Source organism: Lepidothrix coronata, unplaced genomic scaffold (genome assembly GCF_001604755.1).
Source record: "Lepidothrix coronata isolate B3197 unplaced genomic scaffold, Lepidothrix_coronata-1.0 Scaffold73, whole genome shotgun sequence".
NCBI classification, from domain to species: domain Eukaryota; kingdom Metazoa; phylum Chordata; class Aves; order Passeriformes; family Pipridae; genus Lepidothrix; species Lepidothrix coronata.
The window spans coordinates 2,996,852-3,058,434 of NW_016690253.1; the positions used below are offsets into that span (position 1 = coordinate 2,996,852).

General features: G+C 49.6%; 1 protein-coding gene across 1 annotated transcript; it reads right to left on the minus strand.

The window, feature by feature from the left end:
* Nucleotides 1-24,695: 24,695 nt before the first annotated feature.
* Nucleotides 24,696-60,698, minus strand: GABRE (gamma-aminobutyric acid type A receptor epsilon subunit). Its single transcript, XM_017819333.1, has 9 exons — nt 60,629-60,698; nt 55,153-55,301; nt 54,882-54,949; nt 36,461-36,681; nt 35,785-35,867; nt 34,033-34,170; nt 32,411-32,563; nt 29,132-29,334; nt 24,696-27,999 (listed from the first exon to the last, which is right to left on the minus strand). The coding sequence occupies exons 1-9, from the start codon at nt 60,682-60,684 to the stop codon at nt 27,706-27,708; spliced, it is 1,365 nt and encodes a 454-aa protein (XP_017674822.1). The 5' UTR covers nt 60,685-60,698; the 3' UTR covers nt 24,696-27,705.
* Between the last annotated feature and the right edge of the window lie 885 nt (nt 60,699-61,583).

Here is a 61,583-nt window from a genome sequence, read left to right on the forward strand (position 1 = left end):
GGCCTTACTGGCAGAGGTGTTTCCTCCCTCGCAGGACCAGATGTGTCCGTTGGAACTCTGTAAACCTCCCGCATCACGGGGAAGTTATTTCTCCCTTCATTAGGGTTTATCTGCTGTGAAAACCTGCTCCCCCTCCCGGACTCCCCCAGAGTCCTGATGCCATCAGTCATGACAATGGCTCATCCCAGCCGTGCTCATCGCAGCGAGAGGCTCATTGTCCCCGTGCTGGGCCATATGGCCTCCTGCCTTAACGCTGCCCCACACACAGGCTTCTGCTCGAGGAGCAGCTGTGGAAAGGCTTAGTGGATCTCCCCAGGGTCAGCCAAGTGTAACATCCATAAGGAAAAGCACTAGACCACTGTGTGGCAAGAGGAGGTAGCAGGAGTGCGGGACTGGCTCTCTGGAGCATCCTCCGGCGCTGTCACCGTCCTCCTCCTCACCCAGGAGCAACAGTGCAGAAATGCAGCTGCCCCCGGGGTGGAGGGCAGCAGCAGGACAGCATCACAGGGCTCAGGGAGAGCTTAGGGAGGTCTTGGCTCCTGCTGGGCTCAGCTGTGTGTTTGGGACAAAATGAACGTGCTGTGATCTTTTCATCCTCGGCAGAACTCTGCTCCTGCATCCACCCGAGCGACCTCGGGCTGTGGGGATTGGCTCCCTGGGAGCTGGAGGCAGCTGTCAGGTGGAAGATTTCTTGGGCTTGTTGCACTGACCACAGGGCTGTAACCTTCACCTGTGAGGGTTCTTAGCTCCTGTATCGGCATGAGGATGAGTGTGAGAGCTGTGGATGGAGGAAGGAGCAGACTCTGCTCCCCAGGGTGTGTGACTTTGGAGAGGAAGGAAGGCAAGGTGTGCCCCTGGTTGGTTTATTCCAACTTCCTCAGCTGGGAATTGGGCTGCTGGTGCAATGTGCACACTGATGTTTCCCCAGGCACCCCCTTGGCATGCTGCTGGGCCCCCCTTGGCTTGGTGGTGCTGCAGGAGGCTGCCTGAGGCTGCCCTGGTCTCTCTGAGAGTCATCCTGCCACCTCCCTGGGAAAGAGGTAGGAAAATAGGGTGAGGTTAACCTTTATTACAAGGCAGAGCTCAGCAGGAACAAACAGCGCAGCTTTTGGGCAAATAGGTTGCACAGGACTGTCTGTCATCACTTTCTTGTTCTGCTCTCTCCCTCCTCAATTAAACTTTGTCTTCTTGTAGCAAGGAGCTTGTCTCTGGGGCTTTTCAGGTGGTGAAGTTGCTGGGTCAGGGGTGGTTGTAGCTCTTGCATCAGCCTGTGTTGTGGAAGTGAGCAGCCCCTGAGTGCTGTGGGTGCTGGGGGGCATGTGGGAGGAGGAAAGGGCTGCCAGAGGGTGCAGAGACTAAAGATTAGAGGTGTGCTGTGGGTAAAGACAGCTCTTTACTTGGGATGGGTGCCCTCCATACCTTTGCACTCCTCTTCCCCTGGTATCTGTTTTCTCCTCAGAGACCTTATGGGGAGACCCAAGATTGTTGCTTTCCCGTTGCAAACAGAGGCCTGGCTGGGTAAGTACAAAATCCTCCTGTAGGAAGGAGGACGGTGTGCTCATGGTCCATCAGTTGATGCTGTCTCTGTCACAGATGGAAGGCAGGATGGAGATGTGCTTGTGGCTGCCCATGAGCCCTGGACACTCCCAGCTCCATCCCCAGAGCCCCTCCTGGGGGGAATGTCTGACAGGTAAGAGCAGAGCCCAGCCCTGGCAGGATGGACCTGCCCAAATCACTGCCTGGAAGGTTTGGCAGTGTCCATAGGGTGTGTCTGGATGCTGCTGGAGATCGGGAATGCTGTAGAATGAGCTGTCCTCACTTTGCTGTGATGATGGTTGCAGGACTGTGGTATGATGGATGCACTCCTTGAGTTAACTGAACTTTGGGCCAGGCAGGTGCTCAGCAACTCACCCTGATCAACATTAATCCTGCTGTGCGTGGCTACCAGTGAGAAGTGAGCACCAACCCCCAGAAAAGCGCAGTTTGGCTGGAGTCTGGGCTGATAAGAGGCTGAGAGATCCCTTACCTGACACCAGACATCCATGGGTTGGTAGCTGACATTTTTTGCATGCATGTAACATTTAAAATATATCTAATAACCTTAGCAGTAGTCTTTGCATCCCCTACTAACTTTAAGTGAGTAAATAGTAGGGTACTGACAGCCAATTCATCTGTACTTATTAAATATTAAATATTTTACATACCTAAATCTGCTGACTAGAACTCAGTAAACTAAATACCAACTGAGATCCACCTGAGTGATCTTTCTGACTTTTCTCCTGTGACAAAATAGGCACAGTCAGTAGGATGGCAGATTCAATTACTTACTAGTTATGGAGGCATGGAATTAGACCTTCTCCAAGACTTCCTGAGGATTGAGTGTTCAAAAATTTGTGTAATCGGAGTAAGATAGAGGAACACTTAAGCTTTGAGAGAGGGAAACTGAAATATGGCAAAGAAAAGGGAATAATATGCAAGATGTTGTAAATGTGTTTGGAAGCAGCGTGTCATTGTAAGGAATACAAAGAAAAGGAAATGAGAATGTTACAAGATGAGGTTGAACAAAGAAAGCAACAAGAAATGCTGTTATTTCTGTGAACAGATCAATTGCAGAAACAACTGTTGGGGGGGTGGAAGGAAAAGTGAAAAAGAGTAGAGAACAAACTAGAACTTATGATAACTTGGGTCCCCAATCCCCCCCACTCCACAAAGATCCATTAACTGCATCCCCAGAAGATTGGGATGGAGATATATGGGGGGACCCTGACCAAGAATTTAGGGATGAGAGCAGTGAAGAGGGTGAGTTAGATAAACTGTAGTTTAAGGTGGCCCTTACTTCTAAAACTGAAGTGTCCATTGGGCCCCAAGGGGGTAACCAAAGAAAGCTAAACTTTGTGTTAATGTTGTTTTAATGCTCTAGTCACTCACTAGAAGGGGTAACCAGTTTGGAGTCTCCCTGCTAAGACTTATTTCACTTTCCAGGAACCAAACTGGGGATACCAAAACACAAAAAACAAACAGCATCAAAACACCTCCCCTGGAGACGAGGTCAAAAAACCTCTGGATGAATACTTATTTTTCTTGCAGAAATATTCATCTCCAACATGAACCAGATCTAGTTTATACATCAACAAGCCTGATGCATGGGGTGGAGACCTGCAGGTCTTTTATTTGTACAAATCAATATGGTAATGATTGTAATCACATTTAAGCCTGAGTGCATTACAATCACTAACAAAGCAAGCTATAATAGTACAAATTTGGGAATCCACCCATTAACACGAATTTGGCAGAGGGAAATGCAATCATAATATGTGAAAGACAATCCCCAAACAATACAGGGGAAATTTACTTACTTAGTTTTCAATATAGTTCCTTTGAAAAGGGGTCTAGATCTAACTGGGCTGATAGCTGTTCAATGAGCGTTACATTAGAAGAACATATGGATAGAGAAATAGGATGCACTTGGAGATGTAATTTATCTATTTATCCTGGAGATAAATAATTGAATTGAAACTAGGATTGTTTATATTTTACAGCAAAAACTACCATAACCTCCACAATGCATCTCAGACCCCCAGTAAGGCTGTTGAAACGTTATCCCCCCCAGACTACTGAAGTTGGGCCCTATGCTATTAAATATACAGGCCAACAACAAACACTACTTAATCCATCACTGCAGGTTAATATCCCTGCATTCAAACCTACCTGCTTACCCTTCCCAAACACAGGGCTGTTCACAAGGTTGCCTGGGTGAACCCTCACATCCCCGAAACGAGCGAGGAGAGATGTGACTGGCATCCTGGGAACAGGATTAGGAGTATTAAACAGCATGGATGCTGAAGTTTTGGCAAATAAATTCTGCTTGGCAACAAGGGATTTGTATAAACAAGAACACCCGTTAACAGTCTTCTTTGTTGGCATTAGGAACCAGTTAGTGGCTCTTAGATGATATATTATCTAAATGGCAAAGAATCAGTGAAAAGAGCCCCCACCTAATTGCAGACGCACTTGGCATCGCCCAGAATAATGTTTCCATAGCTTTTAGCTGTATCCAACCAAGCTCAGTTATGGGTGCAACCCACTACAGTAATAGTTACAAGGGAAGGTGGTGAGGGCACCTTACCCGCTGAGATTCAAAAGGGAATTTGGGAAACTGTGACTTAATTCAAAAAATATTTCCGATCTTGGTGGTATCCAGTAAACCTCACTTATGACCCCACTGGCAGCAAAGCCACAGGTTTTGTTTTAGCCATATGCAATGCTTAACAGCTGGACTTGATGATCTCAGAGATCTTTCCCAACCTAAATGATTCTGTTTACCCAGGCACTGAGCTGGGATCGAATCACCGTGGAACTGTACTCCATCCTTTAGAACACGGAGTATGGGCCCAGCAAAATGGGAACAAATGGCAAACTGTCACTGCTGACACATGTGCTGCGTGGAAACAACAAGGATTTATTTGTGAATGTAATACTGTTGAGACCCAAGACATTTGTCTTGACACCGAACAAAATGTTTGTCATTTTGAAATACATCCCAGTGAGACCTCTGAGACTGTACTTGTGTGTGTTGGGACTGGATGTGTTTGCATGAGAGTCCTTTGTGATTCTCTGTTTATAGACATCACCACTGTATATATACACAACCCCTCAAACATAAGTATTTGTTATTTCACTAAAATTATGAGATGCAACTTTAACTACTGAGCTCCTTTCATAACCCACTGTGTCCCAGACAGAGTGAAGGAAGATGAAAAATATCACTGGTGAGAAAATCTGCTTGGATAGTCACCAACAGCATCTGGAGCTTTGAATTTGATGTTACACCTAATTGTAGCCTTGTTAATCATTGTAGGTTTGTGTTCATTGTTCTACCTTTGTTTATATGTCACATTACAGTGCTTATATCAATGTATAATAGCTATGAGTGAACATGTGGGTATTAAAGGATCAGCAGATCTGACATTATCTTATTTACCAGCCTATTACCTACTCAATAAATTAACTTCTAGCTCAGATCTGCCTGAGTGATCTCTGACTCTTTTCCAGCAACACTGTGGTTGACAAGCAACGAGTTGAAGGTGCACTGTGAGATTTTAAATCATCTTTTCTCCTGTTCTGCTCCATTTTTTTTCCTTGCTGAGATCCTGCACCCTCTGTTGGTTCATCTCACATTCCAGCTTGCCCATGAGTGGGATGGGGTGGATTTGTATTCCGGGTCAGTGTTAGTTCCCCAGCCCCATCCATCTGAGAGGGGACACTAAGAGGTTTCCAGCACTAAACCAGTGCAGGATCTGGCATTACACTCATTCTACCTGGTGTCTTCAAGGGCTGGAATGGGTGGAATAGGACAAATGGGCTGTGAGAGGGAAAGATACTTCCAGATGTGATGGAGGTGGTTGCTGTGGTTACTCTGGCTTGCAGCTGGGTTAGGATTTTGTGCTGGTGATGCAGAGAACAAAAAACAGCCCAAATCCACCTGGGTGTCCCATCCCTACCTGGAGGTGGCCCAGGCAGACTGGGCATGCTGCAGGAGGTGCTGCATCTATGTGTCTATATCCGAACTTCCAGGAACTCTTTACAGAAGAACAAACCTGATCCCAGTAAAATTAACAGATTTTGAGTCCCCCAGTCCTTCTGGTGTCTTTGCAGACTTCTGCCTGTATGGTCAGTTCAAAGAAGAGCTGCTATACTGGGGCTTAAAGGTGGCATCTAAGAGATGGTCATGAAGTGCCTGGGGAGGAAACCAGGCTTTAAACAGCTGCAAAGATGAGCAAGGGCTGGGAGCTGAGCCCTGCTCCCTGTGTGTGTAGATCAGCATTGAATTAGACAGGGCACTGGCTTGTTTGCCTCTCTGAGCTGACGATACCAGATGACTCCTTGGCCCATTGCATCATCTGGAGGAAAACAGCTGAACAAATGGAGATGTGCAGGTGATCGGCAGTTCAGGGACTTGTTTTCTGTCTTGTGGTTTTGGGCAGGTTTTTTTATTTTGTTTTTTCGCGGCTGAGCTCTGAGGAGATTTGGATGTTTGACTCTCCCCAGCCTGCTGGCCTTGGCAAGGAGGCTTTAGCTTCTCAGCACTCAATAAGGGAACTGTGAGAGTGCGAGTGTTTCAGGCTGCCTGGATGCAGAGCTGATTTATTACTCAATAGAGGCCATTGAGGAGCTGGAAATTGGATGTGATTTGTACTCAGGGCCAGTGCTGGCTTGCTGGGATGGATTCTGTTCAAGGCATCACCAGTGAGTGCAGCCTTCTCCCCCCTTCCCTTCCAGAGTGACGGGTTTTACACAGTGATCTCCTCCTCCCCTCTCCTCCCCCTCCCCACGCCCGTCCAACAGTGGGATCCCCACTGCAGATCCCCACATTTTCTCCCCCCTGCCCACACAGGATTAGCCAGCCCAGATATAATCTCTTCATCCCTTCTGAACTGCTGAGAAATCCTGTGCCAGCTGTTTTTCAGAAAAAAAAAAAAAAAAAAAAAAAGGCAGCTCTTTGCTAATTCACAAAACTTGGAGGGGGGTGAGGGGAATGTGGGGTGTAGAGAAACTAGGGAGAATAATTGGGCAATTCCCGACATCCTCGATGGCAGCTCTTAAGCAATTACGGGGACTCAGCAACACCCTTATCACAGCACGTTCTGGGAGATTAACCGGCTGCTCAACTGGCAATTAGAGCCGGGTAAATGAGAAGCTGCCACTTAGCTCTGACTTTGTAGCGGCTGTTTTCCCTTCTCCAAGTCAGGCTCCAGGCACTGAAGGGAGGGGTGCGAGTATCTGTGGGGAGGATTAACCGTGAGCTGCCTTTCCCGTGCTGGGAGAGAGGCTCGTGGACAGGGTGGCTGGAAGGGGATAAAAGTTGTGCTCTGTGTTCTTTTTCAGTGCCTCCCTGCTTTTTCTGTCACCCTGGAAAGCAAGGGCTGCTCCTGGTCCCGTGTTTCGTTCTGCTCTAACTTTCCCTCCATCTTTGGAAAACTTTGCTTGCTGATGGCATCTGTGACAGCACCAGTGCTGTGTGTTTGTGTGCTGCCTTCATTTGCACAGAAAACACGCTCAGCTGAGACACAGGTTTGACTTTCTGTCTGGGCCACGGACCTCCTGTGAGATTCTGCTCAGGTCAGTAGGGTGCACTTTGTGGTTTCTTTGCTACTGAGGAGGCTTATAATATTCCTGCATCTTGTGCTGTGGTGCATCAGGGGACCTGAATGATGAAAAAATGATAAAAAGTCCTTTAGCCTCAGTTGCTTTGGTGACTGCTGGTGTATTGCTTTCAGTGTAGACATGCTGGCCCAACTGAGAGGGTGGCAAGCCCTCATCTCTGGCCTCCACAGAGCTCTGTGGGGTTTAGCACTGCACTAAAGCAGTACAGAGACTCTCGCCCTGCTCCTTTGGTGGGGTTGAGAGTCTCAAATAATGTCCATGTAGGGAAAATGCTAGAGTAAAGAGGCAAAGACAAGTTCCTGCTGGTCTGCTTCAGCCCTGGTTGCATCCCACAAGGATGCAGAGGCGTGGCACGGCCCGGGTTGATGAGCCTGTGCTGCCAGCACAGTGCCTTGCAGATGGAACAGCTGCCCTGGACCCACGAAACGGGTCCCCTGCTCACGGAGAAAACAACGTGTCCAGCTGCTTTTCCTTGGCTCCAAACCACCCCATGTAAAGGGCTCTGGCAGTTGCCAGCCATGGCTGGGTGCTGGCCCCCTGAACGCCCAGGACTCACAGTGGGTGCTACGAGTTGCCTCTGTCCCGTGGGCTCAGCAGGAACCGCACACTTGGGAATTAGTTTTGGGTTTTTTTTTCCTTGCTGATTTATCTTTTGAGTTTTCTAGGCCAGCTGTCCTCCTTTATTATCCTCACACTACCTATTTATCTCATCTGCCCCCTCTTCCTCCCGCTCCCCTCCCCCTGGTTGCCTGTCCATTGCTGAGCTCTTGCCCGCCAGCAAAAACAATCCACAGTGGTGGAGCGTGACAGATCCTGCTGGAGACACATCAGGCCCGACAGCCGGGGCCGAGTCAGCAAAGCTGGTCCCTCTTGCTGTCCCCCAGCATCCATCCCACGTGTGGGAGGGAGCGTCCAAGGTGCCCCGTGACCGTGAGCACCTCGATCCCTTCTGCCCGAGCTGCTCCTGCTCTGCCAGGACAAACCCTGCCTGGGAGCTGCAGGGAGGAGGGCAGCTGCCATCTCCTCTACCTGTGTGGTGGGCTCAGCCCAGCTCCTTCCCTACTCCTCCTCTCACCCACACTCCCCCTGACAGCCCCAGGGTGACAGATTGAGGGGCAGATGCAGGGTGGTGCTGGCCAAAGAGACACTCACAGGCTGCAGATCATCCTCCCTGGAAGTCCTTGATTATGGTCTCTGGGCCTCCAGACATGGCCTTGGTGGTGACAGTACAACCTGTTTGCACAAAACTTTAATAATATTAATAATAAACCTAGCAATAGTAATATTCTGCAGTTTTATCTTCTGTTCTGGGCATCATGTTTTCAGAGAGACCAGCTGGAGGGGTGAGATTGAGGAGATGAAATTGTTTGTCTGACCCAGAGCGGCTGTGGATCCAAGGCAGAGTCCAGGAGCTGATCATCTGGCCAACCAACCAACCAACCAACCAAAAAAAGGAAAAAAAAATCAATCCCCTGTAGCTGCAGATGCTATAAACACAGCCTTTGCAGCACTCTGCTGTAACTTACCCCTTGCTTCTACTTTTGCTGACCTCCAGCCACCATGCCCAGCCATGAACTGAACAGCAGGGACCCCTGAGTCAGAGAAGGACAGTGGAAGTGTGTGTAGGGAACCCTGCACCAAAATATCCTGTGTTTAGTTCTGCTCTTATCCCACACACCAGCTCTATCCCACAGCAGAGCTCTCATCTGAAGTCAGAGATGCTGAACAGAAATAATCTGGTGCTTCAGAGATGTGCTTTCAGAGCCTGGAGAGGAGACTAACCCTTCGTTGCCCACAGCTGTAGGACACAGATGTGGCTCAGCCTGGCCCTTCCCAGACACATGTTGTGCCTGTGTTAGAGCTTTTGGGAAGCTTCAGGCTGGCACGTGTATTGTCTACCAAGAGAAAACTCAGCACATGGATCTGATCCCAGGGAAGGGCCAGAGGGCTGACTCAGGTAAACCTTGTGCTTTACCAGCTGATTTACAAGCTCCAGCCCTCTGGGGCGAACCTCCAGATGTTCAGAACATCATCAACCCCTCTGGCAAGAGCAGCAGGAACGACATTGAGACTGTACTGAACTTTCCCAGTCACACTGACTCCTTCTTCGTTTTTCTGGCGCTGTCAAACTTTGTCAGGAACCTCCTGACAAGCTTTTGGGGGTAAAAGCAAGAAAAAGCAAGTAGTTAAATTTCTTTTAACTTCTGGAAGCAACAGGAAGGTGGCACAGCCCTTGATGTCTTGTTCAGCTCAGCAGACAGAGCTGTTCCAAATGGCTCTGACTCAGCACAGCTGGAGCTCTGTATGAGCCACATCTGTGGTATTCAGTGGCCCCTCGATGGAGAGCATAAAGGGCTGTGTGCAGTGTCCCACCTGCCTGGAGTCTTAGAGGAGTAGACGAGGCTTAATCAGCATGAATCCCATTGGAAAAAAAAATAATCAACAAAGCTGTTTGGCAAAGACCTTGCCTGGTGGTGTGAAAATGCAGGTGCCTGCCTTGGATGGGCAGGGAGGGTGGGGGAACTCTTGAAGCATTTGGAGATATGAATTGTCCATCAGTAAAAGGACAGACAAAGCCAAAAAGATCTGAAGGGGAAGTCGACCTCATTCTGCTGTACTTAAATTTGCAGGGCTGCTGGAATTAGAGATGTGCTAACTGTGCTCCTGCCTCCCAAACTAGAATTGAATTTGGGGTCTGGAAGTTCCCCTGGGAAAGAGAGCTGGAGAGGGATTTTTGACAAAGAATGACCTTGAGGTGGATTATAGATGTAGATTAGATATTAGGAAGGAATTCTTTACTGTCAGGGTGGGGAGGTCCTGGCACAGGTTGCCCAGAAAAGCTGTGGCTGCTCCATCCCTGGAAGTGTTCAAGGCCAGGCTGGATGGGCCTTGGAGCAACCTGGATTAATGAAAGGTGTCCCTGCCCATGGCAGGGGGGTTGGAGGTAGAGGAGCTTTATGGTCCCTTCCAACCCAAACCATTCAGTGGTTCTGTAAATCCTTAAGTTAAATGGTTCACTGTAACTGCAGTGAACCATTCCACTGGGCAAACTATCCAGTGCTCCTGTGGGATCTGCTTTTGTCTGGGATGCTACACAGGAAAGGCAAAGGCTCAGGGGTAAAAAAGCCAATGAAAAGTGTCTCATGCAATACAGAAGGCAGGAGCTGGATCTTTGTGTTGATGGAGGAAGGTGCCTCCATCTGTGTTCTCAGGGCCTAGTTCCATCTCCAGAAAGGCTGAGTGCACCAAGGCAGACATCATTTTGCAGGCCCCTTGCACCTGATGGGCTGGGACAACTATTGTTTTTAGGACAGCCAAACTTTTGCAGAGAGAGATGGCAGATTTTATTTTAGCAAGGCACTGCAGAGGCTGTGGGTGACTGCACTGCTTGATGCTATTGTGCTGGGCTCAGGGTTGGAAGGGGCTGGTAACCTTTTAGAAGGATTAGAGAGAACATGGAAAGGAAAACCCTGAGTTTGGATTAAAGATGTTTTAAAGTCTCTTGTATCAGCAAGCTCTTTTCTCTGGGAGAGATTAGAAGTGCAGTTCCTCTGACTGTTCTGTTAATCTGGTCTCCATGGAAACAGGATGATGTTAGTGGTGACACACTCCCCTAAATGGCTTCTCAGCAGCCGTGTTAAGGGGAGAGACTGGCTTTAGTTTGTCACCCAAATGTGGTTAGCTCGTCCCCAGTCAGTCCCTGACAGCTGCTGCCGGGGGATTTTTGGCTGCTCGTTCCGTGCTGGTGGAACCTGCACCAGTGCCCCTGTGCTGCAGGAGTTTTTGCTGAAGAGTTCACAGACTCCAGCCCTCACACCTCTCTCGACCAGCCCAGAAAAAGCCCCGTACTTTCACACAATCCTGGTTTTAACTGGTGCTCCCAAACAGGACAGGCTATGGCTCTTCTGCAAACACCTCCCACCCTTCTGCACCCCCCAGGGTGACCAAGGTACCTCCTGACCGTGAGACCAATATTCAGGAGGTCTCTGGGGTCTGCTGCAGTGACCACTCTTTGACTGAGAGTGCCTGTGGGCAAGGCATTGAACAAGGGAAACTTGCCTTGTCTTAAAGCAAATCCAGCCTTGCAATACCCAGCCAACAGTAAACACCGGGGCAGACCCCACACAGCTTTGCTCTGTGCCTGTCTGTACTGGGGACAGAAGAAATGCCTCTCCCAGGGATTTGCCTTGAAATGTCAACTGGAGGTGCTAATGTGGCCATCCAGGCTGAGGGTGAAGCGGTGGGTGGCTTGTAAACGTTCCCTGCATCTTTCTAAATCCCTTTTCATCCTGAGTCACACGCAGAAGAGCGTGGGTGAGCGCGAGTAGGCAGAGGGAGAGGGGTGGTAGGGCTGCATGAATTTGGATATGCACATCAGCTATCAAACACAGTGCAAAATTGCTGTGAAAGCAATGAAAAAAAGATAAATTTCATGTCACAGTCTTCAGATGATGAGCTACTGCTGTTACTGCTTTCTGTGTTAGCAGAGTTAAAGTGGGACTTGGTTGTTGAGATTAGCAAGGAGTCTTCTGCACCTCTTATCTCCTCTTCCTAACTCTTCTCTCTTTTTCTCCCCACTGCTCCACAGTTGCATTTCCCAGTGGATCTCAGCCAGTTGTGTGGGACTGCTGCTGCCTCTAGTCCTTTCAGATTAGTCATAGGTTGGCTAAAAAAAGTTGAGCTCAACCCCAAGTCAGACCTCAGAGATTTTCATCCCAGAAGCTCCAAAGAGATCCAAGCTTCCCTTGCAGAGCAGCTCACTGACTTCCTGGGTCCATCTGGAATTGCACTGGAACAAGTGCTGGAGTGTTCCCGGTACATCCCACTGCTTTTTCAGCCCCTGTGAAAGTTTTCACAGAAAGCATGTCTAGTCCAAACAGCCACTTCAGATTTAATGTGTGAGCAAAGACTTCAATAAATAACCAGCCACAGCAGCACAGTGTCACTGACACCAAGTAGCCTGTGAAAGAGGGGCCCAGCCCTGGTCTGGCTGTGAGTGAGAGACAGGGCTCTGCACACCTCCCCAGGTGGACCTTTCCCAACTAGAGAGAGCCCCGTGAAAGGGTCCTGCAGCCTTGTGTATCATTTAAAGAGTCATTCTGTTCTGGAAAGCAGGCAGCAGCTCCCGTGTGGACTCTACCAGTGGTTGTAAATTGTGCCAGTTTATAAATGAGATGCTTTGCCTTGCCCGCCAGGTCCCAGTGACATCTACAAGGCAAGCTGTGATCTCCTTGGCCTGTGAATCATCGCTGATAATGGAGATCCTGCAGGCTGACCCCTGCTTTTGTCAGCTGTACAGCACCAGTTTGTGGATGCACCCAGAGAGAGCTCGCTGGCACTGTGGCAAGAGAAATGATCTCTTCCTTCTGCAGCACAGCCCGGGTGGAATCACCTGGGAGGGATGCTCTTATGGACAGAACAAGGCGGTACAGTTCACCTTTGCTGTCCCTGAAAGGTATTCCTACCTTTTCCAGCCTTTTCCTTCCTCTTCCTTCAGGTTCATGCCTTCTCCTAGCACAACAGCCAGGTGAAGTCTGAGCTTCCTCCCTCGGAACTGGTCACTGTCTGACCCCTGTGCGATAGTCTTGACCAATAAGGGGAAAATTTTGGCTGATTTTTCGGTCTCAACATCTATTTCTGCTTCTCCCTCTGGAGTATCAGCATTGTGGCCTCCATCTCCTGCTCGATTCAGAACCCAGGTGAGCCTTGGCTTAATCTGAGCATCAGTGTCCTCTCTACTGTGGTAATAAGAGCATCGCCCTTTGTCAAAGAGAAGATGGTATCAAAAACTGTGGGATTTAGTAGTGGACATGGGTAATGAACATTGGAGGGTGAGAGCATTTGTTGGGAAGAGCACTCAGGTGATCCTGGAGCCGGTGAGGTGTCTTGGGTCCTCTGCCTGCCTCAGTTACATCCGTCTGGAGCAGCTGAGGGTGTGTTATTTCCTCGCTCTGCATCTCCCTTCCAGCCAGGATAACAACACCTTGTGGGGGTGAGAGTGGATGTTCATTGGCATTTGTCATCAACTCAACTGCAAGCACCCTGGGGAGCCCTATAAATAAGTGAGGGGATGTGATTCAGCAGCCACTGGAGGAGAAGCAGCTGCCACTATGTCCATTTCATGATCACTTCAAAAGCCTGAACTCTTTACTTGGTTTGTGTTCTTGCATTAAATTTGCAAGAGGCCCCTCCACAAGTGGAGCAGGGGAAGGCAGCCTGCTGTGCCTCCAGGAAGGATGGTGTGGAAGGAACCACTGTGGAAATGATGCAGCCCCTGAGACTGATTGCAGGATCCACCACTGCACCCTCGTTCCTTATTGATGTGCACCTGCAACACCTTGTGTTTCTTTCTTCTGTTTGCTGTGGTGGGTTTTCCTGATGTCTGTTATTGCTGGGCAGAGAGAGGCAGTAAAAGAAAATGTTTAGGTCAGGCTTGTGGAGAAGCAGCCAGGTGTCTGGATGTGTTATCAAGGTAGCAGATGCTTTTGCATCCACAAACTTGGTGATGAGACTAATGCGAGACTGAGTGATCCGAGCAAAAAGCACAACTGTGTACACCTCGAGGCTCTGAGCAGCAAAACTGCAGCTTGGATTTAGGTTTAGATTGCCAAGTTCAGCTTTGCTCATTTAATTCACCCGGTGCTTTGGGACATTATTGGCAGTCGTGCTTTTGTAAGGCTGTGTGGGCTTGCATCTGCTGAGACCTGCTGAAGTGAAGGTCCTTTTCTGTGTGCACATTGGGGGAAAAAGTGTCTGTGTGTGTAGGAACTTCTGTCTGTTCTCTGTAACATTTGTGTGGTCTGTCCTCTGCTAAAATAACCTTAGTGAAGGCCTTGGCTTTGTCTCTGTTTGGGAGGAGGGACGTCTGTCTGTCCCTTGTGAAGGGTGTAAATGCCCCCACAGTTGGATGGGGTAAAGGGTGCTGAGCAGTTCACCATTTCCCCATTGATGAAAGTGGGAAGATGTTTTGTGGGAAGGGGAATCAGCCCTTCTGCTTTCGAGTCAACAAATCACAAAAAAAACCAGGTAAAAAGAGGAGGAGAAAAAGACAGAATGATGTATTTTTGTGCACTCTCCCTTTCCTTCTTCATTCCTTTGAGCCATTTTTAACCCAAGCTAATTCAGCTGGAAATATTAATAACCCTATAAGGACGCCACCTCCTTGTAATGAAGTGTAAAGGTCACTTCTGCTCAAATCACACAACTCTTTCATTTTGTTCTCTGCTAGGAACAGCTCCTCTCTTTAATTATTCACTTTGCTTTTATATTGCAGTTGCTGGTCTCTTGTCTCTAATCTCTGACACTTCCCCCATTACACAAGACCCCAGGAGGCTGGGCAGTGTGGCCTGATGGGTCACTGAGGGGACCTGGATGTTGTGAGCAGCAGTCAGGATTTGCCTAGGGGATGAAGGAGAGGCTGGATGTGGAGAAGAAGAGTTGATTCTTGGGTTTCAGAGTTATTTCTTTGATGGTGTGAGTCTGCTGGTGTTTCTGCAGGGTGTGGGCATTGGAAAATATGTTAATTTTTTTGTTAAATCCCTATGCATGAGGTGCCACTTGATGTGATGGAAAGAAGTGGGGCTGGAGGGGACCTTTCCTCTGGGATCAGCTGATGGGTGGATGGAGGTGGGAGGCTGTGGCATGGGAAGTGAACTCTGTCGAGAGACCCTCAGATGAAGCAAAACCTCACATCAGATTAAGGTCCTCAGTCCTCAGGTGTCTCTTGGCCCATGGTGTCCACAGCCAGGGAGAACAGAGGGAGAAATCCCAGCTGCATGCTGTGAATGTGAGCACTCCTGGGACAGGCTGTGGGACTCACCAGCACAAAAAAGGGGGATGAATTTAGGGAAAGCCATTCTCTAGGGATCAGTCTGGAGTCACATGCAAGTTCTTCCTGGAGAGATGCCCAAGAGAGGGCTGGGGAACAGGGCTAGCAGGAGCACCCATAGATCCCCATTGCCCCCAGAGAGGCTTTGGTTTAGCAGGTCCCTTCCCACTCCATGCTGGCACCCAGAGTGTCTTCCTGGGAAAACTGCAGCATCCAAACTACCTGCTCCCTGCCACTGTCCCATGTGAGAGCAGCCCCCATTGCCCTCCACCCCGGGCCCTTGTTCATGTGTCTGGAGGGTGGGGGGCCCTGGCTGGGGTGGTCATTTCTCCCTGCTGGGACCACCAGCCTTCACTTTCCCAAGGGTGCAGTGGGGACTCCCAGAGCACGGGCAGGGAGTCAAGGGACTGCACAGGAGTCTGTGAGGTCCTGTCGGATCGCCAGGGGAGGGAAGGGGCTATTTTCTGTTGGAGCAAACACAGAGAAGACTGTGAAGATGATGAGAGGGCTGGAGCACCTATCCTGAGGCTGAGAGAGTTGGGATTGTTCAGCCTGGAGAAGAAAATGCTGCAGGGAGATCTTAGAGCCCCTTCCAGTGCCTAAAGAGCTGAAGAGGGACTTTGGACAAGGACATTTACAAATGGGACAAGGGGTAATGGCTTTGAACTGACAGAAAGCAGGTTTAGATCAGACCTTAGGAAGAAATTCTCCCCTGGAATGGGGGAGGCCCTGGCACAGGTTGCCCAGAGAAGCTGTGGCTGCTCCATCCCTGGAAGTGTCCAAGGCCAGGCTGGACGGGACTTGGAGCAACCTGGGATAGTGGAAGGTGTTCCTGCCCATGGCAGTGGGGTTAGACTAGATGATCTTTAAGGTCCCTTCCAACCCAAATAATTCTGTGATTCTATGATTTCAGTGGCTGAGATGATTATAGCACTAATTATTACTGTAGCATCCTAAATAATTAATAACCATAATTAATTGTATGGACCCAAGAGAGCAGAAACAACTTTTGTGGTGGCCGTAACCCCTCCCTCCCTCGAGCACTGCTCACTCCAGAACCTCTCTGCAGTGTTTTATCTCCCTGAATGTTTAAATGACTTGAGCAATTTGGGGTTTCCTCTGTTTCCCCATGGGACTCCTCATTCTCTGTTCTAATTATAACACCACAGCAGCTGTTAATGCCCACAAACAAACACGGGTCCTCTGTAGCTGGAATGAGTTAAGGTTTATATAATCATGTGAAGATTTGAGAGCTGGAAAGCCTTTCACTGTGCACTGCATTAATCATTTAAAAGGAGCCTGACTGATGATTTTTGCATGTGTGTGTGGTTGTTTTCTTTTCCCCCACTCCCTGTGGAGTCCAGCTGTTGCTGGCTATACTTGGTGCACTCAGCACCAGCCAAGCCATTGCCAAAGCCAAAATGATTTCCCAAAAGTCATGTTCATATTCATCTGGTGGTGCACTCAGGCACGTCATGGGCTGTGCTGGTGGTAAAGAAACATAACCAGGACCTCTGATGAGGATGTGTGGAAGTTTCACTTGTTAAAGGTAAGACATTTTTTGTGGCAAACCCAGGTTGCTCTGGAGTGTCTCCTGCAGCTCCTGGGAGGTGTTGTTGGGGTATAAGAAGTCTTACACTGAAAGGACAGAACTGATAGGGTAATTTCCAAATTATAGGTGGCAGCTGGGGCACAGGGACACAAAGCAACGCTGGCACAGACATGGGGAAGTCTAATCACAAGCATAGCACTGACCAGCTCTTTGGCCAAGAATGGAGATGTCCTCTTCTAAGCTATGCTAGTGCCAGAGGTTTGCCCTCTCATTGCCCCTTTTGGGTGTGCTGTGGGAGCAGTGGCATCATGGTTAAGTCAAACTCCTAACTTGAATTTTGAATCTATTTTTTCTGGGCTTCAACAGCAGCCATCCTTCTTCATACAACCAGCAGCAGAAGAAAGCTGTTGTCCATAGCATGAGTTGTGTACCAGCATCATCCCTCAGTCCTTTCCCTTCTCTGGCTGCTCCAGCAGACCATTAACAGCACTGCAATATGCAGGAGCACAGACCAGACTGGGGCACAGTTTGCTCTGTGTGCAGCTACAAATGTAGCTCTGTTCCAGCTGACAGGCTTATACGACCTCATATCTATAAAACCTGATCTTAAACATGCACCAGTCATTCGTTTTAAAACCCCACATGGACATAAAACCCGGAGTTCAAAAGCTGCAACTTTTCAGAGACAGGGGAGGGGAAAAAATAGCTGTGAGTTTTTAGGTTAAAATCCAGAAATGCTGGACTGTGGTTTTGCAGATGCGATTTCCATGCTGTCACCATCAGTGGCAGGTGGAGTTCGACACCTCTGCTGCCACCATCCTCCTTCCAAGCCTCTAAGCATGGCTCAGGGTAATGAGATTTAAGGATATGAAACGTCCTGGAAGAGCTAAGGAAAGATAATCAGGGCTAGCCTGCTGACAAGGGGGGAAGAGGGTGAAAGGGGGAAGGCTGTGGACTGGGTGGCTGCAATTCCACTTCCCTGAGCCAACATTAAGGCAAATCCGGTCTTCTGGCTGCAAATGTGGACTGTTTCAATAATGAAAGCATTTGAATTAGAAAGAGAAGCTGAGAAGACAAGGGGACTTGCTCAGGCCTATAGATAGCAATGCTCTGGGTAATTCATGTCCTAGACCTGTTTGTTTGAAAGCATCTCTGAAAGATATTGGCAGGTATTCCAAAGGTAGCTGCGTGTGCAGGTGCCTTCTGTCCCCAGCCAAAGGCATTGCAATTAAGGAAACAAATGTCAGCTTTTCTCCTGGCCTTTCTTAATCCCCCAGCTGTCTGGTGCAGTGCTGTCCTGCTCTTTGGTGGATGTCTGTGCTGCAGGGGGACAGCCCTCACCTGGGGGGAAGCTCTAAGCTCTGGCATGCAGGGGCTGGCTTAGCTGTCTGTAACCCGGGGGAACAGATGGCACTGCCTGACAAACGCAGACTGTCCCCCCACACCCCTTCCCTGCTCCTTTCTTCTGCAAATTGAGGGCCTTAAAAAGGATTGATGGGGCCAACAACAACCTCATCTGGGCAGACTTTTGGGGGGATTAATGCCTGGTTGCTGGGGAAAGGTTTAATGGTCCAAAGAGATCAACAGCCTCAAGCCAGTTTATTAATCAGCTGGGGCTAAGGCCATTATCGCTTAAAGGCTCAGCCTGGGGGGGCACAGGAGGCAAGGGGTGACAGTGATCCATCTCTGCAGAGAACCAAACCAAAGCAAGTGAGGAGATCCATGGAATCCAGCACACAAACTCCCTGATCTCTCAGGGACTAAGATTTAGCAAGGAAATGCAAAGGGAAAAGGGAGTGATGGGCTTGTTTCATCTGCATCTGATACATCACAACCCCTCTCACTCCCTCCCAGCTGCAGCAGGTCCCAAACAAGCCCATGGGCTTCCAGCCAGCTTTGTACCTAGCAATGGCTACTAGACATCACCAAACCCTGTGCTGTGGCCTGGACAGTTGGGGACTACTGTTGGGAGAGGAGATTTATTTCTAACACCTTGTTCAGAGATCAGGTTTCTGCCCTGGAGCATGAAAACGGAGGTTCTTATTATTTTTATCACAGCAAGTCAAAGCACAGAAGCTATTCTTATTCATCTAAGTGTCTAATCCTCCTCTGAGCTGTTGCATTTGCTTTCATTACTTTTCCCAGTTTTGGCTAAAATAAATTTTGCAGTATAATAATCTGCCCTTACAACGAGCAGTCCCTGAGAGGAGGAGAGGAGGCACAGAGCAGGTCCTGCTATGGACCCTCTCCCACCTCAGGGCCCAGGAAAAGCTTGGCTGTGTCCTGGCTGCCCTGGAGAAGTTGGAGGCTGTTTGTATGGACAAAGGGGTTGATGCTGGTTTTGGACTACCTAACACGGGGTCTCAGTGACTCAGTTTAGTCATTTCCTCTCCAATCCAGACCCTTCAGGGGCCATCTATAGCAGGATGTCTGAATGCAGCAGAGGTACAAGGTCATCTCCTGGGGCCCTGTGTGGGGGAGCAGTAGGACTTCAGGGAAGGAGACCTGCTCCCAGGTACAGGAGGTCTCTGGAAAAAGTTTCAACTGCATCCATTGTAGTTGAAAATTGTTGGGTAGGAGCCACTGACTTATTCTGGCCAGGCTTGGGTCTGGGAAATATTACAGCGAGCTGGTAGGGGTGGCTTGGGGTCAGGAGGCTTTTTAATTGCGTGAAAGCAAGGTCCCTGTGCTTTATCCTCACAGTCTGTTTTAAGTTGCCAACAAAGACTCTGATCTTCTGAGGAGAGTTCTGACTTTGCTCTAGAATCTGATCACAGAGAGAAATTGTTTCTGTTCCAACACAGTTCTAGGTGGCCGAAAACCTATTTTATTTTTGGATTTTTTTTCCCCCCATCCAAAGTCACGAACTTTGATGTGAGAGCAGGTGACTTACCTGCGTTCACCTGCCTCTTTGAGCAAAACTTCTTCTAAACTCATACTCTGCTTTTCTTCTTTCTTCCTGTAAGTGCATGCCTCAGCCAAATGCATTTCTGCTCCCTTGGGACCCTAGTTCCTGGACAGCCTGGACCTCTGGCTGGCCCGAAATGGTAAAAGCCAGCAGGCCCCATACACTCCAAGAAACAAACCTCTCTGCTCCTCACTTGGTGTTTTCAAGAGTCCCAGAGACAAACTCTCCCCTGGAGAGGAGCTGGGACAATCAGCAGGTGAAAGCTGTTGCTGCAGGAGGCAGTTGGTGTCAAAAAGAGTGTGTTTGTGTTTGTGTGTGTGGCTTAGGGAACAAAGAGGGTGAGCAACCTCCTGTGTTTTTGGATGGTTTCTGTACATCACTTAACATAGATTTCCTGTTTGCAAGGGCAGTAGCCTTAATTTAATAAATCAGAGAGCAGAAAGAAGGCAGCAGACAGCAGGGACAGGCTGAGTTCACGGAGTTCTCTTTCTGGAGTTCCATGCCTGGACCTCACTGCTTCTAATCCATCTTTTCACAGGTGGGATGGCCTGTGTAGACTCAATATTCTGTACTTTTGGATCCCAATGGTTCCAAACTAGATCTTTCTATTGCTTTAGCAAATGCAGGATGGGGATCAATGTGTAGCATGCTGTGAGCTGTGATTCTGTAAGATCAATTAAAACTTGGTTATGCATCTTTGTAGCACGTAGGAGAACTTTATGCCACTGGTTCAGCTGCAGAGGTGACAGTTCTTGGTGGTCTTGCTTTTTATGGCTATAGAGACTCATGCTACTGAGTCCAATAATGATGTTGGCAAGCCCACACATGGACCTACCACTGGAATTAATCGACGTAAAATGTGCTGAAGGCCAAGGAGTGTAATAACTGAGGGAGCTGTAGGAGCCAACAAGTAACTCCTTTACATGAGCCTGAAGTTTCTGTGCAGCAAATGGAAGTGAAAGAGTTTCCTCAGATTAGGTATGCTGGTCCTACTTGGATCTCCCCTTAAACTAAATTCAGAGGTTTCCTGGGAGATGAAGAACACAGTGAGAAAACCACATTAAAAATATGCTGAACTATGTTTCAACTTGCCAAGTTTTCCCCTAATATATACATATATACTGGTACTGAATTTAAATTCAGGTCCTAAACACTGTAGAAATGTTGGCTACCTATAGTCCACATGGAATGCTGACCCTATAACCCCTAAACCCAGCAACATTTATTAATGGCTTAACTGGAGTCTCTGTAGCAAACATTTCAGTCTCTTCAGCCAGGGAGAAGTGGGTTACTTTGTGAATATCAATGCAGATCAAATAAAACTTATCTCAAGGACAAATGTATTTGTTCTGAAAATTTGGCCAAAGAAATCAGAAATGGTTCTTTAAAATGAATCAGCCTACAGCAAGTTTTAATATTTTTCTTTTTTTTTTCTTTTGAGCAGCAAAAGTTGGTGATCAAGCCATAATTTGAAATATGTGGTAGGATACAGCAATATCAATGCCATTGAAAATGCCTTGTAGCTGGGACAGGTGGATCTGAAGGTTTGACAAAAACATGCTCTCTGTTCTACAGACATGAGACAATTTTTCTTTCATTTGATTTCTTATATATGTAGCCACCCTGGATTATTTTTCAACAACCAGCTGCTCTTGTGTTCTCTTTGACGAATCCCCTTGTTTGGTTTATTTTGTTTGGTTGTTGGTTTGGTGTTCTTTTTTTTGGGAGGGTAGGGCAGGAGGATCTTATTGGGAATGATGGTGGGTCTTTTGGGAAAGGACAGCTGTTTTATTTTATGCATTTGGCATATCTGGGCCATCAATCTCAGAAGAGCATGTACCAGGTGCTCAAAGTAGAGAGATACAAAGATACCATTGCTGTTTTCTTCTGGCCATGTTTAAAAATCCTCTTTTCTCCCCTGGAATGAAGTGATTTGTGCCTGCAGCAGGAACAGGTACCTTCTGGTTCCAGGCCTCCTGGAACAGTCCCGGGGCTATCAGCAATGCTGCAAAGGGAGAGGGGAAGGAGGGAAGAGGATGACTCACAAGAAGTTTCCCTGTCTGTTATGATTTTGCTTTGTAGCTTTGTGTTCTCTGGATGATTTAGGGAGAGACGCTTTTCCCTAATCTCTAATTTGCTGCCAGATGAATATATTGAGTAGCAGAATATTGAGAAATCTTGGGAAACTAATGAGAAATGCCTGAATGAGCTCAGTGTGTTTCTTCACTCAGCTATTAGGCTTTAATATCCCGGTGGTGTTGGGCAGAGATGGTTCCACAGGAGTTGTGTGGTTCCTTTTGCTTTTTGTGCCAAAATAAAGGTTTTAGATTAAAGGATGGTAGATTCAGGTAGAAGCCCTATCCCTGGAAACCTCCAAGATCAGTTTGGAGTGGCCTTTGAGCAACCTGATTTAGTTGAAGATGTCCCTGTTCATTGCAGGAGGACTGGAGTAGATGGGCTTTAAAGGTCCCCTCCAACCCAAACTATTCTTCAATTCTATGATTCCACCTGCTTGGCCAAAGCACCAACATATGCACTTACCAGAGATTCAGTCACCTAGCATTGTACATGTTATTTTGAGGTGTGATATTTCTAGCTTACTGAATTCTTACTGCAGCTTTTTCTTCTCACACGTTGTCTTGACTTATTTCCCTGAGCTCTGTGTCTCTGTTGGATCCTGTGGGGGGCTGACTGGAGTTCTGTGATAGAAGGGTTGGTTGGTGAAGGACATTTCCTGGAGAGGAGCAATAGAATATTCTCATGGCAAGGACCACAGCGGGTACTTACCACCTTCAAGGTGCTGGCTGTAAACTCTTGGGTAGGGATTTCTGTTTTTTCTGCCCTGGTGAGTTTCTGCTGCTGTATATATATGTTCTTTGAGGCTACCGGGAGTTTCTGGGGCTAAAATGGGAGAAGAGTATAGGCCCATCTGTATTTCAGATCTGCCTGCACCTGGTCCAACTGTCCATATGGCAAAAGACTTTTTCCTTTGTGATGGGCACAGCTGAGAGCGTGGCCGCCAGCAGTCCTGAACTGCGTGATCTTGAAAACCTGATTACAATATGTCTTTGATCAGACCTAATGTGCTTCTCCAGGAAAAGTGATGTACACAAGGAAACTAGTACTCCAGTCCCAGATGGGAAGCTGTGCCTTCAGCTCAGCTCTGATTCAGGTAGTGTTTTACCCTGAGGGGATGAAAACACCAAGAGAAGCAGAATAATGTGAGGGAGACATCTGTGTTTCAGCATATATTTGGAAAGGGGAGGTGTCAGGTTGCCTTAGGAGGTTTGTCAGAGTCAGTAACACTTGAGAGATGCAGATCAGCCCAATGGCAGCCTGGCAATGACTCAACCTTTCCCTACAGCCTGTTTTACCTATGGGTGTGATAAAAAGCTGCTGCAAAGATGGGTTTCACTGTTATGGACTTTCCTTGGACCTTTCATGCAGCAAACTGATGAAGGGCAGGAAGCTTATGGCAATAGAATAAAAGTCATATCCTAGAAGCTGGGAAAGTCCCTGCCTTGTTTTTCCATGGAGTCTGTGTCTGACACCCATGGCTGCCCTCTCCTGTCCACAGTGTTTGCTTCCTCTTGGACCTCTACAGGCATGTTATGGCACATATATCATCCAAAAACCTCACCTGGGGGCACCCAGCATAGTCCCTGTGGATTTCAGACCACGTGGAACTTGTTTTGATAAGATGGGTCAGTGCCTCCACCGCTGCTCCTGGACAGCTGTTTGGTGCATCTTGGACCTGCCAACCACGTGAGTCCAGCAAAGGGTGGTCTGGCCACAAGAGAAGTCCTGCAGTGCCATTCAGCAGATGACCAGGTGGCTCTGCCATCTGATTTCAAAGTTGTCTGCCTTGACATGTGGTGTCCTGTGCCTTGTTTCAGGAAGAAGTCAAGAGGCCTGAGCTCTCTCAGATAAATGGCTCAGCTTAGAGCACTGTGGCTTCATGTTCCTGAAGCTGCTAATCCTAATTAACAGCTTTTCTGAGTCCCTTTTATACCACTCTAGCAGCCCAAGTGGGCTGTAAAGTGAATAGAAATGACCCCATGGAGAGCTCTCTCTGGAGATGTTGCTATGCCGACCTGTTTACAGCAGCTATTAAGGCTCCGGTCGATCTCTTCCATCCTGTGTTGTTGTTTTTGTCATATGGCCTCAGGTGGTGCCAGAGGTGTAGTTGGAACAGATAGGGCCTGGACTCCGTTATTTACTTTTCTGGAAGATGTGGGGAGAAGGGGAAAAAACAAGGATAGAGGGGTAAAATCATGGCAGCCAGCAATGTGAAGGATCGACAACAACAACAATAAGAAAACCCCAGCCATCTGAGACTCTCCTGACAGAAAACTGAGTCAATGTGCTTTTGCCCAATCCTTAAAAAAAATCCAGAAAATAAAAAATCCATTTTTTTCCCCCAAACACACTTTGTTGAAGGTCTGCAGGCAACAAGGTGTTTCCCTCGGGTACCTGGGTTTTTTCACCCATTCCGGTGGGAACACTGGACAGGAGTGTTTATGTGCCCTGGAGTGCACAGCTTGAAAACATTTTTGGCCACACTCATCCTCCTTAAATTCAATCTCCCCAAGGCCTATAAATCTGAGGCATTAAGGGGAAGAAAAATTATAACGAAGGTATTTTAGGAATATAAAAAGTAACGACTTAATATAACTTTCTCTTCTCTCCCTCCCTCACCTCCCCATCCTTTACCACCTCATGTTTTTAACGTTTTGGGATCTGTCAAAGCTTGGGGGGATACATGGTGTGCCAGAGAGAGGCAAGAGGTGCTTCCTTTGTGGGCTGGTGTGATCTGTGCTTGCCGGGCACCTCTCCCCAAGCCAGGGGTCTCTATCCCAGGGCACTCAGGCCCATGTTTTTGGGCAGTGTCCCCTGGAGTGAACTAGTGAAAAGACAAGAGCTGTCCTGGGCTGAAAGACACTGTGGGTACCATTACCCACTTCAGCAGGATGGCAGAAAGTACAGCATGCAGGGAAAGGCAGGTGGTTTATGCCAGTCTGGGAGGGGCCAGTGGGGTCAATTCCCACTGCCATGCCGAGCAGGGCAGCACATGGCTACTGGATGTCTCTGTGTGCTGGATTCCCTTCTGATAGCAGGGAAACCTTTTTTTCAGGAAACTGGAGCTTTGCACAGTAATTCCAAAAAATGGCAGATTTTTCTTTTTGGCTTTTCGTAGCTTTCCCTTTTTTGAGATACTATAGAAACTTCAAAACATGATTGGATTTGTTCATGCCTTTATTTATTGCGCTATTTATGATGGGCACAGATTTCCCTAAGCCAAGAAGCCCCCTCCCTCCTCCTTCCCCAGCCTTAGTAATCAGCTCCCTTGTGCTGCAGCCCACGCTAGGCTATTTTCCTCTGTCAGATCCTCCATCATTGGTTAAATTACCTAGGTGTGTGTTGGCTTTATCTTTTTTTGGTGAAATCTTACAATCTTTCAAGTCTTCTTTGTCCGAGTCCCTGTCATCCTCTTAGGTTTCTTGCACACACCCTGTTTCTCTCCTGGCTGATTCTGTTAAAGGTCTAATTTCAACAAGTTGCTGCTCTCAGGGTTGAAGCCTGTACTCCAGTGATAATCACCTGTGTCCATCAAGGCTCCCCAGAGCTTTGAAGTTACAGCAAATTGTAGATGTTTGGACTCCTTTGCACTTGGCTGTTAAATTTTCCCTTCCACCCTCCCTTTCTCAGATGCTTCCGCGTTTCGCTGCCTGTGTTCACTGCAGCCCACATTGCCAGCACACCTTTCGAGCCACCATCCTGTTAATGAGCATATTTGGCCCGGGCCCTGGTTTGCCACGGGGTGTCCCCTCCCACGCACACCCCAACAGCCGCCTTCCGCAGCGTGGGGACACGCTTCGCTCAGAGCCTTCGCTCGGAGCCCGTCGTGTGAGCCAGTTTTAATCTAGGATGCTCTTTCCTTTTGGCTCCTGACAGAGATCACAGGACCCTGTTTAATCCAGCTCCCCGTTGGTGTAGGGCTGAGTCATAGGAGGTTTTTCTGTTGCTACATCTAATAACGCTTTGCTATCGGGAGCAGAACATCAACCCGCCTGGCTGGGAGTCGGCACTGTCACCCGGCAGCTCCCCTTGTCTGGAAGTTGTTTTGATTCTTTTCTTAGACTTCTCCCTCTCTCTGTCTGTCTCTCTAAAACATTAATTTCCTCTAATTAGAGCCTCCTTAACAATTCTTTTTTTCCCCCCCTCTCCTCAGTTAATTTCCTCTAATTAGAACCTCCTTAATAATTCTTTTGCTAAATCAATTTCCTCAGTTAGAACCGCCCGCCATAATTTCTTTCCATCCTTTCAAAAGCTGTCGGAGCAGCTAAGCAAATTATGCTTCTGGGTAACCTTTATCTCTTACTTGGTATTTTAAAAGAAGAACTGTAACAGGTTAGACAGGCACAATTTCCCCTTTCAGAGCTCTGCTGGTCTGACCCCATTAGGTTATACTTAGCTGACTGTTGTACTATTGTATACTTAATAAGATGCTCTAGCTGCTCCTCTGGAACCAAGGTAAGGCTGTATTTATGAATGAATTAAACATGACACTTCATTATTCAGATCAGATTTAACAGTGTCAAAATCCGTCTTTAAACCAGATCAAATTGCTCTCCAAGAATATGTAAAACCTCCTGCCTCCGTTAGCTGTCCTGTGAGCCAGCCTTTCCTAACTTTTTCTCTGCAGCCATGCTGGCTTTCTTCTCATGACAAGTCTCTTAAGTACTAGGTTTTTTCTAAAACATGCTGTTTTTAAAAAAAGGTCTTCTTTGTTTCTAATTTACACAGTAAGTAACTATTAATGGCCCATTGTTTTTCACAGTCATGGTGGGGGCTACATCAGCAGTTGGTATAAATGGGGAGGCAGCCAGTTTATACATTATGGACCTTGGGCCTGAGTTTCCTCTTCTACACTACGCAGTTTCTTCCCAGTTGAAACTGCATTATGGATTCTCTATCCCTTTGAGATGGATCAGAAGGAACCATCTCAATATGTCTGACCTTGAAATCTATCAGGGACAACTCACTCCTTTTCCTGATTTGGGGAGGAAAAGGGCCAAGTATTGATGGCAACTGGGAGGAGTCATACAGGCTTAGTGAAGGCTGTCATTTTATGTAATTATGAAAAAAAAAAAAGAAAATAATTAAAGGAACGCATCTGAGCTGCAGGAATGCTCTCTTCCCACCACCGGTGGGTGCAGCAGACCTGATGGTTTCAGCAAGTGTTGCTGTGCAGGAGAGCACTGCCCTTCTGTGCTGCACGGCACAGGAGGGCCCAGCTCACGTGAGACAGGCCTAAGAAAACCTCATATCAGGCTCAGGAGACTTCTGGCCTTTGTAGCACGAGGACTTTCACCCTCTTTTGGTGATGCCCAACGTGAGCTGCAGAGCCCGCTCCAAATCCCGATCACAAAGCAAAGAATGTCACTGTGGGCCCTGAAGAGTCTGCTCCAGGGAGGCAGACGGGCCCTGCAAACTTGTGAAGTGCTTTTTGCCACCATCTGACAAGAATCAGCAACGCCTCCGTGGGTGGATGTCTCGGGTGCCACTTGGCACAACAAGCGGAGCGATCCATGAGGAATGCTTCCTAGATGTTCTGCGGGGAGCTGGTGGAGGCTTGCAGCTGCTTCATCCTTGTCAGTGCCACTGTCAGATGTCTGGGCAGGTTCAAAACATTTTAGCCAAGCCCAGCTACTGTGGGAAGCTGTACTGCTGCCCTTTTCCACGCCCTTTTCCTTCTGACCTTTCCAAGCTTCTAGCACTCCACAAAGTCTGTTCTGGTGGAAGTGGTGCAGAAGCTGTAAGATCTCCTTTATTTCCTTCGCAGTCTTAACAACTATGCAGAAAACTCCATTTGCCCTCATTTACCATGGAATTTTGGAGTAGGATTGGATGGAAAAGTGAAATGCATTAAGGTTTTTGTTTTTGACAAAATCCCTAATGCTTGAGATGAAAATAGGATGTTTTTGGGCAATCTTACAAGGAGTACAGTGCTGGTGGTGTTGGAGATGAGGCTGTTTGGGAAGGGTAGATTCTCTAAAAAGATATGTTAGAAGGCTAAAAAAAAGCTGTTTGGTTCTTCTCAGAAGAGATGAGAGAGCAGGAAGAGGGAATCACCAGGTTGGATTGTTCCGACTGACAGCTGACTACAACAGAAGAGATGCTGTTCTCTATGCTCCTTGAGAAGCCCACCTTGCTGGTCTCCAGTCCATTCCAGCAGAGGACAAAGAAGGGCTAGAGATAGAGATAGGCAATCCAGTAGACAATGTTGAAGAGCAGGAAGGCAGTGGGGAAGAAGACGCGAGAGTAGGAGTCCAGGCGGGAGATGTGGATGCGGACCCTCCCCTCCCGCCACATCCCTGTCTGACAGTCCTCAATGCAGCAGAAGAACCTCTCACACTCCTTTCCTTCCAAGCACGGCGAGCCAGGATCATCATCGTCATCCTCCTCTATCTCTGGGGGCCAGTGCATGATGTGGTTGATGTTGATGGTGGTGAAAGTTGGCATCACCTGTGCACCGGCAGGTGGCTGTAATGGGGAGAGGGAGGCAGATTAAAGGGAAGGAAAAGGCAAGAAAATGTGATCTAGACACCAAACCCCACCCAACTGGCAATAGATGTGTTCAGAGCATAGGTGAAGTTCAGTGGAGAGGGATGACTGATCATCCTCCATCTCTGCACCTGGTTGTAAACCACCACACTGGCACGATGTGGGAATTGGCAGCTCCCTGCATGGCTGTGAGTGTCCTCCATGGCACCCCAGAGCCAAAGTCAGCAAAGATCTAATTGCTCTGATTCCCAGTCTCTGCCACTAATCGTCAGTGCAGAAACAGGACCTGTCTGATTTCAGCTGTGCAGCCTCTTCCCTCATTCCCCTGAGCTCAGCTATTTCTGAAGGCACAGCACACAGTCCAAATGTGTCTCCTGGTTGCTGGCAGGTACTGGAGGAAAGCTGAGGAAAGGCTATGTGTGACTCATAACTTCTTGGCCCAGGAGGAGGCATATCATCAGCCTCATGGAAGAGCTCTATCCACCCTGGGATATGAGGGATATGCTGGGAAATGAGCCTGGCACAGAAAAGATCTGTCTTTTTTGCTTTCATTTCTCTCCCAGTTCAGAGGCCTGTTTCAGCTGATGTGTCAGAAGTACCTGACATGAGCTTGGGCAGATCTCATGATGGATGATGAGAATGATGACCACCCTGTGTTCCCTCTCCCCACATTCATCAGGTCTTTTGATGGACAGACCACAAAAGGTAGGTTTCTGCACCTCTGTGACCTAAGATACCTCTGTGATCCACAGAGGTCAAACTGATACAGGTGGAAGAACGGGTCTTAAAGTGAACATTTACATTTGGTCATGTGAGTGTAAACTAAATTAAACTACAAACTGTACTGATAAGCTCTCCATCAGTTTTGAAGAGAGCACAGGGTGCCTGGGTCTGACAGAGGCTTCTTTTTTTTATTTCAGCTGTTTTTTCTGATTGTGTCCCACCTTCCAGGTGCTCAGACCCAGCACACAGAGTGGTCAGAAGCCTTTATGAATGAATATGGGTCAGGCACTAAACTCCATCAGCAATTTCCAATGCAGGCTCAGGAGGGGTATTTCTAAATAGCTCGGGTTTCCAGCAGCATCCACCACTGCTGGCCCCTTTGACCTACCAGCCTGGCTTTCCTGTTGTTGTGCTCCAGTGGTTTCTTGTTTCCCACCAGGTAGTTGAGTGTGGCATACTCCATGAGAGCCGCGAACACGAAGATGAAGCACACGGAGACGAAGAGGTCCATGGCTGTGATGTAGGAAACACGGGGCAGGTGCTTGCGGGAGATGGTGCTCAGGGTGGTCATCGTGAGCACAGTCGTGATTCCTGAGAGTGAAAAGAGTGGTTTAAGTAACGATGAGGAGCACTTCTGCCTTCCAAATGCATCCAGCCCCCAGAACACCCCCATTTCCTCTCTACTCTGGAACAGAAATTCCTCTGGCTGTGTGGTCCCATTTTTGCTCTGCTCAGCCAGACTCTGGTCTGGAGATGTCCTCTGACAACGCTCTCTGAAAGAGAAATGTCACACAGGCCATCAGTGAGGACTGGTAAAGGAGTGGGGAACTTCGATTCTACTTAAGCTTAAATCTACTTAAGATTTGTCCTTGGCGAAGCTGTGCTGGCTCTGCTGAATCACCTCCTGTCCTCCATGTGCCTTAGCAGAGCTTCTAGAAGGATCTGTTCCATGATCCTCCCAGGCACAGAGGTGAGGCTGACAGGTAGATAGTTCCCAGGGTCCTCCTTTCTACCCTTTGAAAAAATGGGTGCAATGTTTCCCTTTTTCCGTCACTGCCATGGCTTGGCAGTGGGTGGCTTGGCAACTACATCAGTCAGTTCCCTCGGGACTCTGGGATGCACCTTGTCAGGTCCCATACACTTATGTATGTTCAGGTTCCTTAGGTGGTATGAAACCTTATCTTCTCTTGCAATGAGAGGGACTTTGCTGGCCCAGTCCCTGTCCTGCAGTCCCTCCACTCAAGAGATGTGGAGAGAGAGGTTGTCAGTGAAGACTGAGGCAAAAAAAGTACCTCAGCAGGCTTCTTGTCTGTTGTTACCAGTTTTCCAGTCATATCCATTGGGGAGGGCACTTTCTTTGACCTTCCTTTTCTGGCTGACACACCTGTAGAAGCCCTTGTTAGTATTCTTTGCACCCACCCACACCCTGGCCTTCCTGACCCCACCCCTACACAAACTGAGCAGTGTTCCCGTACTCCTCCCAGGACACCTGTCCCACCTCCACTGCCTGTGCAGTGCCTTCTTGCTCTTTAGTTTGACCAGAAGGTCTTGACTCATCCATGCTGGTCTCTTCCTTTCCTGATTTCTCACACCTGGGGATTGAGAGCTTTCTATGGAAAGTGTCCTTAAAATCTGCCAGCGCTGTTCTCTCTTGTCTCTGAGGGCAGTCCCCCGAGGGGTCCTATTGACTAACTCCTTGAAAACTTGGAGGTTTGCTTTGCTTTTTTTGCTCACTTGCTTTGGTGACCATCAGGTCCACTACCACACATCCCTCTGGTCAGGCTGTCCATTCCCTGGCTTAGGAATTTATGCCCAGTGCACTCCAGGAGTCTCCTGGATGGCCCACAGCTTGCCTTGGTGCTTCCTCAGCAGATTCTGGGGCGGTTGAAGTCCCCCACCAGGAAAAGAGCCTGTGAGCACGACTCCTCCCTTAGCTAGAGCAGGAAGGCTTTGTCAATAGCCTCTCCTTGATTAGGCAGCCTGAAGTAGACACCAGTCACAGGGTTCCCTTTGTTTCCTAGGTCTCTGATTCTTAACCATAAGCTTTCAATCTGCTCGTGGCTGTTCTTCAGAGACAGCTCTTCACAATCTATCCATTTCTTGATGCAGAGGGCAAGTGGGTAGGAGGTGATAAGGAATTTCTTTTGACTTGAATGGGGCTTGGAATTGTTTTTGCAGCAGCAGTAATGCTCACAGACCTGTGATAAAGTGTCAGGAGCCAACAAAGGATTAGCTGCAGGAGTTGGTATTGTGATCTCATCCCCTGCTTTTTAGGATGTGGGGAAGAAGCAAGAACTCCACATGTTCCTCCTTCTCTAGCACTCCTCTAAATCCACCTGCCACCCTTTCCTGGGGTCACCCCAGTGGCTCTGGGTACAAGCATGGCAAAACATTTTCATGTTTTCCTGCTGTATTTGCATCAGCAGATGTGATGTGACTTCCCATACATTTGAAGTGCCAGTGGAACTGGTCCAGTTTACATTTCCCTAATGTAGCCTGGCGGGCTTGAAATGTACTGGGGATCATTTGTATTAAGTACAAACAGGGGCTGTGGAGAGAATACATTTTTTTTCATGTGCTGAGGTCCCTTCCCACAGAGAGGGGCCCCTCTCCTGGGGAACCTCGCCTTGTTTTTCGAGGCAGCCACCACGGCTGTGTCAACTGTGCAGAACATTTTGCCTCTTGCTGTTCATTTTTTACCAGCCAAGGACTGTGGCATTCCCTCACCTCCATTGGAAACGACACCCTCCTCCTTCTCCTCTCTCCATGGGCACAAAAGAAATCAATTTTGCTGGGGGGGGGTTGGGGAGACATGGTCAGCATGGATGGGCTCTGAATAGCTGATGGCCCCTCCTCTCCATCCCCACAGAGAACCTGCAGGCAGGGCTGGGAACGCTACCTCCAATTAAAGGGAGAGTCAGCAGGGCTGATGGGGAGGACAGCGCTGGGAATCAGAGCTTGCTGCAAAATGCAGATACAGCCAAAGTGTATTAAAGGTTTGCAAAGGCCTCTCCAGCACCTATCAGAGCAGCACTCAATCAACAGAAGCTTTTTTTCTGCCTCAAAGAGCCACTGCAGTTTGCTGAGAAAATCTAAACAATGGGCAGAACTGTTGCCATGTCCTCTGTCCTGGGTCCTGTGGGGTGACTGACAGGAAAAGGTTGTACCTACAGGGCTTCCACCTCCTGCCAGAGCCTGGGGCTTTGTTGATACAGCTGAGCAACTTTGCCCATTAACCCTACAACCTTCCTGTCACTGGTCCTACACTGAGGCCTTGAGAAGTCACGAGGAAATGTGGAATACACATGACAAGAGCCCTTTGGGCAGCAGTGCAATGACATAGCTCACCCCTTCCCTCTCCCTTTCAGTGCATGAAAATATCCCCTTGTCAACTTGGAAAAGGCTGTGTTCAGGTCTCAGATCAAGACATGAGAGTGTTGTGCTATCCTAAGATAATCCAGTAGTCCAAACCAGCACAGCTGGAGATTTGGTTGAGCTTGAGAATAGTGTTACCAACAGGAATCTGGAGGAGTGGACTGTTCTCCAGTAAATTAAAAAATGCCAGAAAATGGCAAAGCTCTTTAGGAAATTTTGTACTCCAGCACTGCCAGTCTGCCAGCCTGGCAGAGTCTGACAAGCATCAGACATGCATCCTCCTGTCTCTTACCCAGAGATGTCCTGGCTGGTGTAGAGTCTCTCTTGATCCAGAAGGAGACCCAGGAAAGCACAACAGTCAGGATGCAGGGAATGTAGGTCTGAATGGCAAAATAACCCATACGTCTACTTAGGTCAAAAGAAACTGTCATCACCATGTACTCCCCTAGGAAAAAGCAACAGAGACAGTGGAATCAGAACACGGGGCTTCCTCAGACACAAAAATCAGCAAAGGTACTGAATTCAGGGTATTTCTGGTGAGGTTTTCTTGTTGTTTTAAGTGCCTGGCCCTCTGGTTTTGTAGCTGCCCAGATTGGTAGTGTCGTGTGGCTGGCTGAGTAGGCTTGGTGACTTGCTGGTTTGGTGGCTAGTGGACTCTGTGGTTACCTGGCTGACTCTGTAACTGTCTGACTTAATGTCTGTGTGACTACTTTAAGAGCTGACTTGCTGTTTGCCCAGCTGGCTACTTGCCTGGCTGTCTATGTGGCCACCAGGCTGCATTTATACCTGCCTGGCTGTGCCTCTAAGGACACTGAAAAGCACATAGTTTTGAAAAGTTTCAGGGAAGAAACTGTAGCGAGCATTCATCTTCAGCTGATTGCTGCCAGGGTTTCTTTTCTATAGAAGCTATTGGGCTATAACAGGCTACATGGCCTGGCTTGCTAACGAACTACCTGAGCCCTGACAAAAGAGGTGTCCTTCAATCACTTCCATTGAGACTCTGGTTCTGCCCCTGGAAAAAGCATGTGGTGCTGTACAGCCTAATTGCTCGTTTGGCAACTTACAGCAGAGGTTCTTTCTCTTTTCAGGGGCTCCCGGGGAGTATTGGAAGAAAGCCACCTGACAGCTCTAGGGTTAAGATGTAAGATGAAGCTTGCAAGCAATTACCAAAAAAAAAGAGAATTACAAACATCAAAAGGCCACGGGGTGCATTCAAGACACTTTCACTTCGTGTCCCCATTTGTGCTGCCTTTCTACCCCAGTTAGAGGCTGGCTGCCACTGTGGACAGCAGCAGCTTTGTGCAGAGTGGGAGAAGTACTACTCCTTGCTGTTCCAGAGGGCTTTAAAGTACCTCAGCCCACCTTCAGGAATCCAGAGGCTTTCCGCAGTTTTCTGCGGGAAGGAAAGGGGATGTGAGCTATTATGAGGAGGAGAGGGAGTTGAAGGGCTTCCATTTCTTAGTTTCTTTACACATGCAGCCTTACCCCTGTCTCTTAAAGCACAATTCAGGTGTTCATCAGCCTGACACAAGTTTACAGAAGAAAAGATTGAGACCTGCGAGTTCTGACTTCCCCACCCCTGTTCCAATCCTAAGCATCGTCCAGATCACATAATATGCACCTACTGCAGCAAGAGAGGATCTGAGCTCTCCCTCTTAACCCTTCAATTGGGGATTGCCTCATCCACATCAGCATTGTCACCCCCCAGCTCACAGATGTCAGTGGTTCTGGCCTAATCCCGCTTTCATCTTCCCCTCACCCTTCATCTCCATCACTTCTGCTCCCTCTAGCCAAGGTCCATTGTTGTGACCTTCCTTTCCCCCTCCCCACTCTGGAGCTGTCTGACCACTCCCTTGCCTCCCCCCAGGTCTCCAGCACACTGGTGTTTCCGTGGGCTGTCTCCCTTCGCCTCACCTGCCCCAGTCCTGAGAACTTCCGAGGTGTTCCTCAGCCCCGTGAAGTCAAACTGGTAGAGCCTCCAGGTGCGCTGGTCAGAGACCTCGATGGAGTAGCGCCTCCAGCGATAGACAATCTCCTCCCGAGGGTATCCATCTGGGAAAAGGGGCACAGGCATCAGCGGAAGAGTGTGGCATGTGCCTCTACCTCAGTCACCACCCTGACCACAGGAGCATCTCCCCTGAGCTGTTTGGCAAACATGAGGCTTTCAGGCAGGTATTTCCGATGCCTCTTGTTTAGATTCCCTCAGGCATTCCCACATGCAGTGGGAGTAGGGACTGCATCTCCCCTCATGGGCTGCTTCAGATCCTAGGCATGGGAAAAGCAATGCCAGGAGTAGAGCCTTTCTAAGGACTGGACTGGTGGGAATGAGACGTGAGTTGGTGTAAGAGGATTCTCTTGGTTTGAGAAAGAACTCTGAGGGTGGCAGAGTTCTGGAATAAGCTGCCCAGGGTGGTTGTGGAGTCTCCCTCCCAGTGATTCTGGAGTCAAAACTCTGGATTCCAAACCCACCTGGATGCATTCCTGTGTAGCCTGCTCTTGTCAGGGGGGTTGTACTAGATGATCTCCAGAGGTCCCTTCTAACCCCAGCTATTCTCTGATCCTGTGACTCCACCAGCCTGAAATGTTTAAGGGTTTTAGCTCCCTGGAGCAGCATGGTGCCTCATGACTACCTTCCATTCACATGAGTACACTGTAATACAAGGCTGCCAACATGGGAGGTAGCACAGCTCTGGCTGCTCTGTGCGCTCCCTGTACCTCTTGGTCTGGGAGCTGATCTATGGAAAAGAAGGGATGCATTCTCCATGGAGAAGAAGACCTGGTCCTGCAGGCTGCAGCTTCTGCTGCCTCTGGCTTTCTTGACAAAGAAACAAGCCTGCTGTGAATCAGGGACCTACAAGAGAGTTCCTCAGAGGAGGATGGAGTGAGAGCTTGGCAGCTAACTAACAGTGTGTTTCTAATTATCAAATGTGTACGGCATGTACTGTTAATTAGCAGGGAATGAGGGATGGTGGGAGACGAGGGGATGATATCTCCTCAGCATGCTGCCTCCTCTGAAGCACCTCAGAGCTCTGTGAGCTGTATCTCTTCAGCGGCAGGGGAAGCAGGAGAGGCGAACCCGAGCTCAGATGATTAAGTCAGATTTCCCACCCACACCGGAGGACAGGGATCTCTTGGTGCAGAAAGGCTCCCTGCAGAATTACCAGTGGAGATGTGCTAACATCAGCAGCCCTCTCTGCTGAAGAGTCTGGACAAGCGGTGACTGAGAGGGGAGGTCTGAGTAACCCTCCTTCCTCCTTTGCAATGGCCTTGGGCGCAGGATGTTTCCAGACCTCACTCTGGGCTGTCTGGAAAGCCAGGCTGCCCCCTCAGAGAGTGGGAGAAGAGGGAAAATACAAGGAAGGACAGCTGCTGTTTGTCTACCAGAATATATCCATGTTCTGTCTAGAGTGACCAGAAGGTCAGTGAAATAATCTCCTCCAACCACTCATCAAAATTAAGGAGAAACTCAGAGGTGCTGTGAATCTGTCCCTTATGACCTCTGCTAACCCAGGAGAGGGAGGATGCTTCAGGGTTCATGAAGAGAGTCACAGAGATTAGGTGAAAAAACATAGCTAAAAGGGAGGATGGTCTCCCCAGGAGAGTATTACTCTACTGAAGTTTCTCTACTTGCCTTCTAAAACATATTTTAAAAATATGTATACTCACAACTGGAAAAAACCAAAGGGCAGGAGTGAGTGTCCATTGGGAAATTCTGCAGCTGGAGCAGACATTCAGCCTCAATTGTCAGCCTGAGACAGGAAGAGAGAGAGAAGGAGATTTTGTGTTGGTGAAGGTGGTTTGATTCCAACACCACAATGTGACAGAGGGATTCTTGCTTCCTTGACAACTAATTTGTTGAAGATCAGTCTGTTTGCAGGAACATTCCAAACCAGCAGAAAACCAAAATATATGTTTGGACATTTTCAAAGTGAAGAAAACCATCTAATTTTCACATTCAAAAAGCCTTTTTGTTTAGTCAACTTTTCAGATTCATTTATGGAAGTGAGAATTTGTGGGAACAAAAGCCAAATGTTTATTAGCAGAATGAAATAGCTGGACTGAACAACATAACATTAATCCTTTAAAAAGGATTTTGGTTTAGGAAACCATTTGTAGTTTTGACTTTTTTTTGAGGTGTACAGGGTAAAACGGTTTGATTTTTTTGGAAGCTTTCGTTCTAGGAAGAGGAAGCCAATTCTGCAAGCAATACTGCGTGTGTGCTTCCATCAGCACTGGGAGGCATCTCCACTACCCTGTCCCAGGGCACCTGGAACCTCCCCTGCCTTGACCATCTCCTTGTTCCCTCACCTCAGCAGTCAGCTACGGTGCCTGCTGGATGTACCTGAGCGTGTAGAGCACTTTTCCGTCGTTCCAGATGCGGAGGAGCTGGTTGGGAGTGGTTATCCAGTGGGAATCAGCCCGCTTGGAGTTCCTGAAGAAGGTGTCTGGGATCCAGATGCGGCTCACCATGTTGGTGTTCAGCGTGAGGGCCTTCAAGGTGCTGTTGAACCGCAGGCGCCGGTCGTACCACGTCTGAGCAAAGAAGATATCAATGGTGTATTCCTGTGGAACAGAAGGAAGAACAGGTCTTCCTGAGAGGGAATTCAGGCAAAGCAGAGCCCTGTCGCCTTGTCTGCAGGCCCTTGTTTTGGAGTCACAGCCGTAGCATTTATTTCTTAAGTCCAAGAGCGGGTGTTGGTGAGCACTGACACCTTTCCAGGATCACCTTTAGCCCACGGTCAGGACATCCATGGCACGCTTAGGAAGAGCCAAAGACTTTGTGTTTGCTGCTGGACTAAGCTGTACCATGTTTGGCCTGACCTATGCCTGGAAAACCAGGACCATACAAACAAGGGCTTGGGCTTCCTCTTGACAGACATCTCAACACTCCTGTTAAGCACGGGCATGATGTGGATGTTGGCTGAATCCAGTCCTAAGTTTAGCTACACCTTTTAAAAACAGGCAGGGAAAGCTGCTCACCAGCTTATCAGAGAAAGCAAGCAGACAGCTCTTTCTGTTATTTATTAGGATACAGCCCAGCTGTGCTCCACACTCCTAATTTGTACATACAGCAATAATAATGTTGTGCATAAATCTAGTGAGAATCCATCCCTTGCTGCAGGACTCACCCTGTAAATGGTTTATATGAAAACTCAGGGCACTCTGGGTCCCTGGGCAGACACCCCTTGCTGCAGATCAGAAAAGGAAGCTGGAGCAGGGGCTGTTATGCTCCAAGTTCTTGGTGCAACCAGTTAAAATCTTGAGACTTTTGCAGACAGAAAAGAGAGTTTCCACCATAGTAAGGGCCTTCAGTTTTGGTGAGAGTGTGTCCTAGCTCACTGATAACTGGAACTTCTGGGAGGCAGCTCCTGTCAGGGTTGGACTGGCAGTAGTCCACACCATTAGCCCACCATTCTGCTGCTCACTGCTGCAAGCCAATTTGCTCCTTAACCTCTTTTTCAGCCTGCCTGAGAAGGTGCTAATTAGTGCCATGCAGGAACATGTCTGGCACTCAGTAGCTGTCTGAACCAGACCCCAAATCCAGTTCCAGCAGTCCATACTGTAGATGGTCACCTGCTCCTGATAACTTGACCCTTGCTCCCTTTCGCTCCTGTTGAACCCCCATGACCACTGGGGCATTGTCTCCCTCTCTCCTGTGGGCAGGGACGAACAATGCCTGACTTTGCCATCTCTCCCTCTCCTTCTCCTCCTCCCTCTATTGATTTATCTCGGTGGAATTTTTATGACTGCAGCACATCCTCCCTCCGCTGCCCTCGCTGCTGGTTCCGGGCTGGCTCCTCGAACCACGCTGTTAAAATAGACGCAGCTCTCCCTGGGACGGCGTGTCCTGCCGGGGGCGGGCAGAGCAGGGCAGAGCACGGCTCCCCACTTCATCTTCCTCGCCCTCGCTCCGCTGTCAGCCAGCTGGGGATGAGTGATTGGCCCCAAAAACGTCCCTCGCATAGGAATGAGATCATGGGAAAGGAGTGTTTGCCGTCAGATGGGACCTGGACGGGCGAGTCACTCTCCGGGCTGATGCTTCACCCCGGTGACACACAGGGATGAGCAAAGGTGACAGGGACGAGGTCCTAATGGGTGTCTAAATGGGGAAACAGGGGCAGATGCAGCACATTCAAAGTGATGGTGTTGCTTCTACAGTTCACTCAAAACAGATGTGAGGAGGCACAGAGCAAGGACAGCAGCAGCCCTTCAAGCCAAGTGCACAGGCACGGCCACTGCCCCAGACCAGGAGGCTGGGAGAGCCCTTTCCAGCACCTGAGTGCTCTGGATCACACTGGATACTGAGTGGAAATGGGGTATGTAGTGATGAAGATGTGGATCAGGCTGTGACACAGTGAAATAGAGCCCACAGGTGGGCAAAGAAGCCTTGGCACAGCAGGGGCAAGATGGGCAGCCCGAGAAAGCAACAACATATATGGGCAGAGCTGACTTTATTCTGCTTGGGGCTGTTTTCTTTTCCTTGTCAGCCACCAGGGCCAAAATAGCACAACATTTGACATATTCTCCTCGACCCCTGTACACCTTGTTTGAGTTAGTATGAGTTTACATTTCTCCTCCTGAGCAGTATCTCTGATGTAGGAGAAAGCAAACAAAAATGCAGTGATAAATCCACGTTAGATGCTACTATCAGTTTCTGACTCCTAACTGGAGTCACTGGTGAGATCTCACTTCTGGGCTGGCTGCTCAGTTAGATGTCCTGCTGTAAAGTTCAGCATTCAGGTCTGCTATAACCAATGCTAACACTTTTGGAAGAGTGGAAGGTCAGCTATCCTGGGGGTTTAGTATTTGTTGTCAAGCCCAGATTTTCAGGAGGGATCAGCATTAAAGAGCCCCTCCTGTGCCATTCATAGCCAGCTTTTGCAAAAGGTGTAGTGCACAAGTCATTCAGTCCTGAAAAATCTGAGCTGTTATTGTCACTGTCCTGTAGTTTGATCTAATTTCAGTGGCTATTATTAGCACAGCTATTCACGAGGAAGAACTTGGTAGCTGAGCTGGCTCTACATAGGGAGCCCATTGGGACATTTTGGCATTTACAAATGTATTTTCTTTCAGAATTATCCGAGGCAACGTTTATACAAAAACACTGTGGACATTGGGAGGACTTTTACCCTTCCAATTTTCTCCCTCCTCCTGCTGCGAGGAAGAGAGTGAGCAGCTGTGTGTGGCTGAGTTGGAGGCTGGGGCTAAACCACAGCAGTTCCTTTAGCACCTGTTTCTGATCAGCAGTGGGACACTGCTTAGACCCTTCCCTGGGCATTGATGAGATCCCACTTAGCTGTAGGCATCTGACCAAGGTGATTAAGACAGGAGGTGTGTGACAATGGGTTTCCTACAGTCAGTGGAGAGGGGTAGGCAGTTCTGGAGGGAGATCTCAGTACGAAGCAATCCAGGTTGTCTTCTGAAAATACCTCACACTCTTACTGACCTTGGAAGAGTCCAGGCTGATCAAGGCTGAACAGCTGAAGTTTGGCTAAAGCTGAAGATGAGCTCAGCCCCTAAAACTTTGGGCACTGTTTCTTGGTCTCCTGCACCCCTGTAGTTTCTCTCTGCCCCTGACTCATTCTCAACCATCAGAAAGAGACTTCTCAATGCCTCCATTTCCCCATGTGGAAAAAAGGTTATTGTAAAATACGCCTCCACCCTTACTGTACCATCTGCTGTGCAGCACATGGAGGTTGTTAACTTCTCTGTGAAAGCACAGGCATTTTTAGTGTTTTCAGCAGGAGGAGCTAACAAAATAAGAGGACTTGCTCTAACAGTTAGGCCGTGCCATTTGGATCACACGTGGGGTGGCACACACATGTTGGCACGCATGCAATGTCACATCAAATTTCAGTCATAAAATAATAAATCAAACTCCTCATAAGGCAAACCCTGAGGGCTGCCTGCCCTAAACACTATCACATGAGTTTATCCAATGCTAAGGGATGCCCTGCAGCATTGCTGCTGCTAGCTGGGTGTACTCCTGTCCAACCCAGCCTTTCAGCATGTCCCTGCTGGCCCTCGGTCACTGTCATCACCTGGCACTGCTGCACATCACTGATCAGTCCTCGTTTTCCTCATGTGGGCAGCACAGATGCTGATGGAAACACAGTTCCAGAGAATGGTATAATCCCAAAACATTTAATGGAAAAAATCGTGTTCTGTAAGAAGAACATTTGTGGGAAATAAAAGGATGGGGAGTTGACAGGAATGTTTCATATTGGAAGAAAAAAAAATATGAAATAGCAGTAAGATTTTATTGTACTCCCAAACACTTTCATTATAAAAAAATCAGTTAAGTCAAAAGCTAGGGGATTTCTGTGTGAAAAGTAGTATCAAAAAAGCCCCAAAATTTTCAATTCAAAAGAAAATAGAGAGGTTCAGAAATCAGCCTGTGCCCAGCACAAGAGAGTTGGGAGCTGACTGCTGTTCTCCTTGTGTGCTACCCTGTCATCCCAGCCTCTGCTGCTCTGCCCTCACAGATGGGGAATCAGCCCATATTTCCAGTCAGGTTTGGCTCCAGGAACTTTAGTCTAGACTAAGTTCCACCCTGAGTTCAGAGCAGATATAAGTTGGAGCTGCTTGATTTCAGAGTAACAGCTTAAACTCACAGGATTGGCATGACACACCTCAAAATCAAAAGGGTGTGTTTTCAGGTTACTTTATACACCAAATAAACACAGTTGGGCCCTCAAAACATCCTTTTCAAATGGCTCCAAGCAAGTTTGTGTGTTCAGTTCAGCTCATCCCTCTCAAGGGTGCATTTAGTGGGATACAGAGGAGCTGGTGCCCTGTGGTTCCTCTGTTCCACCTGTGAGCTTCTTTCTCTGTGATCTTAAGGATCTCAGCTTTCTGCCAAATGCCAAAGAGAGGAACAAAGCCATGAATATGTCTTAGATGGTTTCCTTAATTAGGATCAAATGAAGGATTTAAATGTGCAACTTCACTTGTATTCCACAGCAACAAGAAAACCTCCAAACAAAGCTCAGGGACCTGTAAATACGTTCTTTCGTTTTCCTCTGCTGGAGAGATAGGTTAGAAAAATCCTAAATAACAGTGAGGCTGAGAGATCAATATCCTAGACAGTCACATTCTAGCTTTTATTATTGTGATATTTGTTTTTACTCATAGAGCTCCCTTCCCTCTGCACCTCCGAGCAAATCCCTCACTGCAGTCCAGTAAAGCAGGCTGCTTTCCTGGGAAGCATGGACACCATTTCAGGTGGTCTGATGTGAATATCGTGGGTCCATGCTGTCAGTCAGAGAGCCAAGCAAGGGAAATATTGCAGGCAAACTCTTAGGGATGCTGCAATTCAGGAAAATCTCAGAAGTTGTTGGAGGAGACCCAGGCTTTGGGTGTATTTCTTTCAAGGGCTGGTAGGTCACTGTGCAGCTCGAGGTGAGCCAGGAAGCCTCTCCTTCATCTCCCTCTTCTGCAAAACAGGCTAGCACAAACATCCTCCCTTCAGACACAACTGTGTTCAGCATGTCCACACCCCCCCAGCCTTGCACAGGTGAGCATTTTCCTCTCCATGACACTCCACTCACGTTCCAACCTGCAAAGATCTCTGACAAACCCTGGGTTGCACCCAGAAGCTGCCACCACGTCCCAGTGAAAATCATAATGGTTAAAGGTCTGGAGACACTCTCAAGGCTAAGTAAATAAACTAAATAAAAAAATAACAGGATTTTAGAATAATCTTGACATCTGAATGCACAACGTCTTGCCCCCACAGCTTGTGGGCTGGAATGTGCTTCTAAGATGACATGTGCAAGCACTCTCCAAAGGCAGCAAGCAGAGATGTACCAGCTAGTGCCTGGCACCGACCACTTCAGCAGCTGGCTGGGCAGCACCAGGCTTCTCCCAGCTCTCCCACTCGTAGTGTGAGACACCTCGTTCGTGGCTGCCTCTGTGTCCCCGCTCTGGGCGAGTTTTGTCTCTCCAACACAAAAGAGCAAAAGAATGAGAATATAAGTTTCATTCTGTTTCCAAGGTCCCCCTCTCTCCAAATCAGACCCCAGAGAGCTCTCTGGGCGTGATGCTGGCGTGGCTAGGGGAGCTAACAAGGACAAGGGGAACAGAGCTCTGATGATCTGTGGTTTCAAGGTGACACACTGAACTTCCCATCTGTCTCACTTCTGCAGCGACACTGGCAGCGCTGTCCTTGTCGGAATGTCTTTCGCCTCTGCCCAGGGAATCTCAGTTGAAACAGCTTTCTTTTTATAATACAAACTTGCTATTAAAAACCATCTCCATGTCCTGTGCTCGTGCCAGGAGCTGTCAAACAAGACATGCTATTCCTGCTGCTCTGTCCATTGCAAACTCCCCAATCCCAGCTCGCTCGCCCTTGGACTCTGCAGATGGGAACTGGGCAGGGCTTTTGAAACTCTGCTGGTTTCTGAGATCTCTACCTGCCCCTTCCCACACACCCCTGCTCGTGCCTGATCCTGTGAAGGTGCAAGTGAGGACATCTAAAAGGCAGGTTTTTATACTCATGACAGCCAACCATCCAAGACACTCTTTCCCCTCAAACCCTCTCTTCTGAGATGTTCCCTTGTGCCACCACGTCCTCTATTTCAGAGATGTTATCTCCTCCCACACAACCCCAAGGTGGCTGTTGATTGCTGTGGTGCCCGTTCCATGGGAACATGGGCTGGCACATGGAGTCTCTCACCGTGAGCCCGAGGGGCACACGACCCAGATGTGTGTGTTCCAGCATCTGTTAACAGTCACTACCCAAGGATCAAGGAAAGTCCTTGAGTCGAGACATGACATCAGCCAGCCTCTGGTTTATAGAAGCACAGTCTGTCTGCACTGTCCTTGATGAGGCTATTACTGAAAAGGCAGAGATGTGGACACGGGATGCTATATGATGATGGGGCAGAATTAATTAAAGGGGAAGGTACTGAACACTTGAATGAAGTATTATGAAAGGCACCACGGGGAAGGAGCCTCCATTTAGCCTGGGTTTTTTTGTCCACTCTCAGGAGAGGACATGGGTGCAAAGCCACGTGTAAGCACCTTCTAATGCAAGCAAAGATGCAGCCCAATTACCACGAGCTCCAGAAGATGCCTGGGGTGCTTGCAGAGCAAAGCCACACTTGTCCAAAGCCTTGTTTGCACATCACACCTCACTGCTAAATGCTTAAATGTTCCCCATGATGTTGGGACTGAAGGAAGAAGGAAGGAGGTGGGGGAAGAGAAGACGTGAGGACAGAAGCTCATAGGATAACTGGAAGAGAATGCTTAGCACTTTGGACAGGTGCTCTTGTTTGTTTGTCCTTTAGGCTCATGGGGTGTTTGACGAGACAAGGAAGAATTTCCTTTGAAAGGGCTGGAAGACAAACCTTCTCACTGCATACAATTAACTCCCCAAGATCACTCCTCCAGGATGGCTTGACAAGATGCAGATGAGAAGCTGGAATTCTTTTAATTGCACTTCCCATTCCCATGCCACCCACTGTGATTAAAATGAAACACTGGGATGGGCAATATTAGACTGGGAAAGCAGCTGGTGCTGCTCCTCTGGACCAGGCAAAGGAAGGTAGGAGGTCCCATGGATTTCCCAAGATGTCCAGTCCCAAACACTCCTGGGCTGTCTGGGATGGTCAGCTTGTCTCCACAGAGCCTACTTTTGCCTGGAAATATCTTCTGTTCCTCCAGCCTGGACATGCTCCTTGCCCTGTCTCTCTGGCCTTACAAACTCACTGTCCCAGGTTGCTCTATTCCCACGAGGCTGCCTGCAGGATCCTATTTAGTTCTGGAGCTGGACACTGCAGCCTCACTGCCTCTTCCCTAGGGTGGAGGTGGTACCTAAGAGAGAGGCTCTCCTCCCAAACCCTGATGCTACTCTGTCCTCCTCCCACAAAAACAGGTCTGAGAAAGTGCAGTGCAGGCAAGTCCCTGGGATGTCATCCATTGTATGGAAATGCCTGTGCTGGCCAGAAGGAAAAACACCGTATGCCTGTACAAATCCCTTTCTAATCCTCATCCTCAAGATAAGAGAAAGTTCTGCTTTCACAAAAAGGGAGGGGTTTGTCCCCTCTGCAGAGATCCTCATTCCTGACCCTGTTCTCCCTTGGCCCCAGATGAAGGAGGAGATGGGAACAATGTGCTCTGCTCCACCGACTCTTTCAAGGAAACCTGTTTCATGTTGTCTCTCATGCCCCCTTGCTGTTCTCGCCAGCTCTCTCTTCCTGCCCTGCCACTTCTTGATGTAGCTCCTTCTCCCAGCTTCATTTTGTTTTTCCTTTCGGAGTTCTTCTTTTCAAGCCACCACAAAATCAAAGCCCAGCCCTGATGAGATTTCAAGGGAGCACCGGGCTAAGGAAAGGAAAACAACTGGGAGAAGACTAACCAGTTTACAGGGAAAAAACAATTTCTTTCTGCCTCCCCTGCTGGGTATTCAAAGGGCAAAACAAGCTGGAGTGCAGTTACAGAAGAGTTACCAGGCCAGCTGATTCTCCTGTCCAGGCAGACATCCACACCTCAGGCCAAGTGTGGAGGTCATTTGCTTGTCCAGCCACTGGACAAGCAGGACCTGCCAAACTCTGCTCCTGTGGGCTGCTCACTTCCCATGGCACCTGCTGGCTGCAAAAGACTCTCCTCAGAAATGAGAGTCTAGTATTCCCAGCCTTTTTTTTTCCAGCTCCCAACTGTTTCGTAGAGACTCTGCCTGCTGCAGATGCCTCCTTTAAAACACAACCACTCTACCTTCCTCAGCTCCCCTGGATGGCTTTAGGACATCCCTGGGGAGTGGTGAAAGGGATGAAGGCTCAGTTTTCTACACAGTGGTATAAGGAATACACTGACAGAGCTTGTGTCTCCCAGAATCAAACACAGAAAGAAACCAAACACTTTTGGCTCTTAAGCTTAGCCCAGAGTTCCCAGGATCTGGGCAGTACATCCTCTGCTGTTCCTTACCAAATCCCAGCACTTGGACTTGTGTTTGCCTTTTTGTCATTGCAGCAACACTGAGGTATTTTCATCCCCCCCTCTTGCTGATCCAGTGAGAGAGGAGCAGTATCTAAGCAGCCCTTGGCCTCACTGCTGCAGAACTGGACTGAAGCTTGCAGCCAGTTCCACAGGAAGCTGCACCCAGAGCCACAAGCACCAGGAAGGGAGCTTGGCTCCACACAAAGGCTCACTCCCCTTGAAATGCAAACTGACATCCCCATTCCCAGAGCTCCTTCCATCCCCCTCTTTCTCTGCAGAGACCCTTCCTTCCCACACCTCCTGGTGAGATTTACTCTGCCAATCCCTCTGGCAATCTGCTCCAAGCCATGTCACCACTGTGGCTCTTTTTTGTGTTGGGGAGAACTGGAGTTCATTGCCCCTTCTCACAAGGTGCAGATTCCTCTGACAAACTAAGGCTGCAAGCTCTGGGCAGGTCTGTCAGTCTGACACTGCCAGATCATGAAAGGAAATGGTTGTCTTGAATATATCACAGGTTTCTCTGCCTTCAGCTTTTCTTTTCAAGGACAAAACGAAGAGAAGATCAGCCAGTTATTATCCTAACTTCACCCTCCTTCCCCCCTGTGGCTGTAGGAACAACCAACCTAACTCCCACAAGTTTTTCCCACTTCTCTACCCTGCTGCTTCACATCCTCTCCTTGTCCTCTTTCCACTGCTAAGGTGGCTTTGGCTGTCTGTGTAAGGAGAATGACAAAGAGCCACAGGTGAGGTGTGGGAGGTGTCACAGGTACACTGGCAAGGCTGGAGGGAGAGAGAAGCAGATCCAGGGGAACTGTCAGAAACAAGGTTTCCAACATTTGCAGAGTCCCTGCTCTAACCTCCCGAGTTCCCCAGCCACAAGGAGACAAGGTGTTCCATCACCCACACTCCAGATGTGTTTTGGTTCACACATCCCCTGTGCCGCTGCCTGGGAGGACCCATTGTCACCTCTGGCAATTCTCCTGTTGAGCAGAGGGTTAGAGCCATTCCTGGCAGGTCAGAGACCAAACCCACAAATTCCCCCACCTCCAGTGCCCCCTACAGTCAGCATGATTCCTCTGGGGCTTTGAGGAGCTGCTGCTTTGGGAGTTGGTGGGAAATGGCTGCGGAATCCACCTGCCCACTCAGTGCTGACTGTAAAATAAGACCATATCTCCTACAAAAGACACCAGGCTGGAGACACAGAGGCACCAAGGAACTGCCTGGAGGCACACAGGAGATGTGAGGGGTTACAGGGAGGAGAAGCTAAGCCACAGGAAGGCTCAGGCTGGCAGTATCACTGCTCCACTGCTGCTCACTTGCAATTTGTATCATGGGCAATTAAATCCTTCCTGTGCACAGAGATGGGATGCAACAGTCTGAATATTCAGCCTTTAGCACTGAGGCATGAAGAGGTCTGTGAAGCGTATTGACTGGGGTCACCCACAGCCACTGAATTCTGAGAAATGGTCTCCATTTTGTAACACATTTATACCATGCAGATTCCACATCAGCCTTTTAGGGGAAATGGTAGGACAGCTTCATCTGGGGATGGAGGAAATAAACAGAACTGATTTCTACCGGAAAAAAAAGGAAGTTTTGTTGAAAATAAATTAAACTAGTCAACACCTAAAATGAATTACCTCTACCTTACAATTTCATTCAGAAACTTCTTTTTCTTTAGTAAGCTAACAAAATATTTTGTTTTGCCCTTATCTATTTGATGTACTTCACTTTGACGTTTATTTTCAAATACTCATATTCATGCTTTACTTACAGGACAGAATTTATCACCATATGAAAAGCAAATCAAAACAATCTGGTGATATTAAATATAAATGTTTTGATCATCCCTAAACCCATTTTTCCTCAGAAACGCTGAAGAATTTTGGCTCTTTTTCCCAAGAGGGAGGGGAGAATGAGGCCTCCTCCCCTTCAGTGCTGGCTGTTCACCCTAGACCAGAAACCATGGCCTCTGACCAGCTCTTTGACTTGGTTCTCACACACCTGAAATATCCCGTCCTCTCCTGCAGAGACATCCAAAGCCTTCAGTTCACATAAATCAGCTCTGCCTTAAAAATAATTCAGCCCACTGAGTGACAACTATTGGTACAGCTCAGAGTCTATATCTTTCAAATTTGACACAACGGCGCTTTCCCTTTGACTTGGAAGAATCAATTTAATGAGGTTCAGAGCACAGACCAGTAACTGCATCACACACGTGTTTCCTGGCCTGTCCATGAGCACACATGGAGAAGTACATGAGGCCTGTCCATGAGCACACATGTTGGGGATCTGCAGAGCAGCTCCAATAGCAGAGGGGGTGGTGGGGGTGAAGGTTCAGTGCCCCTGTGCCCAGCTCCACCACACTCCAGAATTTTGGGTGAAGCCCAAGCAGAACTGGCCAAGCTCATTCTGCTTACCCACCATAACTCACCTCCAACGAGTTAAGTTTAGGTTGGACATTGGGAAGAAGTTCTTTACAGAGAGAGTGATGAGACATTGGAATGGGCTGCCCAGGGAGGGGGTGAAGTCACCATCCCTGGAGGTGTTTAAGCAGAGCCTGGATGTGGCATCAGTGCCATGCTCTGGGTGACAAGGTGGGGTTGGGGCAAAGATTGGACTTGATGATCTCAGAGGTTGTTTCCAACCTGGTTCATTCTGTGAATTCTGTGGTTGTGGTGGAACCAGCTGCAGCCACGCTTCACTTTGTGAAATGCAGCTCCAGCAGCTCCAAGCCCACATCTCCCAGGCACATCCCCACCAGTGCCATGGGCAAGGCTGCATTCCCACCATCCAGCAACTGCAGCCTGTAGATCACGGCAAAGCCCTTTGTAGTGCCCTGCCAACCTGTGAGCAAGCTGGTAGCTGCCAGGGTGCCCCGGGACATCCCTCCAGCCTGGTCAGGGTCCCAGTAAGGAGAGTTCCCTGGTTACTGGAAAACAATCATCATGGCCTATTAACACAAGAAGCCCAATTGCTGGCAGACACCTCTGGAAAGGGAGACCAGATGCAGCTGCTGCAGTCCCAGACTGTGTTAGGAAGGTTTTCTGGGGATAAGGGTGGGGAATTACAGGTTGCAATGGTCTCAGGTCAGGTACAGTGAGCACATCTGCTCCTTGGGAAGCACCTACAGTAAGCAGCCTTCCCAGGCTGCCTGCAGGAGTTCAGGACAAACAGAACACCCTCTGCATTCAGCCCAGCTGAAGAAATCTGAGTTTTTTCCAAAGGCTGGCACAAAATGAATGGGGGATTGAGCCATTCCTGCCAGCAGAAGGCCGGAAATCAGATCTGTGAAGGAATTTACAAGAGCTGCTTACTTCTTTACGAATGTTGATTTATCCCACGTTGCCTGAGGGCCAGAGGCTGCCCAAGCTGTGGCTGTGGGAAGCACCTGAGTGCCAGGAGTGAAGCTGCAGTTAAAAAACCCTTCAGTGCAGCCACATTCTGCCTCCTCCGAGCACGGATGTTAATTAACTTTGGGGCTTTGCTCTCCAGAGATGTCTCTGAGGAAAAAGCACATTCTCTGCCCCCAGGAGGCTGCTGTCCGGATTTTCATATTTTATTTAGCTCCAAGTTTTCGAGGCAAACCCCCAGCTTTTCCCTGATATCTGACTCCTTGTGTTTTCTGCACAGCCTGCAAATAAAATACCGACATGGATGTCACACAGAAAATATCTGGAGGGGATTACTGTATGTTCTGGATAGTAAAAGGAGCTGGTTGAATTATTCATAGTGAATAAATCAGCCCTTTTCCGTTTTGGAAGCAAACTTTGACCCTTCTGGAAGCTCTTGGGTTCAGGATGGGAGTAATTTATTTATTTCATTAGACTTTTTGTTGCAATCCATGATTTGTCCCACAAGTCACACATGGTTGGTGTGATTCCTCAGTGGCCTCATGGGGTTTTTTTCGTAAGGCACTGACAAATACTGGCTACAGGACAGCCTCTGCCCTTCCCCGTGTTCCTGATCTCACTGCTGTGCAAACACGATTATCTACGTGATGAACAGTCCCTCTCCCAGCACTTGGACGCACAGGAATGGGCTCAGGTGACCATTCCTGAACGTCAAGGAATCAAGAGCTGTGAGAACTCTCCAAGCACATGAGTATTTGTGAAGACGTTATAAATGCACCACCAGCTCCTGCGGCACCGAGCCATCACTCAGGCACGGAAAATAACAGCCTGAAAAAGCACTGGGGCCCTCAGTGAGCAATACCCATTTCCCAGCACTTTAAATTTCTATGATACACATCTTTATCGGGGACCAAAACCCGACTTAGCTCATTACAGGAGCATGTCCTGTGAAACCTCACCAGATTTATGCTGATGCCCAACTCTCACTGCACACAGGGCAGGCCAAGGAGAGCACACTATCCTTGGCAGAGCATTGCAGCATGCTTCAGGCACTGCAATCTACCCTAGAAGTGGGTGCATCTGGGCTATTGCCTCCTAGACAGATGATTTGTGAAGCATTTTTAAGTCCTTTCAGTTGAGAAGTGCTGTGCAACCGCTGGAGTCTATTATTATCAGGGAAGAAGGGGGGAGGTAGCAAATTTGCTTTACCTATAGGCTTATCTTGTGCTCCAGAGGAACATAGTCAAGCATTTTAAGCAGTGTGCCATTTTCAATTCATTTCCTTCCTACTTATTCCAGAGCAGCCAAAGCTAAGTATAATCAAGACTTAAGTGTTCCTCAGAGCCAGACAATTATTACCGGTCTTGGTTTCCCCGTCTATTAAGGAGAAACCAAGATATTAACCCAAGCCTTGCAGTGGGACACCAGGGCTGTAACCCTGCAGCTCTCACACCGACTGCCTTCCAACAAAGCACAGCCTCCACTCCTCGGGATGTGGCTTCACTTCCAATGCCTCCAGCTGGCTCAGGGCTCTCTGCAAGGGTGGCTTAGCCCTGCTTGCCCAGCTCCTCTCTTGGGGATCTCTGCCCCTGCTGCTGGGGTAGCTCAGCTGTTCACAAGCAGCTGCTGCCTCGCTGCACACCCTGATAATGTGGCATCGACGGGGGTTTCACTCCAAGAGCCACCACTCGGCAGCTCGGCCACCCGCGGCTCTGAGTGGGGAGAAGCAACCCCTGGAAGAGGGCTGTGCAGACAGCCACGGCCTCTCTGCCCCACTGAGCCTCCCCATGAGCAAAGACAAAATGCCTCAGGTCCCCAGGGTGGCTTTGCCACATCAGCCCCCTTCCTAACCACTGCTCCTCGCCAGCTTTAACTTTGACAGCCAAACCTCCCTCCCTGCCTCCTCGGGATTTACATGAAAGCAGTCAGTGGGGAGTTCTCTTCATTCATGCTGGGGCTTATACTTCTAAATTATAAAGTGTGTCAAATGAGGATTTAATTTATATTTAACAAGACAATGTTTGTAAATTAATTATTCATCAGCTGATAACGAATAAACATTTCCCTCTTCCCTCCCTCCCCCTTTTTCACAGTGTGATCACAAATGCACCATACATGCAAATCTATTAAATCACTTCTGCAGTACTCCAGATGTGGGAAAATATGTTCTTCGTCCTCAATTTCATTAGTGTGTTGCATGGTAACTAATGTAGCCAGGCACAGCACTAAGAATTCAATAATGTGAAGCATCTCCTTCCTAAAGAGGTAAGGGGGAAATAGTCAACACTTGTGTTTGGACACATCACCCTCTTCAGGTTCCAGCCCCCCACTCATAGGCAGAGATAAGAAAATAATTTGCTGTAATAATTGAGACAGGAGCTCAGCCCTACCCCTGTAAATCACAGGCACTTCAGAGGCAGCAGAATCCCGACCCTGGTGAATAATGGAGGCCAATTTTGCTCTTTCCATCTTTATTATCATTAAGTAATGAGATTGAGGTGGTGTACAACCCCAGCAGACGAGCTGTCATCATGTTTTGCTACAGAATTTGGCACACAAGAGCATCTCCTCACATGTACAAAGAGAGGAATCTCCAGCATCTAAACTAGCCCTTGCTGCACTGCCTCTGGTCCCAGATGCCTGAAGCAGGTAACCAAGGCAGGTCCCTGGATGAGTGGCATGTCCCCGGTCACTTTGGCCAGGAGGCTACCACAGTGTTTGGGCTGTGTTCTCAGTGTCCAGCTCTTCCAGCCTCACGTTTGGTTTTGGGCAAGAAAGGAAGAAAAGGACATTGAGCTCTGACCTCTGGGAGGAATCTGAAAAGCTCTGGGCAGGATTTGCTCCATCCCCAAGCCCAGAACAGAAGCACTTTCTCACCCATGCTGGCTCTCATGGACACTTCACGGACATCCTCAGGACTGAAAGACACTCAGCCCCAATAGTTGGCACCTGCTTTACTACTACAGCATCATTTCCTGAGAGTTAAGCATCCCTAAAGGAAGGTGATCCAGAGCTCTAGGTGCCCTTGACACCAGTTAAAGCTATAATCTATAGCAATAAAGCCATTACAAAACAAAACCAGGAGCAAATCCCTCCAGCAAACAACCAGTCAGCGAAAAATTTGAACCCAAAGCCTCCTCCTTCGGTCCATGTTGCCACAGCCCTCCCCGGCACCTCTTCCCGCAAACATGCTCGGAGAACCAAGGTGGGGCTTTGCACCAGGCTCAGCTTAGTGATAAGCCAAGGACACCTAAACACTGTCCATGTTAATGGGAACCTAATTGGGCATCCAGGTCCATGACACAGCTTGGAAAGCTGCAGCACTGTGGGTGATAACTCATTTGGCTGGAGGGGCTGCTGGCTGGTGCTCAGCAGCAGCCGGCAGCTCTGGAAGGGCTTGTGGCCGAGTGCATCCTTTCCCTGATGGTGTAAACACAGCTTCCCACCACCCTGAGAGCCACCACGTGTCCCAGTCCCACCCAAAGACAGGTTCACGGGGCTGGCGAGGAAATCCCAGTCCATGTATCGACTGGAATAAACAGCCGTGGGACCTGATGGTCCCACCTCTCCCCCTCAGCCCATTCCCTTTCAACCAAGCCCTGCCCCACTTCTTATCATTTAACCATCTTCTAGCTCCCTTTCTGGTTACTGCCACATTTTGGCTGGCAGAACACAGAGGGTCTTTTCCCCAGGGAGGAGAAAATGTAAAATTTGCTCTGCTACCTAAATGAGAAACAAGACTGCCGCTCTCGTCTACAAAAGATACCAGGAAATCACTTTACATTTCTTCCCGCTCCAAACCTGCCCACCTTCTGCTGACTCCTGAATGTTAATGTTATTTATGACAAATGATTGATGAGGGAGATGCAGAATTCACACCCAGCACAGGGCATTTTCAAATCACCTATTCATTTTTAAGGACCGGAATCAGTTTTGTATCCTGATGTGATTTATCATTTGGAGGTTGAGCAGCGGCGACGCAGGGCCAGTTTCCAAGCCCTGACAGAGCATCACCAGGATGAAGACAGCAGTAAGTCATTAACCCTTTGAGGTGTGAGCAGAAGATCACTGGAGACCAGTATTCAAACTATGTTGCTGAAGCTGGAGCCTTCTATTCCACCAGCGTGCCAGGCCATCCTAGAGCCTTCAGCTTCACATGCACAGACCACGCTGGTCCAAGCTAATAGCCACAGCAATGCTGTTGTATTTCTCAAAAGCAGAACTAAGCTTTTGTCTTCTACACAGCCTGTCTACATGAGAGAGGAATATTTACGCAAGACACTGTCATTGCAATGCACCTAAAAGAGATCAGTGGGACATTTCCCCTCCAGTGGACCTCCCAGCCTACACAAGCCTCTGTATCTGTGGCAGAGACAAATGTCACCATGGGCTCAACAGAGATCTAGCTCTGAGACAAATTCTGATTCCCTTCCCTTGGAAATGTTCATTTCCTCAGGTTGCTTATGGGAAAAAGGCAAGATGAGGCACATGGGATGGGCCTGACAGCTGGGAGAAAGCAGAGCTTCTCAGGCTGGGAGAAGCTGTGTCAAAAGGGGCAAAGTGGGAGTGACATGTCCCCAGCAAAGACAGTCTATCATGTTTGATGCCAGCCTGAAGCTCCTGTACCTGAAGCCATATATGGTTGGTATTAGCCCAGTGGATCCAAAATACTGAAAGATTGGGATGGATGGACGTACGTTCTCACATACCCATCACCATGGCATAAGCTGTGTTTCTTAGGAAACCAGCCTAGCAGCAGTGCCTGGTATCCCTGTTTAGAAGGAAAAATGCACTCTGGATGCAGACTGGATTTTATAAACCACTCTCTACTGCTACCACCTGCGTGGCTATGCAGTGTTCCCGTGACAGCGAGGAGAGCAGAGCGGAGCTTCCAGCAGGGATGAGAAGGGGTAAAGATGAGGGGGAAAGAGAAGGAAATGAGGGGGATGTGCACTGTGGTTTTCCCTGGTTTTCTTGGCATATCCTTGGGCAGTGCAAAGCAGGTAGAACAGCCACCTCTAACATGACTCTCATGCTCTGCCTGCAGGCACAGCAGTGGCTGGGGAGGTGAGTACACCCCGTCCCTGCACTGCTGCTCTCCCTTCACCACGGCTTCATGTCCACACACCCACGTGGGATGGAGGAGCTCGTGGTACCTGCTGGCAGCCAGGGATGACATCCACACGGCTCGGGGTGTGGTTCTTCTGGAGACCGGGCACACTGGCACAAAGCAAGGAAATTTTCAGCCTTGAGGCCGCCCCTGCTGGGCCTCCTGATGGTGCCCTCGCCGTGTGAGCGAGCGCCCAGCCAGGTGCCCATCTGGTGGCTCATGAGCAGCCGCTTCAAAATGCTCTTTGGAGTAGAAGTGGTGCTGCAGCTACAGTGCCATTCCTCCATCCCCAGAGGGGTTTGTTCAGTGGAAATTTTGTACTTTGGAAACTAAAAATAACACACCCATCTTGGGAACTTTTTTTTTTTTTACAGTTTAAGGGGGCTGGTTTTGTTTCTGCTTTGTTTTGCATTGAGAGGGACAAGAAAAGCCTAATTGTCCTGGCTGTACCTCTCCTTTGTCCTTTCCACCCCACTGCCCAGTGGACCAAAGAAGTCTTTCAAAACCTCACAGCAGTCAGTTTTTTTCCTTGCTGAAAAAGAGAAAAACCCAACCTCTCAGGGAAAATAATAATAATAATAATAATAACAACAACAACATTAATAATGTAAGTTTCCTGTGAAAAATAAATAATCAACAGTTGATCTCCAGTGCATGGCCTGAAGGCTCTCCAGATCAAAGACTGTCTCTGTTAAGTGTTTCCACAGCTCCCAGTACAGCTGGGTCCTGAGCCATGAGGAGAAATCGTCACAGTTTTGGTGGTATCACTCTAAGGTGCTACATTACAAAGAGGAGACACTGGACCTGAGGCACTCTGCTTTCTCCTTCCCCAGCACCACACGCCAGGCCTGGGCACCCAAGTTTCACACCACCAGACCACTGCCATGGAAAGCATCTCCAGGTACCTATCTCAGTCCTCCTGGAAGCACACTGCCCCTTCTTCTGCCACCACTGCCCTGGCTCAACCAGGGTGGCACAACTTGCCCTGAGTATCCTGGTGCCCACACACTTCCCAGGGAGCAGATGGCAAAGCCAGCAGGCAGAGATGTCTGTCAACACAGTGCCAGGGGAGATCAAAGAGCATCATCATCCTTCTCCCTGAACTCATGAGCATGGTATAAGGTTGCTGAGCTCACTGAGGGCCCTCGAGGACTTTGGTCCTAACCAGTGATAGTGGTTAAATCTTTTTGGCCACCGGCGGGTCACAACACCTCTCCCCAAGGGAGGGGAAACCTCTTCTCATGACAACAGCACCTTCACACCACATCTGGCCAGCACAACACAACCAGCAGGGCTGGGCCAGCCCCCTGCCACACTCAGCTGTGGTGACACCACGACCCTGCAGCGACGCGAGCACTCACCATCTGGATGACAGACACCGGCCCGATGCTGTTCACATATATATCCACATCAATGAACGTGGGCTTGACTGCAAAGAAAATAAAATAGGGCTGGGTGAGCTGGGGCCAGGATCATTTGCAGAGGGCTGAGGACAAGGGGAGCATCTGGGACCAGCACAGCTCTACTGCCCCGAAAATCACAACTACGGCAGTCACAAAAGCACAGGAAACACAAGACACAGCCAGGCCACGTCACCACCCCCGGCCACAGGGAACCTCAGGGGACACTTACTGCCAATGTCGGGCCTCAGCTTGTTGTCATAGTTCTTCAGCAGCGAGTTGAGGATCTGTGTGGCATCAGTCTCCTGTGCCTTGGGGGTGAGGACCCAGGTTTTATTGATGCTGAGGTAATCGTAATCATATTCCTCTGTGCTCTCACACCTGGAGTGGAGATACAAAGGGACAGAGATGTGGCTGTGGCAGCTCCCTGGTGCTCTGTGGGAGCAGGGGCACAGCTGTGTTTTGGAGATACTAAGGGAGAAGGATGCAGGGCAGCTAAAAGGCAGAGCATAAGGAGCTCAGGGATCTCCTCTCGGCCACACTGCTAAGACACAACTCACCTGGTACCTTTGCTTACTTCAAGATCCCCAGACATGCAGGGGCCTTATCACCAGTGGTAAAGACTAGCAGGCATGGGGTACTCCGCATCCTCCTCAGCTTTCTTTGGAGACACACTGCTCAGCCCCGAGGTGTGGGAACCAGTCCCTGCTCTTCGCTGCCTTCCTGCTCATCCCATTCCTGTCCCTTCTCTGCTGCCAGCAGCTCCTGCTCCTGGAGCTGCCTGTTAACCCTGAATACCTGAGCTGCTCTGCCTGCTGCTGACACCTGAAGCAGGCTTCCTCTGAGGAAGAAGACAGTGACAAAACAGTGTTTTTGGGGAGCAAGGCATTGACAATAAAAGCATTTCAGGGAAAAGGAGGTCCTAAAACTACCAAGCAGGCAGCATGTATATCTGGCATGCCAGGAACCCAGCCATCTGCCCTGCACAGATCCTCAGAAATTAAAGCCTTATGCAAACTCCTCTGCCTTCAGGCCAAGACCTGCCACAACCCATTGCCTGCCCTCACCAACCCTTCCTCCCCAGCCTTTGGCGTGAGCTCCCATTTAAAGATGTTCCATCTTCCCCATCTTCCAGTTCCAAGCCAGGCAACGAAAGCTTGTATCCTCCTTTGGACATGATCCACTTAGCAAGAGCTTCTCTCACTGCCTTTCAAATCTGCCCTCTCTAAACCTTTCTCACTCCTCCCTTTTCCTAAAGGAGTTTTCCTAACCGTCTAATTAGATTAGGTCCACATGGTCACCCGGGAAATTCTAACCACCTGCCGCTGCTCTGGGCAGCTCATTCACAAGATTGTCTCCGGAATGACACAGCCATATGTGGGAGAGGATGCCGAGCGATCCCACGCCCGGCACACCCCCCTCGACGTCTGCCATGCCAGCGTGTCACCTGCTCCAGCGCCAGAAAGGCTCTCGCAGCGGGAGCTGCCACTGTGTTGACACTTCCCAGCTGGAGCCTCGCAGCTCCGAGGTGCGATGAGGCACCGCGGATACACATCTCGGATACACATCCCCCTCCAGCGCCTGGGGAGGCACAGCCTGACAAAGGCACTTGGAAGGGGGGAAGCATCAAATTGACATGTTGCGGCCAATTTATCAGATGCTCCTCTTTTAAAACCCCAGACGAAACGTGCTTTCACAATCACTTTAAAAGTCTTTGCATCTCCCCAGCTTGCAGGCGCCGGGATGCGTCCCCCGACAGGGCTGGGCTGGGCGCAGCTGGCTGCCTGCCGCCGCACATTAGGTGTTGGTACATCAGCTCCTTCTTTCCTGTCTGATTGCGCTGCACTTTCTAACGATGCTTAAGGAGTGTTAAGCAACGCTGTCAGGATGCGCTTCCCCATCCGAGCAGCGGCAGCGAGGGCTCGCCTGGCTCTCTCTCTGGAGCGTTTCCTCCAAAACGCAGCCGAGCAGAGGAGCTCCGAGTCTCCAGCAGTTGCAGGAGGAACAGGGGACCACTCTGCGATCACCCAAAAGCTGCGAGGAGCTGGAGTGTGCGGCTGGCCCCGCTCCTGCGGGAAGCAGAGGGAGACGAGCCCACAGCGCGGCTCAGGGCAGGGGAAAGCAATGCTGATTGCTCTCCCTTGCTGTCAGTGTTTTGGGTGATGGAGCCTGTCCCTGGCAAAGTGGGAACAGATACACCAAAACCTTGTGTCACTGGTCCCTTGACCCTACTTGAAGTCAGCCCAGTCACCTGCTGGCACTGAACACTGTGTGTCCCACTGCTCTGCCAAAAATGCAGCTCCTCCAAGACATAAGGCTAAAGTAGAGTCCAAAACATCCCTTTTGAGGCTGAACAAGCCCAGGCTGCTCACTCTGCCCTCAGTCTCCTGGCTTCCCCCCATTTAGTGTCACCGATTAACATCCTAAGGCTTGGGCTAGCATTTCCAGGGAGCCATATCTCTATTACAGATGCAGTGACACTACCAAAAATATGCTTTTTGCTAATGCAGCTAATCCTGGTCGACTAAACCATACTAAGCCATTTTAGCATAAGCAAGCCAGCTTTTTCTGGAGAAAATATACTTTTGCTGTCTGTGCACCCATAGGCACACACCAGCCCTTGCTGGTCAAGAGTGTGACTCTCCTGCCACTGCCTCCTCCCCAGTCTTTCTTCCTGGTGGCCCCAGTTTAAATTGAGATGGGAAGAGTCCAAGATCTGTTGCAGAGGAGAGGTATTAAGGTGGCATGTGCATCCCCCCTCCAGCTGCTAATGGAAATGTCACAGTGCAGACCTGCAGTGATCCCCAGCGTGCTGTGAACACTTGCTGGCCTGGCGGCTCCATCTCCAGGCACAAAGTGACTGGCTTGGTGACAGGGGACAGCCAGTTCTCATATGTCTCTGTGCAGCCAGGAGGAAAGGCAGGGCCATCTCTCCTCACCTCTGCTTATTAAAATGTCAAAACGCCCTCCTCACAGCCCTCCTGTGGGGGCCCTGGGGATGGGACACAGCCAGAGTGTGGGCAGGAGCTGGGCTGGGGGGGTGACAGCAGGGCAGAACTGGGGACCTTGCGAGGAAATCCCTGGTCTGACAGATGCAATTGGGGCCGTGGCAGCTCCTGCTGGTGCCCAGAGCAGGAGGCTTGCACGGCAGGGAGTTGTCCTCTCGGATGTGCTCACATAAATGGATGGGGTTGGACAACCCTCCTTGGGCAACCCGTGGCGTTACAGCAGGACATTGCTCTGCATTGCCTCCCTGAGCCTGTTTTACTCCAGCAGACACCTGTTTTGCTGAGGTTTCCCAGCACACTCTTGGTCAAAGCCACCTGAAGAGCTGGTGGCTGGCTCCCTACCCCAGTGCCTGAGCTGTCTGACAAGGTTTCCCTTGTCAGGCTGGAGGAGGGGAAGAGCAACATGTGCCATGAGCCCTTGAAGGCACTTCTGCTCCTTGCCTGGTAGGACGGCTGGTGGTACTTGTCTAGGATGCACACCCACTACTATTTGCAAGCCCTGAGGCAGGAGCCTCCCAGGGAAGATGCAGATCCCGGGGCTGTATCCAGCCCCTCTGCAAACACAGTTGAAAGTCTCCCCTGCTCCCGAGGAACAGACAGCAGCAAAATGCAAGAACAACATTTCCCTTGGTTGAAAAGCACTGTGGTCAATTCTAATTACCACATACTAATGTGTCCTTCTAGTCACCCATCCCAATGCCTCCTAGGGTTGTAGGCACAGGGACATTCAGGCAGACTACTCTGAATTAGAAGTGGGCAGAGGATTAAAGGACAGGGGGCTCACTAAACAGCCCTCTACCAAAATTTCACGTCTTTGTACCTCTCCTTTTACGGTACATTCCATGAAGCCCCAATGGTCAAGTCTGCACAGTTTCAACCACCTGCCAAGCCCAGCTTTCCTGTGGTGTGATGCTGTGCAGGGATCCTGCCTGCAGGGTTCAAAGTTGAGTGCCTTGATCCCAGCCCAGGCAGTGCCCTGGGAAACACTGAATTAGGCTCTGTGCTGGGGGGACTGTCTAGGGAGTGCTGAGTCACCTGGCACAAAGTATCCAGCCTGCTCCAGTGCCAGGAGATGGATCTTGCTGCTTTTACCAGGAGAAGATCTCTCACACATAGCACTTGAACCGTGCTCCTCACCCCAGCACCTACCAAAATGTGTAGGGCAGAGGAGATTCACCCTCCACAAACTGCATACAGGAAAAATGCAGTGAATGCAGAACAAGATCCTTGCTCCTTTTCTCCTTCTCTCACAGGATTCTTTTCCCACTCCACCTCCCCCCCCAACATTCACAGCCACTGCTCCTGGCAAAGCAGGGTCCAGGGAAGAGGCAGACATGAGGGACTGGGCAGAAGGGAAGCTGGGCCAGATGTGGGGTGAGCCTTCCTGCTCAAGGGTACGTGAATACAGGACTTAATTGCTCATCCATGTGATCCTGCAGCTTACCACTCACCCTCTCAAAATGCAGGGCTTGTGGCAATGCACTGCAGGGACTGTAGGGCACAGGGACCGGGACCACCATGGATCCATCCCCCTCTCAGCCCTCAAATGCCCCCCAGCACCACCACACTGCCGGGAGGCTTTGTGTCCATGCACAGGAGAGCCTGGGTGTCAGGGCATGAGCTGTGGGGCAGCTCTCGCTGCCCCGACCCTGGGAAGGCCAAGCCCTGGAGGACTGTGGCAGCGATGGAATTTCTGCCTGCACCCAGGGTCGGGAAGCCTTGGCAGAGCAGACCATTAGTAGCAGGATTCATGCTCTCGGTCCCTGACTGCATCTGTAATGGGATTTGATCGGCTTTAAGGCGGCTTATTCTGCCAATTAGCTTCAGCCAGTAAAATCCCTCTTCCCCCAAGCCCTGGGGGTAACAATCTGCTGACAACATGTTCTTTCCCCATCTAGCCATTAAACTCATCAGCAGGGCTAGGAATTGTAAAAAAAAGAAAAAAAAAAAACAGGAAAAAAAAGGAAAAAGAAACTTGAAAACCCCTTGTGCGTGGGCCCTTTCATCGCTGTTTACAGAAAAGCGCTACGAACCGCTGGCCCTGGGAGAGAAGTGTCACCTGCCAGCCCCTGCCTCTGCTCGCCTCCTCGCCCAGCGCACGGGGGGCATCGGGGTGGCTCCCGGCTGGCACCCAGAGCTGGGACCCGCGGCCAACCTGTAGAGCAAGGCAGGAGCCCGCGCTGCCCCCTCCTCCTGCCAGGCTGCAAGCCCTGCGGGGGCTTCGGGGTGCCAGGGGATGGAGCACGGGGAAGGGGACGCAAGCTCCTTCCCACCCTGCCCGACTGCACGTGGAAATGTCCCGGTGATGGATGGAGCTCCCAGGAGGTGCCGAGCTCCCTCTGGTCCTGCTCTGGACACCCTCAGAAGGGGCTCAGCCCCCGGCAGGATTCAGCCAGCGAGGTGATGGCAGCGTGGAAAACGGGATGCCCTCTCGATTCCGGCATGCCAAGGGGAGCCCGGAGTGCAAAGGACATGCAGGCACTAGGTGCTGTCGCGATCGGACCCGATCCTGCCTCGAGGCCGCCTGGAAGGAACCGCTGGGGGCACGGAGGTGCCCAAAGCCCCACTGAAGCCGGAGTGGGGTGGGGGGACACGGGGAGAGGTGCCGCGACTCAGCTCCCTCCCCTCCCGTTGCCCCGACGGGTAAACCGAGGCGGGGAGGGGGCGTCCCGGCCGGCGGGGAGGGCGTGGGGGGCTCACCTGGCGCGCAGGACCGGCCCGAGGGCCAGGCAGAGCAGCAGCACCGTCCCGGGCATCTCGGCGAGGCGAGGGGCGGCCCCGGGGGCGGCGGCGGCGGCGGCGCGCCCGCCCGGCGGGGCTCAGCGCGGGGCCGGGCCGGGGGCGGCCGCGGGGCCCCCCCGCTGCCCGATGCGCCGCGCTCCGGCCCCGCCGCCGCCCGCGCGGCCCCGCGCTCCGCGCCCCGCTCCGCGCCGCCGGGCACCGAGGGGAAAGTTGGGCATCTCTTCTCCGGTCCGCGGCGGGGAGGGGCTCGGAGCGGGTCCGACCCCCCCGCGCAGGGGCCGGCCTCCCCCGCACCCCTGGGGCTGGGCGCCGGCGGGGGGGAGCACCGAGAGGCACCCGCGCATCTGCCGGAGCCGCGCTGCCGGGGAGCGAGCACCGTCAGCTGGTGCGAGGAGCGCTCGCTCCCCCTCTGCGTAACAAGGCGTTTGATTTCTCTTAATACTCGATTTCTTTCGTCTTTTCTTTTTTTTTTCCTTTTTTTCCCGTGCACAACTGTTGGGGTGTTTGTCTAAAAAAAGAAAGAGTGGGTAATTATCGCTAAAATACGCGAGGCGTCAGGCCCCGCTGGGCTGAGCTGCCAGGGAGATGCAGCCGGGGAGAGGGTCCTTTCCCACCTGTTGGGGCTGCTGTCCCGCAAAAACGGCCGGGAGGGTGTGTGGGTAGGAGCTGGGGGGTCGTGAGTGGGCTGTGGGCTTCCAGCCTGTCGCTCTCTGCCTTTACAGTTTGCCAAGCTGCACTCGGGCATGTCTTTTCACTGCCAGCATCCGTTTGGGGTGAGAGCTGATCGGAACAAACTGTTAGATTTACATGAGGTACCGATAATTGTCTTTTGTCATGTGGTTATAGGCTGAGTTGCAGGAGATGGTCCCCAGAGGGGCCTGGTCCTGCATCTCCCAGAGGTCTGGCAGCACCC

What these genes read in the sequence shown, in the direction of transcription:
- GABRE (XM_017819333.1), bottom strand. Translation starts at nt 60,684, where the DNA reads ATGCCCGGGACGGTGCTGCTGCTCTGCCTGGCCCTCGGGCCGGTCCTG. An exon ending in CGGTGTCTGTCATCCAGATG is followed by an intron (nt 36,682 to 54,881) that starts GTGAGTGCTCGC and finishes TCTGTTCCACAG; the next exon opens with GAATACACCATTGATATCTT. An exon ending in CCCTTTGGTTTTTTCCAGTT is followed by an intron (nt 34,171 to 35,784) that starts GTGAGTATACAT and finishes CCCTTTTCCCAG; the next exon opens with ATGGATACCCTCGGGAGGAG.